A 72,089-nucleotide genomic window follows, 5' to 3' on the forward strand; every position below is an offset into this window, starting at 1 on the left:
ACAAGTTCTTTCTCCCCTTCCCCCTTCTGGAAGTATGAGGGGATTTTTCTCGGATACTTGCTGTGGGAATCTGGTTGAGCTTCTGGAGGTAAATTTCACAGTATCGTGGGGACCTCCTTAGGCCTGGGACCCCTGGAGTTTCTGACTCCCAGACTTGTCCACATGGACCCTCCAGCTCTTTGTCAGTTACAGTTACAGCTCGGGTGCTCCTATCTCAGCACTAGTACTGCGGCTCGGGAGTTCCTGCCCTGATGAGCCACAGTCCCTGTGTTTGCCTGTCTTTCTCCAGTTTTAGGGGCAGTAGTTTGCCCTGTGTTGTTCCCTGTCTTACGGCTCCAAGAAGAGTTGTGGAGTTTTCAGTCCATCAGGATGGAGTGGTGACTTCCCAGCCCCTTACAGGAGGAACCGGAAACCCTTTGTTTCTCTTTCAGATATTCTGGGCAATGCATATCTTTCTCTTTACTTCAATACTGGCCAGAACCCCAAGATCTCCCAGCAAGCCCTCAGTGCCTATTCCCAAGCAGTAAGTATTTATGGTCACAGCAGAAGCAAGAGCGTCTTTCAGTCTTGTGCGTGGCTCTTTTGCAAGCAGCATGGGCAGTACTTAGTGGCATCCAGGGTGTGTGGTTTTGCAGAGCTCTATCTACAGAGGTGACTTACTTCTTATAACTGGAGTGTTAGCAACCACTGGCAAGGGAGCCGCAGTGCTAGACAGGCCTTTGAACTATCTGGATTTCCTACTGGCGCTCATAACCAAATCACAGAGCCCATCCCAGTGTGTTCATCTTTTGTGGTAGGGAGAAAAGTCTGTATTAAAATAATGCTTATGGGGCGCCTGGGTGGCTCAGATGGTTAGGTGTCTGCCTTCAGCTCGGGTCATGATCCCAGGCTCCTGGGATCGAGTCCCGCGTCGGGCTCCCTGCTCCTCGGGAGGCCTGCTTCTCCCCCTCCCTCTGCCACTCCCCTTGCTTGTGTTCCCTCTCTCGCTGTGTCTCTCTCTGTCAAATGAGTAAATAAAAATCTTTAAAAAAAAAAAATAATGCTTATTAATATTTGTGTACGTGTTTAAAGGAAAAGGAAAGCTCTAATACTTAAGTATAAATTAAGTGCTATCCCGTGATAAGCCACGAGATACTATGGCTCTGGATTTCCCACAGGCTAAAATCAAAAACAGTAGGGACACCTGGCTGGCTCAGCTGGTAGAGCCTGCGACTCTTGATCTCAGGATTGTGAGTTTAAGCCCCACGTTGGGTGGAGAGATGACTTAAAAATAAAAGCTGTAAAATAGAAAACATCATATAGCCCATTCTGCATCATTTCCTCAGGATTAATCTGCTGGTGCTCATGCTTTGTTTAGGCCTTTCAAGCCGTTTTTCTACCAATAGCTGCTTACATGGGGGATTCCTTCAGGCTTGAGCTCCTGATTACTCTTTATCAGAAGGTTCACCTTGGCCTTCTGAGCAGTTTTTATTTGGGCCTCATATTCACCTTTTTTTTTTTGCTTTCTTGCTTCTCTTGACTTGGAGAATTGCTTTTTAACTTACCATTACTTATTTTATTCTGTGTGGCAGAATATTCTATTCATGTTTGTAGTTTAGGGACTGACCTTTTTTCCATCAGGGAACTTGAAGGCAGAGGGATTATATTTTAGTCTAATTTCTTACTTTGGTGGATGTTTACATTTAAAAAAAATAGTAACAGTGTACTCTTTTTTTTTTTTTTAAGATTTTATTTATTTATTTGACAGAGAGCACAAGTAGGCAGAGCGGCAGGCAGAGGGAGAGGGAGAAGCAGGCCCCCCACTAAGCAGGGATTCCCAGGACCCTGGGATCATGACTGGAGCCAAAGGCAGACGCGTAACTGACTGAGCCACCCAGGTGCCCCAACAGTGTACTCTTTAAATATTTTATATTTGGCTTCTGCTAAATTGTTGCTTTTAACTCTTAATTTCTTCACCCAAACCTGCATTTTTAAACATATTCAAACGAACCATTTAAACAATTTTAATCCATGTTGTTTGTACTTTTGTGATGTGCTAGGCAATGAACATAATCAGAAAAATAAGCTGAACGTAGCCCTGAACATAGCAGTTTCTTCACAGCACATCTGCCTGAACTTTCATGTAGTTTCTGGCCATCTATTTAAATTAGAGAATCAGAATTTGACTTTTAGTGGGTGTTTGAAGGGGGCTTGAATATAGAAACATGCTTTTACCTGTATCTGGAGCTGGGCTCATGGGGAAAGGAAATGTATTAAATTGACGACATTTCTTTTCTAGGCCTTCCTCATTGATATCATTATCTCACCATTAAAAAATTTTTTTTTATTAGAATGCTTTTATACTTTTCTTTTATCTTTGTGCTGGTGCATGGATAAATTATAATCATATTTCAGAAAGTTTCATGCGCACACAAAAACCCTTACCTCTTTGAGGTGTCAGGGACTGAGTAATACACTACTCAAGTGGTTACTGTGTAACAGTGTGGATATAGGTAACATTTTGACAGGGAAGAAACTGAATTTTTCCAGGGGGAAGAGGTCTAGGGCATGTTGGGCATGGCCATCCGTAAGAGTGAGACAGGTTCCCCTGATGGTTTTTTTCTCTCTCTGTAGGAGAAGGTTGACAGGACAGCTTGCAGCAATCCTGATCTTCATCTGAACAGGGCAACGGTAAGACCTGCAGGGTGGTGGTCGTCTGCAAGTCACCCAGGTGACAGCTGGGTCTTAGCTTGGAACGATAACTGAGTATTCATAGGGACAAGGTTGAGTACAAACTGCGGGAGGAAAGCCACATTATTTTGAGGGAGAGCTGGCTCAGTTTGACTTTAGGATCGGATGGGGCCGAGGAGGCGGGAGGGTACACAGAGGATAGAGGGACAGTTTAGAAGACTTTTCTGAAATGTTCAATATAAATATAAAAATAGAATGACCCACTGTATGCAGCGTAACTATTTTCAAATTTGGAAGTTAGTGTCTTTGAAACAATTCCATCTTCGGGGTTTGTGACCCCTTAGCCAAGGTGAGGGCTATAAAGCACTACTGTTTCTTCAGGCTGTTCATCGTAGAGCAGGAAAGCCACGGGGAAGGAAACAATTCATTTCTGTAGATTCCTAGCACACTGTGCCATCACTCCCCCTGCCATAGTTTGTGTTAGATACACATGTACTTGGGAGGTTTTCATTTACTTGTGCAGTTACATAAATATGAAGAGAATTACGGGGAGGCCCTGGAGGGCTTCTCTCGGGCTGCAGTCCTGGACCCTACTTGGCCGGAGCCCCAGCAACGAGAGCAACAGCTTCTGGAGTTCCTGAGTAGATTAACCAGCTTCCTTGAGAGCAAGGTAAAGGTGTCAGAAGGCTGAATTCTGCTTTTATTCTGTGGGTCAATAAAGTAAGAATAAAGTAGGCTTCGGTCGCAGTGACTCTATCTACAGAAGTGGGTAGGTGGGAGTAGGAGTAGACTCTCAGAGCAACTAGTTTACATCTTCTTATCTATTCCCCCACACCCCCTTTTTTTTGGCAGGGAAAGGTGAAGACCAAAAAGTTGCAGAGCATGCTGGGAAGCTTGCGCCCAGCCCATCTAGGCCCTTGTGGTGATGGGCACTACCAGTCGGCCTCTGGGCAGAAGTTGACCCTGGAGCTCAAGCCACTGAGTGCCCTACAGCCTGGTGTGAACAGTGGTGCCGTGGTCCTAGGAAAGGTGGTGTTCAGCCTCACCACAGAAGAGAAGGTCCCCTTGTGAGTTTCTCTTGCCTTTCCTCTTTTTCATTCTTTTGAACTAATGGATCTCACTTCCTGGCCCTTCTCTGACAGTTGAGGACGTTGTCAGTGGTCACAGATGAGTGCGTTCTGCTTCCTTCTGTGACTGTCCAGTGAGCAGGTATTGTCTAGGTGATGACTCACGATCTCTCCCTAGATTTTGTCATCACCCATTTTTTTTTTTTTCTGGAACTTGGTGCTCTGTGGATTACAACATCCATAGCTGAAATCTGAATGCTGTTTTTTATTTTATTTTATTTTTTATTTTTTTAAAAGATCTTATTTATTTGAGAGAGAGAGTGAGAGAGAGAGCACAAGAGGGGGTAGGGTCAGAGGGAGAAGCAGACTCCCCGTTGAGCAAGGAGCCCGATGCAGGACTCGATCCCAGGACTCTGGGATCATGACCTGAGCTGAAGGCAATTGCTTAACCAGTTGAGCCACCCAGGCGCCTGAATGCTGTTTTTTATAAGGCAGATGGAAACCTTGAAATTTTCCTGCCTCTTTGTATTTTCATGATCACAGAAGTAGGAGGAGGGAGAGTTTTCAGTCCTCTTTGGACTTAGGTATGCCTAGGCAGTTCTGGAAGGTTAGCTTTGAGTTAGAATTTAAGGCCTGATGGGGAGATTGTCTTAGATGTTATTCAACAAATATTTATTGAGCATCTGGTATATGTGTGGTAGGGAGTGAAATGTAAAGGATCCAAGTGAAGGTGCTTACAATCTAGCAGAGGAAATGAGTTAACATTCATTTAGAAAAAATATTTTTTTAAGTAATCTGTACACTCTCAGTGCAGGGCTTGAACTCACAAGCCCAAGATCATGAGTTGCACACTCTACTGACTAAGTCAGCCAGGCACCCCTCACTTAAGAAAATTTTTAATTCTTTTTTTTTTAATTCAGATTTTTTTATTACGTTAATCACCATACATTACATTATTAGTTTTAGATGTAGTGTTCCATGATTCACTGTTTGTGCATAACACCCAGTGCTCCATGCAGAACGTGCCCTCCTTAATACCCATCACCAGGCTAACCCATCCCCCCAATCCCCTCCCCTCTAGAACCCTCAGTTTGTTTCTCAGAGTCCATAGTCTCTCATGTTTCGCCTCCGAAAATTTTTAATTCTTGAAAAATTAGTCTGTTTCATCACTCCTTGGTCCATCACTCATTTCCTAATCCCTCATTGACTGGTTTCCTTTTTCTGGTTTCTACTGAATTTGTTTCGTCTGGCATCACCAGTATCTGGTTCCGTGGCTTCCACTATGTGGCTCCGCAACATTCTGAGTGCTCTCTCACTGTTCCCTTTCATATCACTTCTGCTTCATCCAAACTGAAACACTTCCGGTTATACGCCTGAGCTTTCTCCATGGACTTCTCTAGAGACATATGAGTGGAAGATCAAGAAGATAGTTGAGAAAAGTTCAGTTAACTAGAGCAGACCCTAGAACTAAGAGGAATGAGAAGGAGAGATAGACAGAGGTGGATTTTAGGGGGCTTTGAAGACAAATATTTTGTCACTCCTTGGTTTCTCTTTTTCTTAAATTCTAAATGTTAAGTTCCAGGAGGACTCTGTTTTTGTTCCTTTCCTCTTTTCTCCCTTTACCAGGATGGCAAATAGGTGCCAAGTTCTGTCACCTGGCAGTGGCTGTCCAACGTACTGTGTAGAAGTGTTCTGAGGCTTCGATTGGATTCACCAGGAGAATGCTGGCCTTGATTGCAATGTTGGTTATGAATTCAGGTGTGCCAAGTGATGGCGTGAGCCTCAGTTCTTCACCATCTCATTTATAGGTCATGTCTTTTGGTGATGTCATATAAACCCAGGGCATGCTGCCCCTGCCGTGCTCACAGGTGCATCTCCAGTCCAGGCCTCATTTCTAAGTTTTGGATTCCTATATCCAGCTACCTCTGGGCTCCCATCAGAAATCTCTAACTCAGTATGTCCAAAATTACTCGCTTCCTCTTTCTAAACTGTTTCTCCTCCCTGACTTCCTTGTCAATCAGTGGTACTGCTTCTGCTCAGTCATTTAATTAAGACTTCTGGAAGTTGTTCTAGAATTCTCCATTCTTCTGCCTTGTGGCACTCACCAAGTCATATATATATATATAGGTTTTTTTTTTTAGTCCCTACTTTTCTGTCTCAACAGACTCAATATAGCCCCTTATTGCTTCTCCAGACACGTCTTCTGACTCATTGTTTTTTGTCCAGTGTTCCACAGTGCAGAGAAATAATTCCCAGATGCAGAACTGAGCATTGCCATTTCTTGTATAAAATCCCTTCCTACTACTTCCTATCCCTTCAGGATAAAGTTTGAACTCTTAGGTTAGCGTAGCATGCAGAGTCCTTCATAATCTGCTCCCTGCTTGCCTCTTTCCATTCTCTTCTTTTACTTTCCCACTTGTACCTCTTGTGCCTGTTACGGCATTATTTTGTAGGTTCCAGAACAGCTGTTTTCATGCCTCTGTGCCTTTACACACAGTTTGTGTCTGTCTGGATAATCCTTTGGCTCCTTCTTGATACAGCTCACATTTTCCGCCACAACATTTTATTTTGAAATTTTTCAAACATGGCAAAATTGAAAGAATTTTGCAGTGAACATCTGCGTACCCAACCACCTATATTCTACCACCAATATCTCGCTTGGTTTCTCACATATCTTTCTATCCCCTTATTCATCCATTGATCCATCTTATTTTTGGTGCATTGCAGAGTAAATTGCAGAGATCAATATACTTTCCTCTAAATACTTCAGCATGTAGTCATTAACTAGAGTTTAGTATTTGTTTAGTTTTCTTCTTTTATGTAAAATTTACATAGAATGAAATATACAAATCTTAGTGTACATTTGCTAAGTTTTGACTAACATACATCTGTGTAACCCAAACACCTATCAGGATAGAGCACATTACCTCAGAAAGTTCTCTTGTGTTCCGTCCCGGTTAATCCCCGTTTCCATTCTGCCCCAGAAGTTTTCTGTTCCTACTGAGGATTAGTTTTCCTTTTGTAACCCAGATAATTTTTTATCCTTTACCATTCCGTTTGAGGGTCTCCTCCTCAAGGAAACCTTCCCTGCTTTCTAGTTTTGAACATTTCTCCTCTGGGTTCCCGTGGTCCCACCTTTGGCCTCACTGAACTCAGCACGAGGGAAAAGCTGTCTGTTCTAGCACCTCTCACACTTGTCCTGTAAGTGACGGTTTAAGTGTCTCCTCCTGCTAGACTGTAAGCTCACTCATAGCTAGATCAGTGTCTTCTTGCTAAGCACAAAGCTTGACACATGATAGGTTTTCAGTGAAAGTTTGTGGGATTCAATGAAATTGACAGTGATGGTTAGAGAGTTGGAAGGTTGTGATGATTAAATTGATAGATCAGGAATAATGTTGCATCTGCAACATTTTGAGCTGGTTCATTATTAGTATTTGTTGAATGGTCCCAGCATGCAGATGTCTCAAGTGTGTGGCACAGTGACTGATGAGTCTTGTGCATATGCTTTATCAAAGATACTATATATGTAAGACAGATGAGGACTCAGACATGCATAGTGGATGATGGTACCTGTTGTAAGTTTTCTAAATAAGTAACTGAGAAAGCATTTGTTTATTTTGTTGATATTTTAAAACCACTGATTTTGCTCTTCTTTCCTGCCCACTTTCCTCCCTTAACCCATCTTAACCTGGCAGTACCTTTGGCCTGGTAGATTCAGATGGACCTTGCTATGCAGTGATGGTGTATAATATGGTACAGAGTTGGGGAGTGCTCATTGGGGACTCTGTAGCCATTCCTGAGCCCAACCTTCGGCTTCACCGAATTCAGCACAAAGGAAAAGTGAGTGATGGCCAGGATTTTTTCCCAGCTCATAGGCTCTGAAAGTGGGGCCAAGTTTGTCTCTTTTAACGAATATGTAAAGTAATGCATATATATGTATGTGTGTATATATATGATATGCATATGTATGACATACATATACATGTAATTTTTTTTTTTTTTACATTAGAAAGGGAAACTACTGGTAAACAAAAAGAATTTTAAAAATGGACTGGACAGAGAAAGACAAATACTGTATGATATCACTTCTATGTGGAATCTAATAAAGCTCAACTTAGGAGAAGAGAATAGAATAGTAGTTGCCAGGGGCTGTAGGGGTGGGCAAACTGGGGAGATATTGTTTAAGGGTGCAGATTTGCAGCTAGTAGATAATGGTAGCTTTTTTGGCCTGTACTGGCTCATTTCATATGGAAATCTTACATGAGTCGCTATTTAACCACTTGCTCACCATTTAGAGTAGGGGTTGGCAAATGGTGGCCTATTGACCAAATCTGGCCCCTGCCCATTTCGTATGGCCTGTGAGACAAGAATAGTGTCTTTATTTTTATTTTTTAATTTTTTTCAAAGATTTTATTTATTCATAAGAGAGAGAGAGAGGCAGAGGGAGAAGCAGGCTCCCCATTGAGCAGGGAGCCCGATGCAGGACTCGATCCCAGGACCCTGGGATCATGACCTGAGCCGAATGCAGAAGCTTAACCATTTGAGCCACCCAGGTGCCCCATGTCTGTATTTTTAAATGAAAACAATTGGAAGAAGAAGAATAATTTGTGATACCTGAAAATTCCAGGAAATTCAAATTTCAGTGTCCGCAAGTTAATTTTTTTGGAACCCAGCCATGCTCATTTGTTCACGATTGTCTGTGGCTGCTTTTTGCACAGCAGTGTCAGAGTTGAATAGTTCCGTGACAGAGACTGTGGGACCCACAAAGCCTAAACTGTTACTTGGCCCTTTACAGAAGAAATTTGCTGCCCCCAGATCTAGATTATTTCTCATTTTTCCCTGTCATAAAGGCACTGTAGTGAAAAAATTTATATCTGTCCATATCCAGGATTATTTACTTAAATGAATTTCTAAGGTAGAATTCTGGCTCCAAAGGGTGTGCAGAGTTCTGAGACTTTTGATACATATTGCCAAGTTAATTTTTGGAATATTGTACCAGTTAGTACCAACAGTAGATGTGAGCGATTGTTTCTCTGTAGTTTTCTCAGCTCCGGGGAGAAAGCTTTGAAACATTATATGCTGCTTTTACATGAAAAATATATTTCGGGCCTTACAAACACTTGGGACTAAGAGTTTCTCAGAATTTTCACTGGCGGCTCTGTGTATCTGGGTTTTTATTTTTGTTTTTAAGATTTTATTTTTAAGTAAGCTCTACACCCAACATGGGGCTCGAACTCACAGCCCTGAGATCAAGAGTCACATGCTCCACCAACTGAGCCAGCCGGGCGCCCCTGTGTGTATCTAGTTTTAATAGTTAGGAAACCTGGGAAGGGCAGATTATGTGGAAGCTAGTGGTGCCCTTTGGCTAGGCTGTGCCGGAACCTGTCTTTTTTCAGAGAATTGTCCCATTCTTGTGGTGATGTTACTGGCATCCCGCCTGCCCCAGATTTTCCCTCTGAAGATTGAAAACTTGGGGAAAATTATATCCCTTTGCTAGCTCAGCTTTGTTTCTTTAATGTGAGATGGAGGTAAGGGGTTTGTATCCTGCGGGGCAAGGAAGGGGGAGTAAGTCCCAGGTGGTGTATCCCTGTGGAGTTGCTTCCGTCTCAGGATCTATCATGAGCCTCTGTGCGTTTGTCTTTTCTAGGACTATTGCTTTTCCAGTGTTCGTGTGGAAACACCCCTCCTGCTAGTGGTGAACGGGAAGCCCCAGGGCTCCAGTAGCCAGGCTGCTGCCACCGTGGCGTCGCGGCCCCAGTGTGAATGAGCTTACTTGACTGGCACGCTGAAGAAGGAGTCGGCGCGAGAGGAGAAGCTCACAGGCCCTTGGCCGCCGGACCAGCGACATCCCGGGACTCGGCCAGGCCGGGGCGGCTGTTTGAGATGATGACTTTCCTTTCCTCTGCCCTATGAGGCACTGTGTGTCTCTTCTTTCCCTCCTTTTATCCCATTCCAGCTCTCTCTGGGGCCACACGCTCCCCTGGTAATAACCTCTGCTGCCTCTTTCATTGCTCTTCTGTTTTAGGCAAAGAGCATGGAATTGGTAGAAGGGTTGGGATCTTGCCATGGGACAGAGTTCCCAAGGTTCTTGTTCTTCTTGCCTCCTTCCTGAGCCTCATGTGTATATATCATTTCAGTATTTATTGCTAAGGGAGGAGGCTTAATTTTTTAATGGCTTGTTTTTTTTGTTTTGTTTTTGCAATTTTTACTTTATTTTATTTTTGTTTTTAAACTTTAGGTCCTTCCCCTTTGGGGCTGGAACAGAATTAAATTTGTTTGGAGAAAAAAATACTGTGTAGTTTGGCTTCATTCTCTCTAAGCTAGAATTTTGGTTTTAGGATCACTTCAATCCATTGGTGTAATCCCCCCCCCGGCTTTTTTTTTCCCGTTACATAAAATAGTTCATTCCTCTCCCAGTTAAAAGAATTCTGGCAACAGGTAGCCAAGGGCAGGAATGGCAACCCCACAGAGTTGCTGGGAAGTTCTGCATTCTGTCATCCCTAGGGGTGGCCCTCATCACGGTGTAAGATGACAGCAATCTTATCGTAATAGTGTTACTAGGCTGCAAGACCAGAGGGAGCTAGGGATTCAGTTCCTTTAGATTATAGTGTTACATTTTGTAATAGTTTTGCTTTTTTTCCTAAGATTGATTGATTTATCTGAGAGGGAGAGAGAGAGTGCACACATGTGTGAGTGGGGGGAGAGAATCTTCGAGCAGACTTCCCACTGAGTGTGGAACCTGACTTGAGACTCAATCTCACGGCCCATGAGATCATGACCTGAGCCAAAACCAAGTCAGACGCTTAACCGACTGAGCCACACAGGCGCCCCTATAATAGTTTCTCTTAATATCCTTATGGAAAAATGTGAAGGAGGATTGATAACCAACTGAATGGCTGTAACCAGAGAGTACATTAATGGATACAGATTAATTTGGAAGACTTCTGGTGATCTGGCTTAGGTCTTTGTACTTGTTTGGTCCTGTTGAACTTTTTCTTTTTTTTTTTTTAAAGATTTATTTGTTTATTTTAGAGAAACAAAGAGAGCATGCAGGGGGAGGGGCAGAGGAAGAGGGAGAGGGACAAGCAGACTCCCTGCTGAGGGAGGAGCCTGATGCCGGGCTCGATCCCATGACCCTGAGATCATGACTTGAGCCAAAATCAAGAGTCAGATGCTTAACTGACAGCCACCCAGGCACCATGGTTCTGTGAACTCTTGATCAGTAACTTGAATATCATTGGTGACTCACTGATTATAATTTATAAAGAATGTAAAACAGAGGACTCCTCAGAGAATGGGGGATAAGCTAAATGGATGATAAAACTAAAGAAGGTACAAGGGCTGAATCTAAGATAAAAGTTTGAAGTCCATTCTTTTGATCCCAAAAGGCCAACTTTCTAGGTGTATCTTTAGCGTCATGTGTGAAAGATTACTGGGAATTTTAGTAGATAAAGTTAGTATGAGTAATCCATATGCACAGTTGCAAAAACTGTTTTTCGGCTGTACCAATGAATCTGTAGTAGCCTGGGAGGTTTTTTTTCTTTTTTTTTTTAAGATTTTATTTATTTTTTGACAGAGACACAGCAAGAGAGGGAATACAAGCAGGGGGAGTGGGAGAGGGAGAAGCAGGCTCCCCGCAGAGCAGGGAGCCTGATGCGGGACTCGATCCCAGGACCCCGGGATCATGACCTGAGCTGAAGGCAGACGCTTAACGGCTGAGCCACCCAGGTGCCCCCAGCCTGGGAGGTTTTTTTTTTTTTTTTTTTAAGATTTTATTTATTTATTTGAGAGAGAGAGAATGAGAGAGAGAACACATGAGAGGGGGGAGGGTCAGAGGGAGAAGCAGACTCCCTGCCGAGCAGGGAGCCCGATGTGGGACTCGATCCAGGGACTCCAGGATCATGACCTGAGCCGAAGGCAGTCACCTAACCAACTGAGCCACCCAGGCGCCCTGGGAGTTTTTAACACAGTGTGTCAGCCCACATGCGGAGCTTTGTGTGCAGTTCTGGGTGTTGATTTTGAGACCTACAGTCATGGGAGAGCAATGTGGAACTTGAAGCGTTGTAAAATGCCTTGAGAAATGGTTGAAAGCAACTGGGGAGGTAGTGGAGGTGGTGGGATGTGTGTTCATTCGAGTCAGTAGAGAGATGAGACCCAGTCCCTCTTCCCCTTTTACTCAAGTTCTGAGTGTGATTTGACATACTCAGTGTAGGGCCAGACAGTAGAAAAATGGCCAGTAGGTGGTAGATGTGCCTAAAAGGGGTGTCTTAATTGGATGGCGGCCCCCACATGTGGGGCGACCATCGGGTGGGAGCTGGCATAGGTGGTGAAAGAATTGACCTGGGGCAGAAAAAGGTGAGAAGTTTATTGAATACACTGCGAGGGAGCGCAGGTAGACCACAGAGGAGAGGCCATCTGCCACAAGGCAGTGGGGGCCTGTGGGGGGTGCTGTATTTAAAGGGGGAAGGTGAGGAGGTATGCGATGTATGGAGTGTTCCCGTTTTTGGTAATAAGCCCATTGGTCAGTGAGGGCCTCTGGAGATTTTGAGGTGGGGCGCCTGATGGGCCTGTCTGTATTCAGCCAGGGGGTCGCTATGGCCCTTTCTACATTCCAGCCCTCAAGCCTGTTTGCCTAAAAGCGGCCTCTAGAGTAGAGTGAAACAGAACTTAAAAGATTTATGATGAAGTACACGTACACATGAGTATGCAAACGTGTGTACAGTTTAAAGAGTAATTAGAACACCTGTGAAAATGTCCACCTGGCTTAAAAACTAGAACATCGCTAGTATCTTGGAAGCCCTTGCGCGCCTCTCCATGAGCTCATTTGTTTTCACAGCTGTATAATATCTCATTGTATGATCGTGTCACAGTTTAGTTTGGGTTTGTTGTTATGGAAGCAGCAAATTATTAATATTCTGCACATGTCCTGAATGTATAAGTGCGAGAGTTTCTTTTCTTTTTTTTTTAAGATTTTATTTATTTTTTGACAGACAGCGAGAGAGGGAACACAAGCAGGGGGAGTGGGAGAGGGAGAAGCAGGCTTCCCGCAGAGCAGGGAGCCCGATGCGGGACTCGATCCCAGGAAGCTGGGATCATGACCTGAGCTGAAGGCAGACGCTTAATGACTGAGCCACCCAGGTGCCCCGAGAGTTTCTTTAATAGCAATGGTTTTCGCAAGACTGGTCCCCAGACCAACAGCATCAGCACCACCTGGAACTACTTTTTTTTTCCCCAGAGTTAATGAGAAGGGGAGGGGGAGGGGCAGAGGGAGGGATTGCGTTCCATATATAGATCAATTTAGGAAGAATAGACATCTTTATAACTTTGAATCTTCTTATCCATAATTTTCTTCATTTATTTAAGTCTTCTTCAATGTCTTTCAATATAATTATATACTTTTTCCTGAAAAGTCTTATATATATTTTATTTTTAAGATTTTATTTATTTATTTGAAAGAGAGAGAGCATGAGAGCGGGGAGGGTCAGAGGGAGAAGCAGACTCCCTGCTGAGCACGGAGCCCAATGGGGAACTCAATCCTGGGACTCCAGGATCATGACTTGAGCCGAAGGCAGTCGGTTAACCAACTGAGCCACCCAGGCGCCCCTTATATATGTTTTAGTAAATTTATTCCTAAATACTTCATAGTTTTCAGTGCTGTTGTAAGTAATACCATTTTAAAAATTACACTTGCTATGTTTGGGAATAGAAATACAACTGGCTTTTTTTTTTTAAGATTTTATTTATTTATTTGAGAGAGAGAGAGCGTGAGCACAAGTAGGGGGAGCTGCAGAGGGAGAGGGAGAAGCAGGGAGCCCGATGCGCGGCGTGATCCCAGGACTCTGGGATCATGACCTGAGCTGAAGGCAGACGCTTAACCGATTGAGCCACCCAGGCGCCCCCAACTGGCTGTTTTATATATTTTTTGTAGCTGTGACCTTTTTAGAATCTCTCATTCTAATAATTTGTTGCCTCCGTTGAGTTTTCAACATACAAATAATGACTGTTTTGTATCTTCCTTTCCAATCCTTTTACCTTTTCTGTACAGTTATGACCTCTGGTATGCTGAATACAAGTGATGATTGCAAGCATCCTTGTCTTGTTCCTATACTTAAAGGAAATATTTTCAATATTTAATAAAAAGTGTAAACTCATAAACTAATAACTATCACTTGTGACCCACAGATACAAAATCCTAAATAGTACCCAAGTGAATCCAGCAATATATAAAAAAATATACATCCTGACTAAGGAAGGTTTGTATCAAGAATGCAAGTTTGGTTTATTATTTGAAAGTTGAGTGTTCTACTTCACCACATTAGCAGATTAAAGGAGAAAAATTATTTGCCATCTCAATAAATGCCGAAAAAGCTTTGGATAAAATATAACACCTTTTCATGACAAACACTCAAAACAGGTGTGGAATCTAAGAGCAGGTTGTATGTAAAAAGCACATAATAAACCTATTTTAGTCTGATTTTTATATGAAAGTTATGCTAGCCTCATACAATGAGTAAGGAGTGTTTCTTCTACACGTTTATTTGAAAAGTTTATTTTAAATCAGTTTATCTTGGTAAAACTTGCATATAAAATTATCATTACCTGACCTTTATTCATTGTTGTTTCAAATTTTTGTTTAAATTCTAGTTAGTTAGCATATAGTGTAATATTGGTTTCAGGTGTAGAATTTAGTGATTCATCACTTACATATAACACCCAGTGCTCATCACAAGTGCCTTCCTTAATCCCCATCCCCCACCTACCTCCCCTCCAACAATCCTCAGGGTGTCCTCTGGAGGTAAGAGTCTCTTATGGTTTGCCTCCCTCTTTTTTTTCTTCCTTCCCCTATGTTCATCTGTTTTGTCCACATATGAGTGAAATCATGTGGTATTTGTCTTTCCTGACTGGCTTATTTCACTTAGCATAATACCCTCTGGTCCCATCCACGTTGTTGCAAGTGGCAAGATTTCACTCTTTTTTTTTTATGGCTGAGTAATATTCCATAGTGCATGTGTGTGTGTGTGTGTGTGTGTGTATCTTTATCCATTCTCCAGTCGATAGATATTTTAGCTCTCTCCATAGTTTGGCTATTGTTGATAGTGCTGCAATAAACATTGGGGTGTAGGTGCCCCTTTGAATCACTATGTTTGTATCCTTTGGGTAAATACCTAGTAGTGCAATTGCTAGATTTTAGGGTAGTTATATATATATATATATATATATATATAATTTTAAAGATTTTATTTATTTATTTGACAGAGAGAGACCGTGAGAGACGGAATATAAGCAGGGGGAGTGGGAGAGGGAGAAGCAGGCTTTCTGCTGAGCAGGGAGCCCGTCATGATGTGGGGCTCCATCCCAGGACCCTGGGACCATGACCTGAGCTGAAGGCAGACGCTTAACGACTGAGCCACCCAGGCGCCCTAGGGTAGTTATATTTTTAACTTTCTGAGGAACCCCCATACTCTTTTCCAGAGTGGCTGCAATGGTTTGCATTCCCACCAATAGTGCAAAAATTTCCCCTTTCTCTGCATCCTCGCCAACATCTGTTGTTTCCTGTGTTGTTAATTTTAGCCATTCTGACAGATGTGAGGTGGTATCTCATTGTGGTTTTGATTTGTATTTCCCAATGATGAGTGTTGTTGAGTATCTTTTCATGTGTCTGTTAGCCATCTGGATGTCTTCTTTGGAAAAGTGTGTATTCATGTCTTCTACCACCTGGCTTTTTTTTTTTTAAGATTTTATTTATTTATTTGACAGAGAGAGATAGCAAGGGCAGGAACACAAGCAGGGGGAGTGGGAGAGGGAGAAGCAGGCTTCCCGCCAAGCAGGGAGCCCGATGCGGGGCTTGATCCCAGGACCCCGGGATCATGACCTGAGCAGAAGGCAGACGCTTTTTTTTTTTTTTTTGAGTTTTAATTTTTTTTTATTCTTATGTTAATCCCCATACATTACATCATTAGTTTTAGATGAAGTGTTCCATGATTCATTGTTTGTGCATAACACCCAGTGCTCCATGCAGAATGTGCCCTCCTCAATACCCACCACCAGGCTAACCCATCCTCCCACCCCCCTCCCCTCTAGAACCCTCAGTTTGTTTTTCAGAGTCCATCGTCTCTCATGGTTCGTCTACCCCTCCGATTTCCCCCGCTTCATTCTTCCCCTCCCGCTACCTTCTTCTTCTTCTTTTTTTTTTTCCTTAACATATATTGCATTATTTGTTTCAGAGGTACAGATCTGAGATTCAACAGTCTTGCACAATTCACAGCGCTTACCAGAGCACATACCCTCCCCAGTGTCTATCACCCAGTCACCCCATCCCTCCCACCCCACCCCCCACTCCAGCAACCCTCAGTTTGTTTCCTGCAATTAAGAATTCCTCATATCAGTGAGATCATATGATACATGTCTTTCTCTGTTTGACTTATTTCACTCAACATAATACCCTCCAGTTCCATCCACGTCGTTGCAAATGGCAAGATCTCATTCCTTTTGATGGCTGCATAATATTCCATTGTATATATATACCACATCTTCTTTATCCATTCATCTGTTGATGGACATCTTGGCTCTTTCCACAGTTTGGCTATTGTGGACATTGCTGCTATAAACATCGGGGTGCACGTACCCCTTCGGATCCCTACTTTTGTATCTTTGGGGTAAATACCCAGTAGTGCAATTGCTGGATCATATGGTAGTTCTATTTTCAACTTTTTGAGGAACCTCCATACTGTTTTCCAGAGTGGCTGCACCAGCTTGCATTCCCACCAACAGTGTAGGAGGGTTCCCCTTTCTCCGCATCCCCACCAACATCTGTCGTTTCCTGACTTGTTAATTTTAGCCATTCTGACTAGTGTGAGGTGGTATCTCATTGAGGTTTTGATTTGGATTTCCCTGATGCCGAGCGATATTGAGCACTTTTTCATGTGTCTGTTGGCCATTTGGATGTCTTCTTTGGAAAAATGTCTGTTCATGTCTTCTGCCCATTTCTTGATTGGATTCTTTGTTCTTTGGGTGTTGAGTTTGATGAGTTCTTTATAGATTTTGGATACTAGCCCTTTATCTGATATGTCATTTGCAAATATCTTCTCCCATTCTGTTGGTTGTCTTTTGGTTTTGTTGACTGTTTCCTTTGCTTTGCAAAAGCTTTTTATCTTGATGAAGTCCCAATAGTTCATTTTTGCCGAAGGCAGACGCTTAATGACTGAGCCACCCAGGTGCCCCCACCTGGCATTTTTTAATGGAAAGATTAACTACTGATTTAAATTCTTTAATGTTTATTATTCTCTTGATTTGATTTTGATATTTCATATTTTTTAGTAACTTATCCATTTCATTTAAGTTTCCAAATTTACTAAATTGTTTGTAATATGTTCCTTATTTATTTATTCTTTGTGGTTTCAGAATTTTCGTTCTCTTTTTCTCTACTGATACCGTTTATTTGTATCTTGTGTCTTTTCTTTCAGCAGTTTGTCTCTTACACAGTCTTCAAAGAACTTGACTTTGTTTACCCCCGTCTTTTGTATTTTTTTCCATTTTATTAATTTTTATTTGTATCTTCATACTATTGATTTCCCCCCTTCCCAACTGTTATAAGAATGGCTATTCATAACCTGGGATATGGTTTTTATATCTGATAGGCAACATGACACTTCATTCTTTTAAATTTATATTCCTTTATCTGTGATCTTGAACATTTTAAAAATTTAAATTCAATTAGCTAACATATAGATATGAGCATATTTTAACAAAATATTTGTTACTTATGAATTTGATGTGAAATGTAACAGAGGACATTCAAGACTGAGGAAACTGTTAAAGAAAAAAATTAGAGGCATATGTTTAGGAAATGATACAGCACTTTGTACATTCTTTATTACTTGGCATGTGTTTTTTGGTATTAGAATTACTTGGTTATGTGGTTTGAACTTGAACTATGACACGAATTCATACTTATCTTTGACTTTTAGACATTATCACATACATCAGAGGGTTAGACATTGCCTGACTCAGTAACAAAGAGCTGGCTGGCTGGATAGATGGTGGATTAGGAAAGTAGGACATACTCCACTAATATAGAGGGTTTTGACACCTTGTATGCAGAATAATAATAATGTTGAAACTGTATTCTATCGACATGAAGAGCCTATAGTTCAGGACTTCTGCTCTGGTAGTTGCTCCTCTTGTAGGTCAATGTGGTCTCTAGCCTTTCAAAGAAACAGTGGAGGGATGCCTAGGTGGCTCAGTCGCTAAGCATCTGCCTTTGGCTTAGCTCATGATCCCAGGGTCCTGGGATCGAGTCCCGCATCGGGCTCCTTGCTCAGCAGGGAGCCTGCTTCTCCCTCTGCCTGCAGCTCCACCTGTTTGTGCGCTCTCTTTCTCTGGCAAATAAATAAAATCTTAAAAAAAAAGAGTGGATATTGTGCTTATTCTTTATCAGAATATGGAGCATGGAGGTCAAAATTAGGGAAGGAGAGGATGGAATATATCAGTCCATGGTTTATGTGGGGAACAGAAACTTTATGGGTTATGGGATAAAGGATTTATTATACAAATTAGACCTTATGCAATTGTCAGAGGGGCTGGAGAAATGAAGATCCAGGAGGAAGTTAGGAGTCCCCAGTCAGTCAATCTGAGAAGCCAAGCACATCCAGCCACTGAAATGGGACTGCAGAGAGAAGGCTTGTGTTTGTTGGGGGAGTGTCTGTGGGAGGCTATGGCACCGTAAACGCAGTTTCCATGGGCTTGCCCACCGTTGGCCAGCCTGTCAGTAATAAAGGCAGAGGCAACAGGACAACACTCAATTACGCTGATATTCCAGCCGGAATTTGAACGCAGTCATCCTGGCTCTAGAGCTTGTAGTCTTATCCGTTCTGCTAATATGCTCTGCTGCTGTTTAAGAAATGGGAAATGTTGCCAACAGTTTCACCTTTCTCAAACATCAATCTGATCATATCATAGTAGTCCCCACTCATCCAAGGTTTCGCTTCCACGATTTCACTTTCCGCTGTTTCAGTTACCTCCATCAGTCACTGTCTGGAAGTGGATGATCCTTCTGATGAACTGCAGCAGAGCATATTAGCTAGGTCACAACGCCTATGTCATTCACCTCACTTCATCTCATCACGTGGGCATTGTACCATCTCACATCATCACAAGAAGAAGGGTGAGTACGATACAATAAGATGTTTTGAGAGAGAGAGACCACATAACTTTAATTACAGTACATTGTTATAATTGTTCTATTTTATTATCAGTTACTGTTGTTAACCTCACACAGCACCTCATTTATAAATGTGACTATCATACATATACATGTATAGGAGAAAACAGTGTATGTAGGGTTCGGTACTCTCCAGGGTTGCAGGCATCCACTGGGGGTCTTGGAAAGGTATCTCGGTGGATAACCCTATTTCCTTATTTAAAAACCTTCAACAGTTCAACATAATTCCAGTAAGGCATTCCTTCACATGGCCACAGCCTTCAAGTTTTTTCTGCTTATTTATATTATCTCGTTTCTGCTCTTTTCTCCTTGTAATCCTAATGCATAGCACACCCAACATATTCTTAAGGTCTGGAAATCTTCTATGCTCTTTCATACCTTAGTACTTTTGCACATGTGATTCCTTCTGCTTGAAATGTGTTGTCCCCCCCACTGGAGAGTTCCTAACTGTCCTTTGATATTCAGTTCAAATGTTACCTTTCTTGTAAAAACCTTCCTGAGCTCACTTGAAGCGGGTTTTGATGTGTTTGTCTTTATTCTCTCAGAGCACTTATGACTTATGACTTACTGTGTTTTAACTATTTGCTAATTTCCTGTGGGCTGTGAAATTTTTTTTTTAAAGATTTTATTTATTTATTTGACAGAGAGACACAGCGAGAGAGGGAACACAAGCAGGGGGAGTGGGAGAGGGAGAAGCAGGCTTCCCGCTGAGCAGGGAGCCCGATGCGGGACTCGATCCCAGGACTCTGGGATCATGACCTGAGCCGAAGGCAGACGCTTAATGACTGAGCCACCCAGGCACCCCATGTGAGATTTTTTTGAAGGCACTCATTTTTTGCAGTCTTAGATCCTAGCTCAGTACCTGACACAAGTGCTCAATAAATTTACATGGAACAGATGAAAAAACTTTAAAATGTGTAGTCCACGGTAATGACTGCCTCTTGGTATCAGGATTCTGTCAGCACTTTCTTTTTTTTTTTTAATGAAATTTCTTTTTTTAATAAAATATTTTATGTATTTATTTTAGAGAGAGAGAGAGTGGGGGTGCACGAATGTGTGTGGGAGGGGCAAAGGGAGAGGGAGACAGAGTCTTAAGCAGACTCCACGCTGAGCATGGAGCCCAAATGGGGGCTCGATCTCATGACCCTGAGATCACAACCTGAGCCAAAACCAAGAGTTGGATGCTTAACCTATTGCACAACCTGGCACCCCAGCACTTTCTTTCCTACTTACCATTTTTTTTAAAGATTTTATTTATTTATTTGAGAGAGAAAGAGAGAGCACATGAGAGGGGGGAGGGTCAGAGGGAGAAGCAGACTCCCTGCTGAGCAGGGAGCCCGATGCAGGACTCGATCCAGGGACTCCAGGATCATGACCTGAGCCGAAGGCAGTTGCTTAACCAACTGAGCCACCCAGGCGCCCTTTCCTACTTACCATTTTACCTGCATCTATGATTTATAGTCATAGAGTGTTGGAAGTGGCGTGAGAGGCAATTTCTTCCAATACTCTATCAATTTAGTTTTATCTGTTTTGTCTCTAGATGTGTGTAGCTGCAATAGCCATTGTGTCGTATGTCCTCTCACCTTGCTTCTCATGGGAGCCTGTCTCACTGTATCAGGTGGAGGAATCTCCCTTCATATCCAGAACAGAGCTCTTCCCCTTCGGTCTGTGACTTGCCAGGCTGTTGAGTATTGGGGGGCCGCAGTCCCTAGTATTGTCAGGTTTTGTGGGCTTCATTCTTTCTAATCTTGATCCTTTATGCTGAAGTGTTTGTTTATGTTTCTATTCTCTTAAAATATTGGACAAAGATGCTATTTTTTTCCCCCAAGTGACACTGTATTGTTAGGATCACTCCACCTACAAGCAAGAATCATGTTTTCACTTTCCTTATCACTTGGTTGGTTTTCAGCACACTCTTAGCTCCTGGCAGATTTGCACAGAGCAGGCAATCATGGGAAAGTTCTCGTAGGAAATCATGCTTGTGTACGTAGATGTGGATGGAGGTGATGGAATGGGGAAGAAGTGGGAAGAGAGGAGAAAGAAAGCTACTCTGGCCTCTTACCTAGCATGGGAGGCAGCATTATGCAGTGGGAAGAGAACTGGATTATGGTTTTCTGCTCCTTCATTATAGCCTCCTTTTTCATTTAATTTCAGGAGGTTAAATATACAAGAGTGTAAAATTATCAAGTTACAAAAAGAGTAACAGAGGCAAACTTCATTTCCACTCCTGACCCCTAGTTCCCTTGCTGTAACTGCTCCACTTTCTTGTTTTCTTCCAGAGGTAGTCTATGTATATATAAGCAGAGTGGCATATCACTTAAAATATACAAATTATACTGTCTGTGTGATCTTAGGCACATCTCTTGAACTTCAGCATTAACTTCTTTAAATTCCTAGATGGAAACACTAATATGCACTTGACAAAACCCACAGGGATTTTGTGACAATGAATGAAGTGCTATTTGTGAACAAGCTTGAAAATCATCACGTATTTTACACGTACCGGGGGTGGGGTGGGCGGTAATCATGGAAGTAGTATTGTTCTGCAGAAAGGACAGTGAGTCATGTGTGATCTGACTTGACAGGTGTGATTCGGAGTTGGCAGCAGGGCTGTTCTGCCAGCAGTACCCTGCATACTCCACTGGGTATGTTTTCCAGCCTGTCGCCCTCATGGCTTGTTCTTGGCGTTTTCGACATGGCTCATCAAGAGATCCACTTGCACTTTAATTGCCAGGTCTATATGCACTTGGGGTAAGAAGTGGACGCTTGCCAGCGTGTGAAACTCCTCTGGCTCCCTCCCTTTTGCTCCCTCTTCATGTTTGGGGAGTTGGTACTGAAACTTGGCTGATGCAACAGTTTGAGTCATGGTCCCTTGGTGCTGTGGGATCCATTCAGTTTTAATTGGTAGTTTCTGGAATCATTTCTCTCTTCCTCGCCCTGACTTTCTTTTCTAATTGGCTCTCAGGGGCCTCCAACTCCTGCTTTAATCAAATGAGGCAGAGCTGCTGCAGAGACTCCCAAACTGGCATCTGGGGACCTCAGGATCTCCTGCTATGACTCTGCTTCTCTAAGTTTCTTTTCCAAGCTGTTAAAACAACTTTGTCTTTGGATTAGGCCTGGGGGTATGGGAATCCTTTGGGCCTTGCTTTCACAGAGGGAGCTTGAACAGTGCCAACCTCTTCAAAACTGTGCCAACTACTGTGTTTGGCCTCAAGTTTTTTGTTCTTGCTAGCAGAGAGGGGAGAAGAAGATATTTGGTTGAGGTATCCCAAATGGGCCAAGTGAATGATGGCAGAAATGAGTAGATGAAAAAACTTATTATTCAAGGGAAACTCACTAATTGAGCCTCTATATTTTGGTCTACAGACTGCTTCTCTATAGCAAAGAGACTTGTGGAAAACTTACTTTGTCTGCTTCTTTTTGTCACTGCCCAAAAGAGAATAAACACTAATTGTGTAGTTTTGGCCAATAATTATTATTGGGTTACATTTTTAAGATTATTTTTAAAATGTACTTTATTTTTAAAGCAGTTTTACATTCACAGCAAGATTGAGTGGAAAGTACAGAGAGTTCCCATGTACCTTCTACACACACACACACACACACACACACACACACACACACACACACACACACATTTCCCCAACCATCAAATCCTGCATTGGAATGGTACATTTGTTATAAGAAATGAACTTACATTGATACATCATTTCACCCCAAATCCATGGTTTACGTTAGGATTCACTCTTGAGGTTGTACATTCTGTGGGTTTTGACAAACGTATAATGACTTGTATCCACCATTATAGTATCATACAGAATAGTTTCACTCCCCTAAAAGTCCTCTGTGCTCCACCCATTCATCCTTCCCTTGTCCTCTAACTCCTAGCAACCACTGGTCTTTTTACTATCTCTACAGTTTTGCTTTTTCCATAATGTCATACAGTTGGAATCATAGAGTATGTAGCCTTTTTGGATTGACTTCTTGGGTTACACTTTTAAATGACATTTAAAAACATTTTTTAAGTATGATAGAGAATAAATTTATCACCTTCTGGCAGACACAAGCACATTCATGTGACCTCTTTCTGAGCAAATGGTTGCTGCTGAAGGGAATTGTCCTGATTCTAGCTCACCCTCAGAGAAGCAAAGCAATAGCAGACTTGACTTTGAGTGCCTTGTTACCAATGCTCTTTGGCCCGGCCACAGTCAAGGTCTAGGATGGAAAACTTCTCTGAGGGTTGAATTGTGTAACCTTTCTACTGAATGATAGGATAGTTGTCAGCCTACAGGTAAACTTACTTATAAGGCTGTATCTTGGGACAAGACCAAGAAAGACAGAAATCTCAGTCTATACAGTTTTATCAGTGTTCATTGAGAATTATGTTCTAGATAGACAACCATATTTATATATTCTTACTACTATCTAATGTATAAGTGATTTGTAAACTATTATCAATATCTTCCACAAGATTCTGATCTCTTCTAGGTAGGAAATATGTCTTTCTAAAATGTGTCCCTAACTCTAGTTATCTGTTTATAGTAAACAGTAAATGTTGAATGAATATACATTATTCTGTGATTGACTACAATTCTCTGAACACATATTTTTCTATTTTTGCTTACACGTATCTTTTTTTTTTTAAGATTTTTAAATTTATTTGTTTGTCAGAGAGAGAGAGAGAGAGAGAGAGGAAGAGAGAGAGCCCAAGCAGGGGGAGCTGCAGGCAGACAGAGAAGCAGGCTCTCCACTGAGCAAGGAGCCTGATGTGGGACTGGATCCCAGGACTCTGGGGTCATGACCTGAGCCAAAGGCAGATGCTTAACCGACTGAGCCACCCAGACATCCCACATATCTTATTCTTGCTTTAGATTTAGGAGATCAGATTCTCACATTTTTTTTTTCATATGTTTTACATGCTCATATTGATAAACAAAATGGCTGCATGGTCCTGGTTATCTTTGCTCAGGTCATGGTAGCTATAGAAAATATTAACCAGAATTCTATCAGATGAATAGAGAAGCAGATCTAGAGTTCTGGGATTTTAGGTCATGGCCCCACTGCACGGCAGAGTGCATGGTTTCCCACTGTGGTTGGGGAAAACTGCTTCCCAGTCTTTTTGCCCTGTCGGCTTTCCTTCTCTTTGTGCTCATTTCCTGGTGCAGGCCATTTCCTCTTTGCCCTGCCATTATTGAACAATTGGTGGGGGGAGGACTATATCCTTTATTTTATTTGCTTACCTGTTGTTATAGCCCAATTCATAAATTGGCAAGCAAAGAGGAGGCCTCTTCCACTTCACTAGTTTCTCCTAGACTCAGTTCCTGATTAAATTTATAAACACTGGGGACACCTGGGTGGCTCAGTTGGTTAAGCGTCTGCCTTCGGCTCAGGTCATGATCCCAGGGTCCTGGGATCGAGTCCCGCATCGGGCTCCCTGCTCCGCGGGGAGCCTGCTTCTCCCTCTGCCTCTGTCTCTCTGTCTCTCATGAATAAATAAATAAAATCTTTAAAAAAAATTTATAAACATTGATTGAATACCTACTCTAGTATTGGATATAGCAGTATGAGAGTTTTAAGATGAATATTGTATAGTTAGTGAGTGGTAAGCCTGGGCTTACATCTAGGTCTCCTGAAACCAGGTCTAGTGCTTTTGACATTATACTGGGCTGTTTTATTATTGCAAAGTTAGAAAGTGAAAGAAATTATGTATTCTTATTTAAACCCACAAAAAGATAATGCAGAAAGGACTAAAATTTAATAGTTAAGATTAGTGTGTATAATGCCTAATTCTCCTTAGGTGTTTAGATTTAATTTTTTTTTTGAAGATTTTATTTATTTATTTAACCAACTGAGCCACCCAGGCGCCCTTTATTTATTTATTTAATTGACAGAGTGAGAGAGAGAGAGACAGCGTGAGGGGGAACAGAAGCAGGGGGAGTGGGAGAGGGAGAAGCAGGCCTCCCGCCGAGCAGGGAGCCCGATGTGGGGCTCGATCCCAGGACCCCGGGATCATGACCTGAGCCGAAGGCAGTCGCTTAATCAACTGAGCCACCCAGGCGCCCCTAGATTTAATTTCTAAATGTAGTTTTTCATATATTTAATGTTTATACTTGCTTGTTTTGTAGAAAAAATATATAACTGAGGATAAAACCATGTTAATCCAGCCTTTTAGTAAACCATTTCTGTTTGATGTGTAGTTGCTCATATGTAAAACATAACCATTGTTTGTCTCTTTTTCTTTATTTGGTCATTTGTTTTGTTTCTTAAATTCCACATATGAGTGAAATCATATGGTATTTGTCTTTCTCTGACTGACTTATTTCACTTAGCATAATATCCCCCAGGTTTATCCATGTTGTTGCAAATGGCAAGACTTCCTTCTTTTTAATGGCTGAGTAATATTCTTTTTCTCCCCCCCCCAAATTTGGGATAGAGACAGAGAGAGCATAAGTAGGGGGAGGAGCAGAGGGGGAGGGACAAGCAGACTCCCCACTGAGTATGGAACCTAATGCAGGGCTTGACTCCAGGACCCTGAGATCATGACCTGAGCCAAGTCAGATGCTTAACTGACTGAGCCACCCAGGTGCCCCATGGCTGAGTAATATTCTATTACTTCTTTATCCATTCATCTGTCTTCATCCATTCATCAATCCATGGACACTTGGGCTGCTATCATAGTTTGGCTATTGTAAATAATGTTGCAATAAACATAGGGGTGCATATACCTTTTTGAATCAGTGTTTTCATTTCCTTTGGGTGAATACCCTGTAATGGAATTACTGGATCATATGGTAATACTATTTTTAGTTTTTTAAGGAACCTCCACAGCATTTTCCACAGTGGCTGCACCAATTTGCATTTCCACCAATAGTGTGTGACAATTTCTTTTTCTCCACAAGGGACATAAGTGGTGTGATAGTTTATTTTAATTTTAATTATTTTGCAAGCCTCTAGGAAGAAAGAAGCCCCCAAAGTCAAAGCTCAAAATGATGGCAAATGTTATTCTAAGAAATATGAGAAAGATCTTATTAAACCAAGGAGGACATTGAATTGGTGGTTGTAGTAAGTACTATTATGAAGGATAGAGGTGGTTGCCTTGGACAGTATGTTTAGCGACTGGAGGAGAGATAAGAATCAGCATAATATTGACAAGTAGTATTGATGTAGAATCAACCTCCAGAGAGTTCATTAAGTTTTAAAGCTATAAATATATTCATCTTCATGAAAAATTCTGGGAGGAGGAATTGAATCAGAGTAATTTCCTCTTACTTCGCCCAAGATATTATAGAGAATTATTGACTGAACAGACTTGCTGTCCCTTATGGCAATGCTTAGAAAATTGTACACCAAGAAAATGATGTTTGTGTGACATAGTGAAATAAACTTGAAGGGATTTAAAGTCAGCTCTATAAATTTTGGTGAAAAAATTCATTGTATTTCTTATGTCCTAAGAAAAAAAATTATATAATATGATTAAAATTTATAATAAATTAAAATATATTAAATATTAAAACTTCAAATTCTAGGTATTCATCATTGATGAGAAATTTTCTTTGCATGAATACATGGTAGTAAATAGCAGAGGGTACATATTGCTTTTTCTCCTTTCTGGCTATTTAACAGAATTTGGAAAATTCAACTTCTTTGGATCATGCTTCAGGGAGTGATCATTCTTTTTATTTTTTTAAAAGTTTGTTTATGTATGTATGTATGTATGTATTTATTTTGTAATCTATACACCCCATGTGGGGCTTGGACTGAATCTCACAGCTCATCCTTTTTTGTCATTGACAATGTAATGTTAAAAGACCTTGTGAGGAAACTTTTAACTTTATAGTAACATCTAATCAAACTTTCTCTTATCAAGTATTTTAGAAAATGCTTAAGATTTTCCTCAAGGGCGCCTGGGTGGCTCAGTTGGTTAAGCGACTGCCTTCGGCTCAGGTCATGATCCTGAAGTCCCGGGATGGAGTCCCACATCGGGCTCCTTGCTCCGCCGGGAGTCTGCTTCTCCCTCTGCCCTTCCCCCTTCTCATGCTCTCTCTCTCTAATAAATAAATAAATAAATCTTAAAAAAAAAAAAAAAGATTTTCCTCAAGCGTGCAATGATGTTGCTGTGCTCGTCTTAATATTCTTCAGGATTCAAGTTGTAAAACTGACTAAATGTTACAAATGAACTACCTTTAAGCTTCCTTTTTCCGGAAGTTGAGGCTTTCATTTTGAATCCATGCATACTGTCAGTACATCAGTATATCTTCATGTGGATCTTGGCATTTTACATGAGATGATTCTGGTGGTATGAGTATCAGGTAAGCCATTTAAAAAGCAATGAACTTTTTAAATTTTGGAATCCTTTCATATTTATTGACGTTTAAAAGATAATACAAGGTTGTCCGGATGGCTCAGCCAGTTAAGCGGCTGACTCTTGATTTCAGCTGGTGTCATGATCTCGGGGTTGTGAGATCAAGCCCCCCCCAAGAAGCCCTGCATGGGGCTCTGCACTGAGGGTGGAGCCTGCTTTTGATTCTCTCTCCCTCTTTTTTTGCCCCTCCCCCTCACTCATGCTCTCTCTCAAAATAAAATAAATCAAAAATTTAAAAAAAGATAATACATAAAGTTATGGTATACCAGTCACCCAATTTCCCCCATTGTTAACATCTTACATGGTACGTTCGGTAAAACTAATAAACCGACATTAGTGTATTATTAGTAACAGATCTCCATTATTTGGACTTCATCAATTTTCTCTGAATGTCCTTTCTTTGTTCCAGGATCCAATTCAGGGTACACATTACATTTAGTTGTGATCTCTCTCCTTTGAGTCTGTGACACTTTCTAAGTCTTTCCTTGTCTTTCATGACTTCGACAGTTTTGAGAAGTATTGAGCATGGTTTCTTGCAGAATGGCCCCCAATCTGGTTTTGATATGTTTTCCTCATGATTAGACTGTGATTATGGGTTTTAGGGAAAGATACCACAGAGGTGAAGTACCCTCCTTGTCATATCATATCAGGAGACATGATATCCACATGACACCACTCATGATGTTAACCTTCATCACTTGGTCGATGTTGTGTTTGCTAGGTTTCTCCATTGTAAAATTACCATTTTTCCCTTTCTCTTATATTCCTTGGAAACAAGTCATTAAGTCTAGACCACCCTTTGGGAAAAAGGGTTAAGCTCCACTTCCTGGAAGGGTTAGTATCTACAAATATATATTGTTCCTCTCTTCTTCCTATCTTCAAGCCACAGATCAACCACAACTTCCTCCTTGAATATATTTGTCTACAGCATATACTGGTATCTCATTTTCCTAAGTTCTTATGGCACTTAATGTTCAATTCAAGGAAGGAAAATTAACACAATATTGACCTCACCTCTCATATTGACAAACAATTGAGAAAGCGTGATAAGATCCAGTGCTGGGGAGGCTATGGGAAAATGAACATGATCATACAAGTTCTTTAGTGAGATAAAATTCACATTGCATAAAATTCACCCTTTTAAAGTGTAGGTAGTTTTTAGTATATTCACAAGGTTGTGTAACTATCACCACTATCTGATTGTAGAGTATCTTCATCATTCCCCCCAAAACTGGGCACCCATTAGCAGTCATTCCCCATTCTTTCCGCTGCCTAGTCCTTTATAACTACTAATCTACTTTCCGATTTGCCTACTCTGGGCATTTTATGTAAATGGAATCATACAATATGTGACCTTTTGTATCTGGCATGCTTTACTTAGCATAATGTTTTCCAAGTTCATTCATGTTGTAGCAAATATCATACTTAACCCCATTTTATGGCTGAATAATATTCCATTCTATGTGTATGCCATATTTTGTCCATTCATCAAATGATGGACCTTTAGGTTGTTTTACTTTTTTGGCTATTACAAATAATGCTGCCATGAGCATTTGTTTACACATTTTGTGCAAAAAAATATTTTTAATTCTCTTGGTTTTATACCTATGTATGGAAATTGCTGGATCATATGATAACTCTATATTTATTTGAGAAACTGCTGAATTGTTTTCTAAAGCAGCTGTACCATTTTACATTTTGGCCAACAATGTGTGACTATTCCAATCTTTCCACATTCTGGCCAACGCTTGGTGTTGTCTGTCATTTTTTATTCTAGCTGTGCTAGTGGGTATGAAATGGTATCCCATTGTGGTTTTGATTTACCTTTCCCTAATGAGTAATGATGTTGAGCATCTTTTAATGTGCTCATTGGCCATTTGTATATCTTATTTGGAGAAATGTCTAGTCAGATCTTTGTGCATTTAAAAAAATTGAGTTATTTGTCTTTTTATTGTTGAGTTGTGAGAGTTATTGATATAATCTGGATAATAACCTCTTATCAGATACATGATCTGCAAATATTTTTACCCATTTTGTGAACTTGTACTTTGATAGTAACCTTTAAAGCACAAATTTTAAAAATTTTGATGAAGTCCAATTTATTTTTCCTTTTATTGAATGTATTTTTTGTGTTATATCTTTAAAAAATTGCATAATTCAAGGTCACAAAGATTTGAATCTATGTTTTCTTCCATCAGTTTCATAGTCTTAGCTCTTACATTTATGCCTCTGATTCATTTTGAATTAATTTTTGCATGTGGTGTGAGGTACGGGCCCAACTTTATTCTTTTGCATGTGGATATCTAGTTGTCCCAACACCATTTGTTGAAAAGTTGAACACTATTTGGGGACATCGCACTTAGCAATATTTCTCAAAATTAAAAATACACATTTCCTATATCCCAGAAATCCTTTCTCTAATTTGTGGAATACTGATGTGACTATATAAAGACTTATATTTAAGGACATTAGTTGCAGTATTATTTTAATGTAAAATATTGACTACAATAAAGTGTCTTAAGTGAATCATTGATAAACAAATTGTGGTATGTTCATATAATGGAACACACTGTGCCTATTAGAATGAGGTAAAATATGTACTGACTTTAAAAGATACTATTATATTTTATTGATTTAAAAATATTTATTGAGTTCTGTTTACCAGATACAATACTAAGAGCTTTAAAAGTATTGACTCATTTTTTTTAAAAAGTATTGACTCATAATAACTCCATGAGATAGCTGTAATTATTATCATCCTATTTTACAGGTGAAGTAGCTGAAGTTGTGGCATTTAAGCAACTTGCCCAAGGTCACATAGCTATCAGATAAGGCAGGATATGTAAAGTCTGACTCTAGAGTTTGTACTTTAAAGCATTAGCTACAAATTCATATGTATATGTATCATTTGGCAACAGAGGTTTTTATGAGCATAGTGAAAATCTGATAGAATAGCCAGCCAATTATCCGTGGTCGGATTTAAAAGATAGGAAGGAGAGGGGAACAAACGTGCTGAGAACCTCCTATGTGTCTTTTTTTTTTTTTTTTAAAGATTTTATTTATTTGTCAGAGAGAGAGAGCACAAGCAGGGGGAGCAGCAGGCAGAGGGAGAACCAGGCTCTGTGCTGAGCAGGGAGCCAGATGTGGGACTTGATCCCAGGACCCTGGGATCATGACCTGAGCTGCAGGCAGACGCTTAACCAACTGAGCCACCCAGGTGTCCCTCCTATGTGTCTTTTATTGTGTTAGGGTCCCTACATAAATTGTCTCATTTAATCTTTATGACTTTATTTTATATAAGTCATATACCCATTTTATAAAATAAGACCCTAAGAATCTAAGTGTCAAGTTGCATAGCAGAAGACAAAGTGCCAGGAGGCTTCCCAGGTTTAAAGAGCAGCCTAAGCAACAGTGTGGAGATGGTAGAGAATGGAGTAGTTAGGTGACTAGCCTCACTAGAGCTGAGGGTTCATTTGGGAAGGGAAGGAAAACAAAGTAGGTTTAGTGGAGCCATACTATGAAGTGTGTTGAGTGCCAGACAGAGGAATTGAGGAATGTTGACTTTGAGGAACAGAGTGAAGGATTGGTGAGGATGAGAGTCAAGATGAGAAATCCATCATTTTTATACACTTCTTCATTACTTGACTTTGTTACAACTACATATTATTTTCTTTTTAATTTAATTTAATTTTTTATTAACATATATTATTTGTTTCAGGGGTACAGGTCTGTGATTCATCAGTCTTACACAATTCACAGCACTCACCATAGCATATTATTTTCATAAGTAAAAAAAAATTGAGATAAAAGTATTTAACAAACATTTTGAATTCTTACTCCATGCTAGGTATCATAGTATTGTTGATTCCTGCTCATGCAAAGACCATCAGGAACACACCTGTATTTGAACAAAGATAAGTTTATTGGCTTTTTGCAGGAAGGGAGAACATATGTCATGAGGAACATGGGGCATCCAAAAGGAAGATGTTAGAAAGGATTTATTATACTATTTGGGCTCCTGTTAGTTGATGTTGGGGAGAATTTAAAGAAATATTTTCTCTGGACATTGTCAGAAAGTGGAAGAAAATTCTATGATTGGGTATCTTAATTTTTGTCTAAAAGGCAGTTGGGCTAAAGCTTTACTTGGTAAAGAGGCAGCAGTCACTAATAAAGTGACTAAAGAAGGAGATGTTTGGTCATTTTTTACAGTTGGGACGGTTCTTGCTCAGACATGATTATGGAGGGTTTTTTTTTTTTTTTTTTTGGTCTTGATCCATCATGTTCACATAGTGGCTTGGTCTCAGGGTGCCATTTTGTGAAATTGTTTATGTTCAACAGGTTTATACTCCATGGCCTAACTTATAGTGTCAAGCCCGCTCCTGGCAACACCAACACTTAAGTGATAATTGCCAGGCCAATTCCCCAGTTTCAGGGGCTGCTTTCTTCTCTGTCACTGTGTGTTAGGGATCCAGAAAGGAAAAAAGCAATTCCTGTTCCCAAGGAGCTCTCTCAGGGGGAAATACATGTAAATAAATAAATTATGCTACAATGTGGTACATGTAATAATGGAACTGTTAAAAGAAACTTCAACAAATGATTTTTTAGCATGTATCCAAGTTTTATTTCAAACGTACCATAGAGGAACTATACCTCTAAGAAAATTTGTTGAAGGAGTTCCTACTGGTCAAGAGAGCTTTTTTTTTCTCCTCTCTTTTAATATAGGGAAAACATATTTAGAGAAGATTATTAGGCTAGGGTTAAGAAAGGAGAGTCTGTTAAAAGTTATAGAAAGGTCTCATGTCTAGTTAAAATCTACTGCACCTTTAATGTATATTAAACATGTGCAGTCCTTTTGTATATCAATTACACCTAAACAAAACTGTTAAAAAAGTCACTGCACCTTTAACTATTTGGTAAAGGTCATTAGACTTGTCCTAAATCTGAAGGCAAATCTTTCAGGAAAGTCTGACTTCTGTAATATAGCAGTTCCACTTTATCACTCTGATGATGATAGCCTTTAGAAAAATTTCACTGCATGTTGATGTGCAGTGAATTTAGGTTTTAGTAGTCAGCATGGGTATTTAAGCTGAGCATACTTCTGGGGAAAAAGAAAAGCTTTTAATTACTCAGAGTAAGAACTAAAAGGCCATTAAAAAATTTATACATCTCCAACTTATTCATCATTAAAATTTGGAAGTATGGACATCTTTGGCTCAAGAGTTTTAACTAATTCTCATTCTAAACAGGATGTTTCTCAGGGCAAGTTTCATGTCCTTATTGCGAAGACTATAGATCAGGGGATTAAAGAGAGGAGTCATTATTGAATATACCAGTGTGAGAATCTTCTGCATCAAAGTTGGGATGCCATATGTAGGACTCACATACATTACCATGACTGTCCCATAAAAAAGTGACACCACAGCTAAGTGAGACCCACAGGTGGAAAAGGCCTTTCTCTGGCCAGCTGCAGAAGGGACCTGAAAAACAGTTCTGAGCAACAAGATATAGGATCGAAGAATGTACATAATAGTAAAAAAGAGAACAAGGGAGCTCTGAGTATAGAAGATAAATTCAGTAATGGGGGCTGGAGTACAAGACAGAGCCATCAGTGGGCCCATGTCACACAGGAAGTGATCAATGATATTGGGTCCACAGAAGGCGAGTTGGGAGATGAAGAAAATGGGGATTGGGTAGCCAAGGAATCCAATAAGCCAGCAGAGAGACACCAGAATTCTACAGAGTTTCCCAGTCATGATGGTGGGGTAGTGCAGCGGGTGGCAGATGGCCAGGTACCGATCATAAGCCATTATTGCCAGGAAGAGACATTCAGTTGTGCCCAGGGAAAAGAAGAAATAGAACTGGAGGAAGCAGCCAGAAAATGAGATGGCCTTGGTTTTGGAGAGAATGTTGGCTAGCATGTTAGGAACAGTGGAGGAAGCATACCAGATCTCAAGGAAGGCAAAGTTTCCCAGCAGAAAATACATTGGGGTATGTAGTCGTGGGTCCCATCTCACCGCACAGATGATGGTTCCATTCCCCAGCAAGGTCAAGACATAAACCACCAAAAAGAGCGAGAAGAGGAAAATCTGTATCTCCCAGCAACCAGGGAATCCCAGGAGAACAAACTCAGTTACAGTGTGAATGTGTGTTGCTGACCTGTTCATTGGTCTTAAACCTATGAAGAAGAAAGATCTGAGTGTAAGACAAGTTTCTTTGCTTCCTACATGTTTCAAGGACTTTATTGAGAAGGGACCTTAAACTCTACAGGAAAATATGAGATATTTTGAGACCAGGTGGGAATAAATCTCACCTTATTTTTTTAAAGATTTTTATTTATTTATTTGAGAGAGAGAGAGTGAGAGAGAGGATGAACAGGGAGGAAAGGGAGAAGCAGGCTCCCTGCTGGGCTCGCTCGATCCCAGGACCCTGAGATCATGACTGAGCTGAAGGCAGACAGTTAACTGACTGAGCCACCCAGACTCCCCTCTCACCTTATTTTGAATTGATCGTGGTTCTAAATCTTAGTGTTCTTTTGCTAGGATATAATGCAGCAAGAATTTTCTACATCAGTGGTACAACCAGACAAATTTCTTTCTTTTTTGATTTCTTTGATCCTTAAGAAGACCTTTTATGATTCTGGTTTGTTTTCCTAAAGTTGATTATGGGTCTTCAGTGTACAAACTCATCCACTTTCTCTTATTCAGCTTACCTTGTTTAAAAAAAAAAAGGCAAATATTTTGAGGACAGCTGATGTGAGGATGGGTTAAACCTTTGGAAACAGAACAAAATTAGTTGACTTACTCATGGAGATAAAACTTACCCAAGGACATTGGCTTTTCAGAATAGTCTAATCAACTGAATTAATTGTTGTAGACATCTCTGCAGTCAAGACTCAGGGCTGTTCTTAGATTTTCCTTTAAAGATTTTTAAAAAAAAATATCACTCTAACAGTTGAGTGACACCTAAAAAATACACAAAAGACCAACCATATCAAATATCTTTGCTCTAAAGGATAAGTGAGGATATTATTTTCAATTATCTGTATTTGCAAGTGTTTATTTTAATGTTTTTTACACATGCTATAAAAAACGAACTGTCTTACTCTTCATATTCAGATCCTACCTAGCTAAAATAAAGAAAATGATGTTTTGAGTACAAAGTTTTAGTTCACTTAGTAAGTAATTTTGGATGATAAAAACAAAGGGATCTGAGATTGAATAGGGTCTTATCTGCACTTTTATCTGGTAGAATTAATTTTGTTTTCTGAAAGGGAGAGGACATTTTCAAATATTTGGATAGACATGTACTTTTCAACAGTATTTAAGAATTGAATGGAGCACTGGGTGCTCTACACAAACAATGAATCATGGAACACTACATCAAAAACTAATGATGTAATGTATGGTGATTAACATAACATAATAAAATTTAAAAAAGTAAAGAATTGAACAAAAAAGTTAAAATTTTTGTGTTTAAACAACAGAGTAATCTTTAATTAATATTGAAAAGCACTAAGAGTCTTAGAAATGGTAGTTTCAATATTGAGTTTTCTTGTTAAATTCAGACCTCTTGCCTTATCTGTTGGAGATCACCAGTTATAACTTTGCCAGGAATGAAAGGTAAAGAAATTTGAAAGGCAAATAAGAACAGAGATTTGGACTTCAATGTTACTAGTCCTGTTGGTGGTTTTTAAGGAAGCATAAAAAGGAGGTTTGAGCATCCATGTTCTAAAGTTGTCCAGTTTTCCAATCAATGTTGAGCTCGAAAGACATTTGTTTTCCAGTTTCACTGAATAAGGTGCTCAGTAGATAATTTCCAGACTGTTATTTATGAAGCATAAATAAACTAGTTTCCCTGCTGCTCAAGAACTAAGTCCAGGCTCAAAGATTCACATTACAAACCAGGATCCTGAGATCTGTGCTTCTTGTCCTTCTTCTGAAAAATGGACCATGCCTACTTAATGTGAATAACAGTTCAAGACACTCCATTAAAAACCACAACTTCACACTTAATTTCATTTTTTCTACCACCATACCCTGTAAAATTGTTTAGCAGAAACATTATTTTTCCTGTAATCTTTGGTCAAAGTGTTGGTAAGTAATGGGATAATCAAAGGGTGGGGAGCTTAATAGAAAATCCAGAGTAATCAATTTTTATTTTAATCACTGAAGGACTAAACTGACTCTATAAAGTTCTGCATAACTCGACCCTTGAAAGCCTCCAAAATACTTGCTCAGAATAGGTAGGGTATTAGAATGGAAAATCCACCATTTTTACCATAAAAAAATGCTGTTTTCATGCTTTTGGCATTCATAAATCACTATATGAGCTATAATTCTAGGGGACTAGGTTTTTCATACACTCCTTTCTAGTACACGAAACCAACCAACTAACCAACCAATCACATTCTTAGGTGGCCACCTCAAGAATAATAGTTTGATTACATAGCCTCCTTCCAAATGTCCCTCACTTGGCATACTGTCTTCTCAGGTAGTCTGAGAGAAGAATATAACACCTGATTACTCCTAAAAAGAGATTATTTTCAGAAAGATAGTCCTTAATAATAAAAAAAAATAGAATTGGGGAAAAATGGTTCAGATAATTTACTCTAACTTTTAATTTTACAAATAAGCTTCACAGAGAGTGCATGACTTTTTACCCAATGAACGCACATGTCCTGTATTCACATATGGAATGTTCACACTATACTACTACAGAGGAACAATGTCTAATTAGATTTGTAAAGTAAAAGGCAGTCTGTAGTATATCACAACAGTAGTTGTAATATGGACAATTAGTCCCTTTCTCTTACATACAATGATGGATTTCCTGGCTCAGCTTGGAAACAGGGATGGACACAGTGGAGTTGAACATAAAGGCATCATCTCCTCATTGGCTTTGATGATGAAAACTCCAGGTGAGAACATTATATGTGGTTCACTGGACTTCCTTAATTTCTGGAGGCTTTAGAAGCTTGTTTTCTAGGAGTTTACTGAGACATTTTAACATGCAAAGCAGTGTTTAATCTCAGGGATTAATCCCTCTCAGGGATTCCTCTAAAACTTGATGTCTCTCCCCAAGTGGTTTCAGTGGCTTCCTCACTTTTCCCCTGGAGTGCATCCTCTTTCCAGTCTTTGGGGCTCATCCAGGTTTTAGTAGATTAGCTCCTAGTAGATTAGTTCTGTTTCATAGGAAACAGAGAGTCCAGGGGAAATAGTGAATAAATTTCAGGAAGCTTTCTATTGCAGAGATTGCATTCCATTAAAGAATCATCCTCTGTGGAGATTAGTACAATAAATGGAAGTTTTGCTCATGACTCGAATTCTGAAACTGAAATATGTTTGTGAATAAATCCTTGTGAAGTGTTGCAACAGAGAAGCATGAAACTATATTCTGTTGGTCACTTTAAAGTTAAATCCACTATGTTTTTCTGGAGTCTTCCACTGTAATGACCAGGTGGTTGATAACAGGTAGGGACTGCCTTGTGTGATCTAAATCCAAGATGACAGGAGCTATTTAATTGACTAAATTAGTCAAATTGTCAGTTTCCTTTATGATTTTCTTTTCTAAGAGTGGAAAATTTGAAATCAGTGCAAACACAAGAAGAGATTTTTTATCATTGGTCTTTTGTTTTTCTTCTTAGAAAAATTGAGGTTTCTTCTGAGGATCCTCTTAAACCACTTCTTCAAAATATGACTCTTAGGAAATGGTGACAGTGATGATCAATGAGAAAATCTTCATTGCTGGTTACTGGGGTAGCTTGTATGTGAACTTGATATTCAAGGACACTCTACACCATTTCTCCATTGAGTATTTTTGGCTCCTTTGTTAAATATTAGTTGACTGTATTTGTAAGGGTTTATTTCTTGGCTCTTGATTCTGTTCTGTTGGGTTATGTGTCCATTTTTGTGCCAATGCCATACAGTTTTGATTACTATAGCTTTGTAGTATAGCTTGAAATGAGGAAGTGTGATGCCTCCAGCTTTGTTCTTTCTTAGAATTGCTTTGCATATTCAGGATCTTTTGTGGTTCCATTCAAATTTTATGTTTCCCCCCCCATTTCTGTGAAAAAATGCCATTGGAATTTTGATAGGGATTGCATTGAATCTATTGATGACTTTGGACATTATGGACCTTTTTACAATAGTGGCTCTTCCTATCTGTGAGTAGGGAATATCTCTCCATTTATCAGTGTCTTTATTCAGTTTCTTTCATCAAAGTCTTATAGTTTTCAGTGTACAGATCTTTCACCTCCTTGGTTAAATTTATTCTTAAGTATTTTATTGTTTTTGATGTTATTGTAAATGTGATTATTTTCTTTATTTCTTTTTCAGATATTTTATAGTGAATATAAGCACAACTGATCTCTGTATGTTGATTTTGTATCCTACAACTTTACTCAATTTGTTGAGAGTTCTAATAGTTTTTTGGCGGAGTCTTTAGGACTTCCATATAAGATCATGTCATCTGCAAAAACAATTTACCTTTTTTCCTGATTTGTTGTCTTTTATTTCTTTTTCTTGACTGATTGCTCTGGCTAGGACTTCCAGTACTACGTTGAATAGAAATGGTAAGCATGACACCATGACCTTGTTTCTGACCTCTGCAAAAAAGCTTTTGACTGGGACGCCTGGGTGGCTCAGTCGGTTAGGCGGCTGCCTTCGGCCCGGGTCATGATCCCAGGGTCCTAGGATCGAGTCCCACATCGGGCTCCTTGCTCAGTGGGGAGCCTGCTTCTCCCTCTCTCTCCCTCTGCTTGTGCTCTCTCTGTCAAATAAATAAAATCTTTAAAAAAAAAAAAAGCTTTTGACCTTTTACCATTGAGTATGATGTTTGCTGTGGGCTTGTCATATATGGCTTTTATTATGTTGAGGTATGTTTCTTCTCCACTCACATTTTTAAAAGTCTTTTTTTTTTAATCATGAAAGGATGTCATATTTAATCAAATGCTTTTTCTACATCTATTGAGATGATCATATGGTTTTTATCCCTCATTTTGTTAATGTAGTGTATCACATATATTGATTTACTTATGTTAAACTATCCTTGCATCCCAGGGCTGATTCCCACTTGATCATGGTGTATGATCCTTTTAATGTGTTATTGAATTTGGTTTCCTTATATTTTGTTGAAAATGTTTGCATGTATATTCACCAGGGTTGTTGGCAGTAGTTTTCGTTTTGTGTTGTGTCTTTTTTTTTTTTTTTTAAAGATTTTATTTATTTTAGAGGGTGAGGAGGAGCAGAGAGGGAGGGACAGAGGGGGAAGGAGAGGGACAAGCAGACTCCACACTGAACACAGAGCCTGACACAAAGCTCAACCCCATGACCCTGAGATCATGCCTGAGCCAAAACCAAGAGTTGGACACTCAACTGACTGAACCACCCAGGGTTCCCTTGTAGTGTGTTTTTTTGGCTTTAGTAATGCTGGCCTTGTATCCCCCCTCAGTACCAATAATTTGGCAGCCATCCATGGACAAAAGTGCCTTTGTGGAAGCTTTGGGATCTAGATAAGAGATTGTGAAACCCCAGTGAAGCCCATGATCAAAGAGGGCCACTTTGAGTAGGCAGACACATGCCCAGGTGGCAGACTCACTGATCTAGTTCCTGGATACAGATTCAGAAACAGTCCCATCTCCCTGTGGACTTGGCTAAACCATATTTGGTCTTGGTCTCCCCTCCAACACCATCCATCCACCAAAGGACCCGGTAGGAGTCACACTTGCCTGAATTGAAGCACAACCCAAAAGAGGTGAAAACAGACAGAGAGCAAAAGCCAGTAATTCTAAGAGAATGAGATGAAGACAGATACAGATGAATTTGATGACAGTTCCAGGTGATTTGCCCTAACTCTTTGGTCAAAGAATAATCAGTTGGCATCTGGGGTTAGTACATTTAATTCATCCATTCATTTACCTCTATGATATCCCTCCCTTGGTGAAACTTACATTATCATGAGAGAGTTAATAAGCAGATACACACAAAGATCTATAATACCAAAGATACTAAGTTATATAAAAGGAAAAATGGAGAGTATCTATACAAAAATTGCGGTGGTAAGATAGGGCATAATTTAGATCAGATGGTCAGAGAGTGTTTTTGTGAGGTGATTTTTTTTTTAAAGATTTTATTTATTTATTTGAGACAGAGAGAATGAGAGAGACAGAGAGCACATGAGAGGGGGGAGGGTCAGAGGGAGAAGCAGGCTCCCTGCCGAGCAGGGAGCCCGACGCGGGACTTGATCCTGGGACTCCAGGATCATGACCTGAGCCGAAGGCAGTCGCTTAACCAACTGAGCCACCCAGGCGCCCTTGTGAGGTGATTTTTAAAAAAAATTTTTTATTGTTATGTTAATCACCATACATTACATCATTAGTTTTTGATGTAGTGTTCCATGATTCATTGTTTGTGCATAACACCCAGTGCTCCATGCAGAACGTGCCCTCTTTAATACCCAGGTGATTTTTTTTTTAAAGATTTTATTTATTTGACAGAGAGAGAGCGAGAGCAGGAGCACAAAAAGGGGGAGTGGGAGAGGGAGGAGCAGGCTTCCCACTGAGCAGGGAGCCTGATGTGGGACTCAGTCCCAGGACCCTGGGACCATGACCAGAGCCGAAGGCAGATGCTTAACAACTGAGCCACCCAAGCGCCCTGTGAGGTGATATTTTAAACTAAGGGAATAAGCCATGTAGAAATCTAGGGGAATTAAATTCCACACAAGTACAGGTATAATTATGGAGTTTTCAAAGATAATAAAAGTTAATTTTGGCCTTCTAGAAGAAAATGGTATATGAGGCTGGAGACATAGGCACTATTAGATACCTAGAACCTTCGAGGTCACAATAAAGAGCATTTTATCTGAACGCTGGGGAAGCCTGCTTAATACTAACCTGCTAAGGATAAGGCTTAATAAAAATTCTAATTTAATAAAAATCCCCTTTTAATAAAAAGCCATACCTTCTAAGCAACTCAACCTGGAACTACTTATTTACCAACATGTTTAATTAAAAATGCATTTATTGGGGTGCATGGCTGACTCATGTGGCAGAGCATGTGACTCTTGATCTTGGGGTTATAGTATTGAGTCCCACGTTGGGTATAGAAACTACTTAAAAATAAATCTTTTTAAAAATGCATTTACTTTAATATATTCCTTTTTGTTCCACCAAGGATTTGATGTATCAACCAAAAATGTACAAAAAGAAAGAAGAGAAATATTAATTTAAAAAGAAAAGAATGGGGTGCTTGGGTGATGCAGTTGGTTGAGTGACCCTGACTCTTGGTTTTGGCTCAGGTTAAGATCTCAGGGTCGTGGGATTGGGCCCTGTGTTGGGCTCTGTGCTCAGTCCCGAGTTTATTTAGGATTCTCCCCCCTGTCCCTCTGCTCCTTCCCCCTGCTCTGTCTCTCTCTCAAATCTTTAAAAAAACAAAAGGAAAATAATAAAATGAAGATTTGTGACTTATAAGATCTTATATTGGTAAAAATATAAGTCTCCAGTTATGAATTTCCTTTAAAACAAATTTGACATTTCCCTATTTAAATTGTATTAGATAATGTAGTTAAATGCCCAAGTTGGTACATAAAAATCTCAGTAATAGTTTGTCTCCCTCTCTGATTTCATCTTGTTTCATTTTTCCTTCCCTTCCCCTATGATCCTCTGTCTTGTTTCTCAAATTCCAAACCATAAGAGACTCTTAATCTCAGGAAACAAACTGAGGGTTGCTGGAGTGGAGGGGGGTGGGGGGGATGGGGTGATTGGGTGATGGACATCGGAGAGGGTATGTGCTATGGTGAGCGCTGTGAATTGTGTAAGACTGATGAATCACAGATTTGTACTCCTGAAACAAAGAATACATTATATATTAATTAAAAAAATCTAAGTAATACGTAATATACCTGTACCTATGAAACTGTATTCCAACTAACACCCATCCTTGAAAAGTTCTTAGCAAGCTGGGAATAGACAGAAACTTCTTTGATCTGTAGCAGACATTTTCACAAATCTGTATCCAACATCATACTGGTGAAAATGAATGATTTTCCTTTAAAATCAGAAATAAGACAAGATGTCTGCTCTCACCACTTCTATTCAGCATTATACTGGAAGTTAGTGTAATCAGGCAAAAGAAAAAAATGGCATCTAGATTGACAAATAAGATTTCCTTTCAGTAGATGTGAAATGATTATATAGAAAATTCAGTGAAATTTACAAAACTTCTTAAGATTTCAAAATACAAGATCCATATACAAAAATTTTGTACTTCTATATGCAATTGCTAGTAACAATCAGAAGCTGATATTAAAAAATGGCATTTATAAGTCACAAAAACATTTAATAGAGATAAATCTGATAAAAGATGTGAAAGACCTATACAATGAAAACTACAAAACTTTGCTGAGGGAAATTGAAGGTGTAAATAAATGTAAATATATAACTTGTTCATGGGTTGGAAAACTCAATATATATATATATTTTTTATTTCTTATTTTTAAATTTAATTTAATTTTATTATGTTAGTCACCATACAATACATCATTAGTTTTTGATGTAGTGATCCATGATTCGTTGTTTTCGTATAACACCCAGTGCTCCATGCAGTACGTGCCCTCCTTAATATCCAACACTGGGCTAACCCATCCCCCTAACCCCCTCCCCTCTAAAGCCCTCAGTTTGTTTCTTGGAGTCCATAGTCTCTCATGGTTTGTCTCCCCGTCCAATCTCCCCCCCTTCATTTTTCCCTTCCTTCTCCTAACGTCCTCCGTACTATTCCTTATGTTCCACAAATAAGTGAAACCATGTGATAATTGACTTTCTCTGCTTGACTTATTTCCCTTAGCATAATCTCCTCCAGTCCCATCCATGTTGATGTAAAAGTTGGGTATTCATCCTTTCTGATGGCTGAGTAATATTCCATTGTATATATGGACCACATCTTCTTGATCCATTCATCTGTTGAAGGGCATCTTGGCTCTTTCCACAGTTTGGCTATTGCGGACATTGCTGCTATGAACATTGGGGTGCATAGTGCCCTTCTTTTCACTACATCTATGTCTTCGGGGTAAATATCCAGTAGTGCAATTGTTGGGTCATAGAGTAGCTCTATTTTTAAATTTTTGAGGAACCTCCACACTGTTTTCCAAAGTGGCTGTACCAACTTGCATTCCCACCAACAGTGTAAGAGGGTTCCCCTTTCTCCACAACTTCTCCAATATTTGTTGTTTCTTTGCCTTGTCAATTTTTCCCATTCTAACTGGTGTAAGGTGGTATCTCAGTGTGGTTTAGATTTGAAATTTCCCTGATGGCTAATGATGATGAACATTTTTTCATGTGTCTGTTAGCCATTTTTATGTCTTCTTTTGAAAAGTGTCTGTTCATGTCTTCTGACCATTTTTTCACTTGATTATTTGTTTTTTTGGGTGTTGAGTTTGAGAAGTTCTTTACAGATCTTGGAAATCAGCGCTTTGTCTGTAGTGTCATTTGCAAATACCTTCTCCCATTCTGTGCATTGCCTCTTTTTTTAATTGACTGTTTCCTTTGCTGTGCAGAAGCTTTTTATCTTGATGAAGCCCCCAAAGTTCACTTTCCCTTTTGTTTCACTCCCCTTTGGAGATGTATCTTGAAAGAAGTTGCTGTGGTCAATGTCGAAGAGGTTACTGCCTATGTTCTCCTCTAGGATTTTGATGGATTCCTGTCTCACATTGAGGTCTTTCATCCATTTTGAGTTTATCTTTGTGAATGGTGTTAAAGAATGGTCGAGTTTCATTCTTCTGCATGTGGCTGTCCAATTTTCCCAGCACCATTTATTGAACAGACTGTCTTTTTTCCATTGTAAATTCTTTCCTGCTTTGTCGAAGATTATTTGACCATAGAGTTGAGGGTCCATATCTGGGTTCTCTATTCTGTTCCATTTGTCTATGTCTGTTTTTGTGCCAGTACCATGCTGTCTTGGTGATCACGGCTTTGTAATATAGCTTGAAATAGGGCAACGTGATGCCCCCCGCTTTGTTTTTCTTTTTCAACATCTCCTTGGCGATTCGGGGTCTTTTCTGATTCCATACAAATTTTAGGATTGTTTTTTCCAGCACTTTGAAAAATGTCATTGGAATTTTGATTGGGATGGCATTGAAGGTATAGATTGCTCTGGGTAGCATAGACATTTTAACAGTGTTTATTCTTCTGATCCATGAGCATGGAATATTTTTCCATCTTTTTGTGTCTTCTTCAATTTCTTTCATGAGTGTTTTGTAGTTCCTAGAGTATAGATCCTTTACTTCTTTGGTTAGGTTTATTCCGAGGTATCTTATGGTTTTTGGTGCTAATGTAAATGGAATTGTTTCTCTAATTTCTCTTTCTACAGTTGCGTTGTTAGCATATAAGAAAGCAACTGATTTCTGTGCATTGATTTTGTATGCTGCCACATTACTGAATTGCTGGATGAGTTCTAGTAATTTGGGGGTGGAGTCTTTTGGGTTTTCCTCATAATGTATCGTGTCATCTGGGAAGAGAGAGAGTTTGACTTCTTCTTTGCCACTTTGAATACCTTTTATTTCTTTTTGTTGTCTGATTGCTGTTGCTAGGACTTCTAGTACTATGTTGAACAATAGTGGTGAGAGTGGGCATCCTTGTCGTGTTCCTGATCTTAAGGGAAAGGCTCTCAGCTTTTTCCCATTGAAGATGATATTCGCTGTGGGTTTTTCATAGATGGATTTTATGAACTTGAGGAATGTTCCCTCTATCCCTATACTCTGGAGAGTTTTAATCAGGAAAGGATGTTGTTTTGTCAAATGCTTTTTCTGCATCAATTGAGAGGACCATATGGTTCTTCTCCCTCCTCTTATTAATGTGTTCTATCACAGTGATTGATTTGCAAATGTTGAACCACCTTGCATCCCAGGGATAAATCCCACTTGGTTGTGGTGGATGATCCTTTTAATGTATTGTTGGATCCTATTAGCTAGGATTTTGTTGAGAATTTTGGAATCCATATTCATCAGGGATATCGGTCTGAGATTCTCCTTTTTGATGGGGTCTTTGCCTGGTTTGGGGATTAAGGTAATGCTGGCCTCATAGAAAGAGTCTGGAAGCTTTCCTTCTGTTTCTATTCTTTGAAACAGCTTCAGTAGAATAGGTATTATTTCTTCTTTGAATGTTTGGTAGAATTCCCCAGGGAATCCATCAGGCCCTGGACTCTTGTTTTTTGGGAGGTTTTGATCACTGCTTCAATCTCGTTACTGGTTATTGGCCTATTCAGGTTGTCAGTTTCTTCCTGTTTCAGTCTTGGTAGTTTATAGGTTTCCAGGAAGGCTTCCATTTCTTCCAGGTTGCTTAATTTTTTGGCATATAGTTGTTGATAATAATTTCTAATAATTGTTTCAATTTCCTTGGTGTTAGTCGTGATCTCTCCCCTTTCATTCATAATTTTATTAATTTGGGTCCTTTCTCTTTTCTTTTGGGTAAGTCTGGCCAGTGGTTTATCAATCTTATTAATTCTTTCAAAGAAACAGCTTCTAGTTTCCTTGATCTGATCTGTGTTTCTGGTTTCTAATTCATTGATCTCTGCTCTAATCTTAATTATTTCTTTTCTAATGCATGCCTTAGGCATCATTTATTGCTTTTTCTCTAGTTCTTTAAGGTGTAGAGTTAGTTGGTGAATTCGGGATTTTTCTATTTTTTGAGTGATGGCTATGTATTTCCCCTTTAGGACTGCCTTTGTAGTATCCCATAGGTTTTGGACCGATGTGTTTTCATTCACATTGGTTTCCATGAATTGTTTAAGTTCTTTGATTTCCTGGTTGACCCAAACATTCTTGAGTAGAGTGGTCTTTAGCTTCCAAGTATTTGAATTCCTTCCAAATTTTTTCTTGTGATTGAGTTCCAGTTTTAAAGCATTATGGTCTAAGAATATGCAGGGAATAATCTCAGTCTTTTGGTATTGGTTGAGACCTGATTTGTGATCCAGTATGTGGTCTATTCTGGAGAAAGTTCTGTGTGCGCTCGAGAAGAATGAGTATTCTTTTGTTTTACGGTGGAATGTTCTGTATATATATCTATGAGGTCCATCTGGTCCAGTGTGTCATTCAAAGCTCTTATTTCTTTGTTGATTTTCTGTTTAGATGATCTGTCTATTGCTGAGAGTGGAGTGTTAAGGTCTCCTATTATTAACATATTATTATCAATCTGACTCTTTATTTTGGTTAACAGTTGGCTTATGTAGTTGGCTGCTCCCATGTTGGGGGCTATATTTACAATTGTTAGATCTTCTTCTTGGATAGACCCTTTAAGAATGATATAGTGTCCTTCTGTGTCTCTAATTTGTCTGATATAAGAATTGCTATATCAGCTTTCTTTTGAGATCCGTTGGCATGGAAGATGGATCTCCATCCCTTCACTTTCAGTCTGGATGTATCTTTAGGTTCAAAATGAGTCTCTTGTAGACAGCATATGGATGGGTCCTTTCTTTTTATCCAATCTGCAACCCTATGCCATTTTATGGGAGCATTTAGGCTGTTCACATCGAGAGTGATTATTGAAAGATATGAATTAATTGTCATCATGTTGCCTGTGAAGTCCTTGTTTCTATAGATTGTCCCTGTAAATTTCTGTTGTATATCGCTCTTGGGGTCTTTCTCCTTTTATAGAACCCCCTTAATATTTCTTGCAGGGCCAGCTTAGTGGTCACACATTCTTTCAGTTTCTGCCAGTCTTGGAAGCTCTGCATCTCTCCATTCATTCTAAATAACAGCCTTGCCAGATAAAATATTCTTGCCTGCATGTTCTTCTCGTTTTGTACCCTGAATATGTCTTGCCAGGCCTTTCTGGCTTGCCAGGTCTCTATGGATAGGTCTAATGATATTCTGATGTTCCTCCCTCTTTACGTAAGGAATCTCTTCCCCCTAACTGTCCTTAAGATGGTTTCCTTGGTTCTAAGATTTGTGAGTTTTACTATTACATGCCAGGGTGTTGGTCTGCTTTCCTTGATCTTGGGAGGGGTCCTCTCTGCCTCTAGGACAGGAATGTTTGTGTCATACCCCAGATTAGGGAAGTTCTCAGCTACAATTTGCTCAAATATATCTTCTAGTCCTCTCTCTCCATCCCCTCAGGTATCCCAATAATTCTGACATTGTAATGTTTTATGGCATCACTCATTTCTCTCATTCTGTTTTCATGGATTTTGAGCTGTTTTTCCCAGGCCTCCTCTTTTTCCTTCTTTTCTATCAATTGGTCTTCTAGATCACTAATTCATTCTTCTGCCTCATTTACCTTAGCTATTAGAGTATCTAGATTAGATTGGATCTCATTGATAGCATTTTTAAGTTCTGCCAGTTCAGCTTTCATTTCTGCCCTTAGAGACTCTATGTTGCCCTTAATTGATTTCTCCATTCTAGCTATCATCTTCATAACTGTTACCCTGAAGTCCATTTTGGACATCTTGGTTATATCTGCATCCATTTGTAAATCTGTGGCAGAAGTCACAGTCTCTGAGTCTTTCTTATTTTGGGGGTTCCTCCTCCTAGTCATTCTGTTGAGGGGTGGTTGAGGGAATGTAGAGAGTCCAAATTATTAACCACCACCCAAGCAAGATGCACCTGTTTTATAGGGACCTTAGGGTTGTTGGCTTCTTGTTCTCCCAGCCTGTCTTCTGGGGGAGGGGCCTGCTGCACTGTTACTCAGGCAACCCTGTTTGGGTGGAGTTGCCCTGACCCCTTTGGGGGGATGGGCTCAGTGAAAACTGTTTTTTGGGGGCTTTTGTTCTTTGGCGGCTTTCTCTGGTGGCTTTCCCTGTCTCTTCTGAGAGTCAGAGCAGAAGAGACTGTTTCCAACCCTCTGCCTCAGAACAGAGAGATTGCAGTCTGTTCTTCAGTGAGCTACCCAGGCCACACTATCCCCATTTCTGTCTGTGCTGCTAAAAACTGCAGCTTCCTGGGTTGTGTGCCCCTCAGCAGCACTCCCAGTCCTTGCCTCCAGGTCGGGGCTCATCTCTGCCCTTTGTTTTTCTAAAACCACCAGCCACCCCCAGTTTGCAGGTGGCCCTGCCACTCCAGGTTTCAGTCCAGCGGGCTGCCCTAAAGTCCTTTCCCCACCACTACTGGTCTGCGAGTCTGTGCCCTGTCCCCAGTGCAGGAGGCTTTCATGAACCGGTGGTGCAGGATCCCAAAGGCTCTCTATCCGTTTATCTTTGGATAGTGCCCGCAGAATCATGGCTCCCCACTTCATACCTTGTAACCAACTGCTGGCGATATTCTGTTTGTAGAGATCCAGATATATCTTCTTATATCTCATGCTGATTTTGTCTATGTTCAGAATGGTCTGGTAGATAACCAGCTCAATTCAGGGGACCGGTTGGAATAGGGTCCCCACTCCCCTGTCATCTTTTCCTCACCTCCTCAAATGTTCTTTATGTCCCTTTTCTTTTTCTGGACTCCTTACATTGTGTATACTGGTATATTTGATGGTGACCCATAGGTCTCTTAGACTCTGTTTTACTTAATTCTTTTTCTTTCCTTCATCAGGCTGAATAATCTCAATTCAGTGATTTAAAAAATATTTTATTTATTTACTTGGAGAGAGAGTGAGAGAGTGAAGTGTGAGCTGGGGGAGGGGCGGAGGGGCTGGGAGAAGGACAAGCAGACTCTGCACTAAACGCAGAGCCTGACAGGGGCTTGATCCCACAACCCTGAGATCTTGACCCAAGCTGAATCAAGAGTCAGATGCTTAACTGAGCCAACCAGGCACCCCATGTTCAGTGATTTTTATTTTCTGCTTGCTCCAATCTATTGTTGAACCCATCTAGTGAATTTTTCATGTTTATTGTTTTACCCTTTACCTCTAAAATTTTTATTTAGTATAATTCCTATCTTGTTATTGATATTTTTTGTTCAGGGAGATTTTCAGAGTCCTTATTCTCCAAAATAACTAACTTCCCAGGTTGTCCTCCCAGGATTTTCAGTGCATCTATTGTTTATCTCAATTGATATCCTTGTCCTAGGCAGCAATGGCTGATTCATTTGCCTTTTAAAGTTTTTGGGGAATGACTTCCATACAGTTATTTCTCTGTCTTGAGAGATTTCCAAGGTAGATGAAATAAAGACAAACCCTCTCTCATAGTCTTTCAGGGAGCCCCTAGACAGGTCAAAACAGACGAACAGCTTTTGAGAACAAGGTACATTCTGCTTCTCCTGGAACCAGGAATCAGTAACTTCCACCAGGAAAATGGACTGCTATTTTTAAGACTTTTGCTTCTCTGAGGAGAAGAGGATGTGGCAAGGATAAGTTAAAATGCTGCAAAGCTCTCCTACCATGTTTTATTTGCCATTTTCTTGATGAAGCATTAACTTGGTTGCTATAAACTATTTTCCAGAATTCTAATTAAGCAGATTCTGACAATGTTTGCCAGTTTTTTTTTTCAGTGTTTTTATGGAGGCATGGGTATTTGTGTTTCCACTCCATAGTTTTCATTTAGAGATAAATAAGTAGTAAAGCTGAAGAAAAGGGAATGATTAATAAAATTCTTCCTCCTTTGCTGTGTAAGGACCTGATGTATTTGGGGATAGGCTCACAGGTTTCTAAAGTGCTGGCACTGTTCCATATTTTTTACTTGAGTGAAGAAGGACATAGGCATTTCTAAATTTTATATTCTTTAAGGTTGCATATATATTATCTAGACTTTTATGTATGCCTGGTATATTACTTAGTTAGACAATATTTGTGATAGATTTATTATTGTCTTTAACAAGACCTTTCCTAGAACTGTGGGTTTTATTTATTCTTTATTTTATTTTTTTACATAGGTTGAACCTTTATGAGAACAAAACACTTTAAAACAATGTGTGTCTAGCAAATGGGGAAAAAATGAGAAAGTTAGGGTTTATTCACACAAGAAGACAATATTAAATGAAAAAAGAATAAGGCATATCTATTTGTATTGTACCTGCATAGAAAATTATAAAATTTTAGGAGAATAAATAACAGCTATGAAATAGTCTGTATAATATAATCAGTTTAAAGACATTAAAACCATTATATGTATAGGCATCTGCTTTTTAAAAATAGATAAGTTCCTTAAATATTAAAAAATGTAAATAATCAGTTCGTGGTTTTGTGACTAAAATATATTTAATTTTAGTGAGGACTGATTCAAGAACTAACTCATCCAATTCTAAAAACTCTTCCTTTCTGGGATGCCTGGGTGGTGCAGTTGATTAAGCATCCAACACTTGGTTTTGACTCATGTCATGATCTCAGGGTTGTGAGATGGAGCCCTGCTGGGCATGGAGTCTGCTTGAGACTTTCTCTCCCTCTGTCCCTCCCCACTGTGCTCTCTCTCTCTCTGAAATAGATTAAAAAAAAAAGAATCTTAAAAAAACAAGCAAAACCCTTTCTTTACACACTTACTATGAGTCAGTCAATTATCATGCTATATTTTGGGGATGAAAAGATAAGATACTCTCCTCGTCCTCAAAGGGCTTACACTCTAGGGGAAGAGACAGACACATAATAGACTCATCTTGAAGAGTCTGTAAGTACAATGATGAAAAATTACATGGTGTAATTTAGATGCATTATGAAGGACACATAGCACAGCCTGGGGATGTTTGGAAGGCTTTCTAGTGAAAGTGATGTTTGAATCAAATCTTAACAAAAGAATAGGTGTTTGACAGGTATAGCTATGTATTCAACATCTAATAAGTTGCAGTAGTAGGATATGTGTGGGCTATTTTATACAAAATACTTTCTGTTCCTTTTTTAGCTAATGAATTCAGTTGAATCACTAAAATATTAGTGCTGAATTAAGGCAAAATTGTGGTGGATAGTTCAAACTTGTCTTTAGCAGCTTCCCAAGTAGATTTTCTGATTCCTTTCCCACCTTTTTTTGGTCCCCCGACTTACCTTGAAGCATAGTGCTCTCCAGTTGCACAAGAAGGCTTTCAGAGATATCTTTTGGTCTTCAGGTGAGGATTTTCTTCCTTTCTTAGGCTATAGCATTTTATTTATTTATTATTTAAAGATTTTATTTATTTATTTGACAGAGACAGTGAGAGAGGGAACACAAGCAGGGGGAGTGGGAGAGGGAGGAGCAGGCTTCCCGCGGAGCAGGGAGCCCCAGGTGGGGCTCAATCCCAGGACCCTGGAATCATGACCTGAGCTGAAGGCAAATGCTTAATGACTGAGTCACCCAGGTGCCCCACTTAGGCTATAGCATTTAAAAAATATTTCTACTTTAATTATTTAGTTTCTTGTTTTAGACTTGGTAGGGTATAAATACAAAGGAATTTTATTTTTTCTCACCACTTCTACTTCAAACACTTTCTGATGTTCTATTTGTCTCCATCTGTGGAAAATATCTTGGGTCAATGTGGTAGCTTTTCTGATTACTTTTAGTATTAATACAGGGTCTCCTTTACCCAGATATTGGAAGTTCTAGTATAGTTTAAAAGCAAAATTTTAATTTTTTATCCAAATTAAAACTTATTCCTCAAGACTGGGTCTGACTCAGGCTTGATATACTTCTTTTCCTCTGCCTTTTTACTCCTCTTCTTCCACATGACTACACTGCCTCTGGTTACTCTAGGTTTCAGGTGGGAGAAAAGTAAAGGTAAAAGGCTTTTCCTTGACTGGTATTGTTGCCCTATTATTTGACAGAGTTTATATGTTGATTTTTCTCTCATGGAGTACTTTCTTTTTTGGTGGTGGTGTGGGGAGCTCCCTAAACTGTAGCTCTCTGATGTAGGTAATGCTTCATTGGTTGACTACTTAGGAATTCTTTCATCCCTGGATTCTGGTGACCAACACCATATAGACTCACTTTTAGGGTTGCTTTAGTCTCCAAGTAGTGCTTTTGGGTGAAATCTCTTTCAAAATGGTCTAAGTTGGTTACTTTCCATGAGCCCTAACTAGGCTAAAGGTGAGTATTCTATATTTGCTGTATTACTGGTGGGAATTCAGTTTGCTCCTGTTATGGCCCATTTTCTTTGTGGGAATTGCATACTAACAACTCACCAAATATATTTTTCCTCATGGCTTACACCAAACTTCCAGCCTCCCCTTCTACACTGTTGATGAAAGTAATGAGTAATGTGAAACTGAAGTTACAATCTCTTAGTGTAACCAAAATTGATGTGTAGGGTTTCTGTCAAAATCCAATAAAAGGTGAAAGATTTATACGATCTGAAGAGAAACCAGAATATTTTGCCAAAAATCCAGGACAAAAGGCATTTTATGTGTTATGTGTCTTTTTAACAAAGCATTAGACAGCCATAAAAGCAAATAACCAATTTGATTAATATCTCTTAACAATTTCTGTATGGACAGAAATTGCATATGGAAAAAGTCTAAACCTACCTGGAAGTAAATATTAAGATTTTTAGGAGTTATTTTTTTCTCTGTAAGGGGTGGCAATCTCTTTCCATGGAAACATGTTTATGAAACTAAAAGCACATCAGAATATGATCAAATACATGATGAATTTCGCTTTGCACCACAGGACCATCATGGTTATGAATAAAGACAAGTCCGTTTGGGTTGGGAGAAGAGGATTGCTGTTCCACTTTCAGAAAATGAATCATTGTTTTTCACAAAACCTATTCACAAAGGTTGGATTATTCTCATTCCACAAATGACCTGATGGAGGGCAACTTTCATGGCCTTGTTACGTAGGCTATAGATGAGGGGGTTTAAGACTGGTGTCACTACGGAGTATATCAGTGTGATGATCTTATGCATAGCAACTGAGTTGCCAGATGTGGGACTCACATACATCATCACTATGGTTCCATAGAACAAAGACACTACAACTAAATGGGATCCACAGGTAGAGAAGGCCTTTTGCCCCCCAGCTGAAGAAGGAACCTGGAGCACAACTCTGAGCACCAGGGCATAGGACCCAAGAATGTACCAAATGGTGGTAATGATGATAAGGGAGCTCACGGAATGGAATACATGCTTTATGATGGGTGCAGGGGCACAGGACAATGCCATCAGTGGGTCCACATCGCACAGAAAGTGATCAATAATGTTGGGACCACAAAAGGGTAGTTGAGAAATGAAGAAAATAGTAATTGCATGTCCAAGGAAACCAATGAGCCAACAAAGAGACACCAGAATGACACAGAGCTGCCTAGTCATAATGGAGGGATAGTGCAGTGGACGGCAGATGGCCAGGTACCGATGATAGGCCATGACACAGAGGAAGAAGCACTCAGTTGTGTCCAGGGAAAAGAAGTAGAATTGAGTGAAACAACCGGAGAATGATATGGTCTTGGTTTTTGAAAGAAAATTGACCAGCATGTTGGGGACTGTGCAAGTCACATACCAGATTTCTAGGAAGGAGAAGTTGGCCAGGAGCACATACATAGGGGTATGGAGTCGACGGTCCCACCTCACTGCACAAATGATGGCTATATTCCCAGTTAGAGTCAAGATATAGATCAACAAAATCGTTGAGAAAAGGATGATCTGTATTTTCCAGGGACCAGGAAAACCCAACAAGATGAACTGTGTCACAGTAGATATCCCTGACTTATTCATGGTCTCCAGACTGTGGAGAGAAGATAGATAGATAGCGACAAGTCACTTCGCTGCTGAAACATTTGAAACTTTTCTTAGGACAGGTAGTTTGAGTGATCAGGCAAATGTATTAAAAATCCTAAAACAAGTCTTGAATAAATCCTGCTCTCTTCTGAGTGAGCCATCTGGCCCTTATTCTTTGTAAATGTACAATTCTAGGCTGCTTGAACTCATTGTTAATGGGCAAAATCAATTAAATTTCACCTTTTTTGATAGAAATACTTGAGTTAGAGGCAAAAATGGTTTGTCTTATATTTAATTCTTTTTTCAGTGGAAGTTCATATATAGCAGTTAGTGCAATTCATTTCAAAATGTGAGTACACATATGCTATCATTTAAAAATAGATTTGTATCTGACATGTTTTATAGATTTGAATGGTTTGAGCTTTGACATTATTACAGATTCTCTCCCTGTCTGTCTCCCCCACCTTTTTCTTGAGCTATTTCCATTAGAGATTTATTTTCTATCACTTTTTCATGATACTAGAAGAAAATCAACAAAGATACCCAGAGAGTAAATTCTTACTGCTATTTCCTATTTAAAGATGTTTACATTGCACTAAAGCTCATTTACAATTTGGTATTTAATCCTTTGTTTTTAGCAAAGAAAAGTCACTATAACTCACCTAATGATTAATTTCATATGATAATTTATCACGTTTCATATCCATTTAAAATATATCATTAAAGATTAATATAACATATGCAATGTATTGGGGAAGAAAATTAAAATCACCAGGAGATTGTCTTCTAAAGCTCTTCTCACTGCTGTCACAAGTTTTCAAGTTCACTGTTTGAAAGATTTTACTTTAGTTTATTTAAAAAATACTCCCGGGCGCCTGGGTGGCTCAGATGGTTAAGCGTCTGCCTTTGGCTCAGGTCATGATCCCAGGGTCCTGGGATCGAGTCCCGCATCGGGCTCCCTGCTAGGCAGGGAGCCTGCTTCTCCCTCTGCCTCTGCCTCTCTGTCTCTCTCTGACTCTCATGAATAAATAAATAAAACATTTTAAAAAAAAGATTTAAAAAAAATAAAAAATAAAAATAAAAAATAAAAAATACTCCCAATTTTGATAGAAAACAAGACTTGCCCTCATTCCCTTTACAACACCATCATCAAAGATGATGTCTTTTTATGAATCAAATACAACTCAGATAAAAGAGCACAATGGTAGCTTTAACATATTGGAATCTCCAGAAATTTTTTAACAAGATACTTCTAACTTTGATAAGAGGAGAATTTTCCTTAAAAACAGTTTTGATAGAAGTGGTGTATATGGAATATTCATAGTACTCACTGAACATAATCAAATGGAAAAAATCCTTCTATTCAGTGAGGTTATATTAAGTAACATAAATGTATTTATAATGAAGCAGCTGTTGCAGGTTCACTAAATGAATAATGCCTAAAGTGAACTATGAACCTATTCATCTAGAAGCAAACATAACCTTCCTATTGGACTGGTTAAGTCAAAGAAGGTTGTAGTCTTGTGGACAAGAAACCAAGAGAAAGATATTGAAAGATGGGGATAAATTCTTTTTAGTTTTTTGAATTAGGATGATTATGAAGAAGTAAACTAACCTGCATTGATCATCATTTTGGTTCAGGGTTCCATAGAATAGATCATTTTGTGAGAAACAAATGGTTCCCTACTATGGGAACTCTGTGCTTTCCAAGCAAGAGACCTCTCTTCTCAACAAGACAAGAAAGCAATGATGCAGAGAGCAGCCACTTACCACCTGGAACAAGAGCAACAATAACTTGAATCAGATTCACAGACTTTGACTCAAAATCAAAATGCACAAGACTTAGGTCTATGTATTTGAGCTATAGACTACTCTTTGGAAAAAAGACCTCACAGAACAACTATTAGCTGTAGGGAAAGCATGGTAAATGAATTTCACAAATAATTTTCAACATGATTATAAGAAGCAATTCCTAATATATTCACCATTATATTCTGTGTGAATCTTACTCATTATATACACTGATTTGATTTTACCCTTAAAAGTTTTATTTTTTTTTTTAAAGATTTTATTTATTTATTTGACAGAGAGAATGAGAGAGAGAGCACATGAGAGGGGGGAGGGTCAGAGGGAGAAGCAGACTCCCCGCCGAGCAGGGAGCCCGATGCGGGACTCGATCCCGGGACTCCAGGATCACGACCTGAGCCGAAGGCAGTCGCCCAACCAACTGAGCCACCCAGGCGCCCTAAAAGTTTTTTTTTGTCATCTCTCCTGAAGGTGGAGATGAGTAATGGAATGGACAAAGAGGGTAGAGCTGAGAGAGGAGACCAAAAGAAAACAAAACAAATCCCTGTTTTCTCTTGGTTTTGGTCCCAGTGGATGGAACTAGTTCCATACTGTTTTGTTCAAAATATCTATGAAAATCATACCATTCCAGGTGTTCCAGCCACTTTCTGAGAAGGGGAAGATCTGTGGATGACTCTGGCACCATTTAGTGCAATTATCTGGGGGAGTGTAAGTTCCAGAGTGGTCTAAATACTCTGAAAGTTTTGTCTTTTTGAGTTGTGAGTAACTAATATTCCTTGATACTCAATCTCTTGAGCATATTGAATGAACAGATATAGAGGTGATTAGGCCCACCCGTGGTGCATAATAGCAATGCCCATCGGAGATGATGTTTCCTATATACTGGGAAGCTTTCCCAGGTCCTGGGGAGAGTTCATAGGGAGGTCACAAAGATTCTCTCCTTCACTGCCCTTAATGTGGAAGCCCTGTGTGAGAGCTCCATGCATGGCTTATTTCACTTCCCTTGCACCATAAGATTCTAGTGGCCTATTTCCAACAGAGTGTGCTAAAGCTATGTGCGGGTTTTAATTTATGTGTCAGTTTAGCCATTGTTGAGAATTCTGAGGTATGTCTTCATATGATCCTATGACTTTCCATTCCTTCCCTAGGGACCTTCTTTCTTCTTGCCTGGGGGTTTCATTAATATTTCTGATAAGTTGGCCCATAGTGATTAGAAGGTGCCAATGTGCTACATTGACTCTCTGGGGACCCCATAATCCCCTTAAGTTTGTGTTTCTCAAACAGGGTATGTGATTTTGTGCCATGGGATACACACAGCCCCTTATTAAATGTCTTCCTGAAGGGACAGTTTTACTCAGAGAAGATAATCTTGTATTACACCAAATATGTATGTATGGTGGAACAGAAAGTATAATTTGTGATTATTTTTAAGATAAAACTTTGCTTTAGGGGAGAGGAAAGATGGCAGAGGAGTAGGGGACCCTATTTCAACTGGTCCCCAGAATTGGGCTGGATATCTACCAGACCACTCTGAGCACCCACAAAACCAGCCTGAGATGTAAGAAGATCAGGATCTCTACAAACAGAATATTGCAGGCGGTTGGTTTTGAGGTACAAAGTGGGGAGCCATGATTCCACGGGCAGATATTGGAGGATAAACGGCGGCGGGAGGGTGCCTGGACGTGGGGATCCTACACCGCTGGTGAGTGACAGCCTCACACACTGCAGACAGGCACAGACTCGCAGACTGGTAGCAGCGGGGAAAGGACTTCAGGGCAGCCCCCGGTGTGGAACCCCAGCGGCGGGGTCGTGCCTGCAAACTGTAGCCCTTGGGCCAGAAACCTGGAGCGGCGGGGTCGTGTGCGCTAACTGGGAGTGGCTGGTGGTTTTAGAAATACAAAAGGTAGAGACTTGCCCCGACCTGGAGGCAGGACTGGGAGCACTGCGGAGGGGCACACAACCCAGGCCGCTGCAGTTTATAGCAGCACAGACAGAAACGGAGACAGTGTGGCCTGGAGAGCTCACTGAAGAATAGACTGAGGTCTCTCTGCTCTGAGGCAGAGGGTTGGAAACGGTCTCTTCTGCTCTGACTGGTGGAAGAGATGCGGAAAGCCACCAGGGAATGGCGCCAGAGAACAAAAGCCCCAAAGACTGATTCCCACTGAGCCCATCCCCTGCCACAGGGGCACAGGGCAACTCTGCCCAAACAGGGTTGCCTGAGTAACAGCGCGGCAGGCCCCTCCCGCAGAAGACAGGCTGGGAAAACAAGAGGCCAGTAACCCTAAGGTCCCAAGAAAACAAGTGCATCTTGCTTGGATTCTGGTCAATAATTTGGACGCTATACATTCCCTCAAACACCCATCAACAGAATGACTAGGAGGAGGAGCCCCCAAAACAGAAAAGACTCAGAGATTATGACTTATGCTGCAGATTTACAAATGGATGCAGATATAACCAAGATGTCGGAGATGGAATTCAGGCTAGCAATTGTGAAGACAATGGCTAGAATGGAGAAATCAATTAATGGCAACATAGAGTCTCTAAAGGGAGAAATGAAAGCTGAATTGGCAGAACTTAAAAATGCTATCAATGAGATCCAATCCAATCTAGATAATCTAACAGCTAGGGTAACTGAGGCAGAAGAATGAATAAGCGACCTGGAAGACAATATAATAGATAAAAGGGAAAAGAGGAGGCCAGGGAAAAACAACTCAGAATCCATGAAAATAGAATCAGAGAAATAAGTGACACCATGAAGCGTTCCAATGTCAGAGTAATTGAAATCCTGGAGGGAGTGGAGAGAGAGAGAGGACTAGAAGATGTATTTGAGCAAATCATAGCTGAGAACTTCCTAATCTGGGGAATGAAACAAACATTCGAGTCCTAGAGGCAGAGAGGACCCCTCCTAAGATCAAGGAAAACAGGCCAACACCCCGGCATGTAATAGTAAAACTTGCAAATCTTAGAACCAAGGAAACCATCTTAAGGGCAGTTAGGAGGAAGAGATTCCTTACGTACAGAGGGAGGAACATCAGAATAACGTCAGACCTATCCACAGAGACCTGGCAAGCCAGAAAGGCCTGGCAAGACATATTCAGGGTGCTAAATGAGAAGAACATGCAGCCAAGAATACTTTATCCGGCAAGGCTTTCATTCAGAATGGATGGAGAGATGCAGAGCTTCCATGACGGGCAGAAACTGAAAGAATATGTGACCACTAAGCCGGCCCTGCAAGAAATATTAAGGGGGGTTCTATAAAAGGAGAAAGACCCCAAGAGTGATCTACAACAGAAATTTACAGGGACCATCTATAAAAACAATGTCTTCACAGGCAACATGATGACAATTAATTGATATCTTTCAATAATCACTCTCAACGTGAATGGCCTAAATGCTCCCATAAAATGGCATAGGGTTGCAGATTGGATAAAAAGACAGGACCCATCCATATGCTATCTACAAGAGACTCATTTTGAACCTAAAGATACATCCGGACTGAAAGTGAAGGGATGGAGATCCATCTTCCATGCCAGTGGTCCTCAAAAGAAAGCTGGGGTAGCAATTCTTATATCAGACAAATTACATTTTAAACTAAGGTCTGTAATTAGAGACACAGAAGGACACTATATCATTCTTAAAGGGTCTATCCAACAAGAAGATCTAACAATTGTAAATATCTATGCCCCCAACATGGGAGCAGCCATCTACATAAGCCAACTGTTAACCAAAATAAAGAGTCATATTGATAACAATACATTTATTATAGGAGACCCCAATACTCCACTCTCAGCAATGGACAGATCATCTAAGCAGAAAATCAACAAGGAAACAATAGCTTTGAATGATACATTGGACCAGATGGACCTCATAGATATTTACAGAACATTTCACCCTAAAACAACAGAGTACTCATTCTTCTCGAGCGCACATGGAACTTTCTCCAGAATAGACCATATCCTGGGTCACAAATCAGGTCTCAGCTGATACCAAAAGACTGAGATTATTCCCTGCATATTCTCAGACCACAATGCTTTAAAACTGGAACTCAATCACAAGAAAAAATTTGGCAGAAATTCAAACACTTGGAAGCTAAAGACCACTCTGCTTAAGAATGTTTGGGTCAACCAGGAAATCAAAGAAGAACTTAAACAATTCATGGAAACCAATGTGAACGAAAACACATCGGTCCAAAACCTATGGGATACTGCAAAGGCTGTCCTAAGGGGGAAATACATAGCCATCCATGCCTCACTCAAAAAAATAGAAAAATCCCGAATTCACCAACTAACTCTACACCTTAAAGAACTAGAGAAAAAGCATCAAATGATGCCTAAGCCACGCATTAGAAAAGAAATAATTAAAATTAAAGCAGAGATCAATAAATTAGAAACCAGAAACACAGTAGATCAGATCAATGAAACTAGAAGTTGGTTTTTTGAAAGAATTAATAAGATCGATAAACCACTGGCCAGACTTATCCAAAAGAAAAGGACTCAAATTAATAAAATTATTAATGAAAGGGGAGAGATCACGTCTAACACCAAGGAAATTGAAACAATTATTAGAAATTATTATCAACAACTATATGCCAATAAACTGAGCCATCTGGATGAAATGGAGGCCTTCCTGGAAACCTCTAAGCTGCCAAGACTGAAACAGGAAGAAATTGACAACCTGAATAGGCCAATAACCAGTAACGAGATTGAAGCAGTGATCAAAAACCTCCCAAAAAACAAGAGTCTAGGGCCTGATGGATTCCCTGGGGAATTCTACCAAACATTCAAAGAAGAAATAATACCTATTCTACTGAAGCTGTTTCAAAAAACAGAAACAGAAGGAAAACTTCCAAAGTCATTCTCTGAGGCCAGCATTACCTTAATCCCCAAACCAGGCAAAGACCCCATCAAAAAGGAGAATTTCACACCGATATCCCTGATGAATATGGATTCCAAAATCCTCAACAAAATCCTAGCTAATAGGATCCAACAATACATTAAAAGGATCATCCACCATGACCAAGTGGGATTTATCCCCCGGATGCAAGGGTGGTTCAACATTCGCAAATCAATCAATGTGATAGAACACATTAATAAGAGGAGGGAGAAGAACCATATGGTCCTCTCAATTGATGCAGAAAAAGCATTTGACAAAATACAACATCCTTTCCTGATTAAAACTCTCCAGAGTATAGGGATAGAGGGAACATTCCTCAAGCTCATAAAATCCATTTATGAAAAACCCACAGCGAATATCATCCTCATTGGGGAAAAGCTGAGAGCCTTTCCCTTAAGATCAGGAACACGTCAAGGGTGCCCACTCTCACCACTATTGTTCAACATAGTACTAGAAGTCCTAGCAACAGCAATCAGACAACAAAAAGAAATAAAAAATGTATTCAAATTGGCAAAGAAGAAGTCAAACTCTCTCTTTTCGCAGACGACATGATACTTTATGTGGGAAACCCAAAAGACTCCACCCCCAAATTACTAGAACTCATCCAGCAATTCAGTAATGTGGCAGGATACAAAACCAATGCACAGAAATCAGTTGCTTTCTTATACACTAACAACGCAACTGTAGAAAGAGAAATTAAAGAAAGGATTCCATTTACAATAGCACCAAAAACCATAAGATACCTCGGAATAAACCTAACCAAAGAGGTAAAGGATCTATACTTTAGGAACTACAGAACACTCATGAAAGAAATTGAAGAAGACACAAAAAGATGGAAAAATATTCCATGCTCATGGATCAGAAGAATAAACACTGTTAAAATGTCTATGCTACCCAGAGCAATCTATACCTTCAATGCCATCCCAATCAAAATTCCAATGACATTTTTCAAAGTGCTGGAACAAACAATCCTAAAATTTGTATGGAATCAGAAAAGACCCCGAATCGCCAAGGAAATGCTGAAAAAGAAAAACAAAGCTGGGGGCATCACGTTGCCCTATTTCAAGCTATATTACAAAGCTGTGATCACCAAGACAGCTTGGTACTGGCACAAAAACAGACATACAGACCAATGGAACAGAATAGAGAACCCAGATATGGACCCTCAACTCTATGGTCAACTAATCTTTGACAAAGCAGGAAAAAACATGCAATGGAAAAAAGACAGTCACTTCAATAAATGGTGCTGGGAAAATTGGACAGCCACATGCAGAAGAATGAAACTCGACCATTCTCTAACACCATTCACAAAGATAAACTCAAAGTGGATGAAAGACCTCAATGTGAGACAGGAATCCATCAAAATCCTAGAGGAGAACATAGGCAGTAACCTCTTTGACATTGGCCAGAGCAACTTCTTTCAAGATACATCTCCAAAAGCCAGTGAAACAAAAGCAAAAATGAACTTTTGAGACTTCATCAAGATAAAAAGCTTCTGCACAGCAAAGGAAACAGTCAACAAAACAAAGAGGCAACCCACAGAATGGGAGAAGATATTTGCAAATGACACTACAGATAAGGGGCGGGTATCCAAGATCTAGAAAGAACTTCTCAAACTCAACACCCAAAAAACAAATAATCAAGTCAAAAAGTGGGCAGAAGATATGAGAAGACACTTCTCTGAAGAAGACATACAAATGGCTAATAGACACATGAAAAAATGTTCATCATCATTAGCCATCAGGGAAATTCAAATCAAAACCACATTGAGATACCACCTTACACCAGTTAGAATGGCAAAAATGGACAGGGAAAGAAACAACAAATGTTGGAAAGGATGTGGAGAAAGGGGAACCCTCTTACACTGTTGGTGGGAATGCAAGTTGGTACAGCCACTTTGGAAAACAGTATGGAGGTTCCTCAAAAATTTAAAAATAGAGCTACCCTATGACCCAGCAATTGCACTCCTGGGTATTTACCCCAAAGACACAGATGTAGTGAAAAGAAGGGCCCTATGCACCCCAATGTTCATAGCAGCAATGCCCGCAATATCCAAGCTGTGGAAAGAGCCGAGATGCCCTTCAAAGATGAATGGATCAAGAAGATGTGGTCCATATATACAATGGAATATTACTCAGCAATCAGGAAGGATGAATACCCAACTTTACATCAACATGGATGGGACTGGAGGAGATTATGCTAAGTGAAATAAGTCAAGCAGAGAAAGTCAATTATCATATGGTTTCACTTATTTGTGGAACATAAGGAATAGCACGGAGGACACTAGGTGAAGGAAGGGAAAAATGAGGGGGGCGGAATTGGAGGGAGAGATGAACCATGAGAGACTATGGACTCTGAGAAACAAACAGGGTTTTAGAGGGGAGTGGGGAGGGGAGATTGGTTAGCCCGGTGATGGGTATTAAGGAGGGCACGTACTGCGTGGAGCACTGGGTGTTATACGAAAACAATGGATCGTGGATCACCACATCGAAAATTAATGATGTATTGTATGGTGACTAACATAACATAATAAAATTAAAAAAAAAAAACAACTTCGACTTTAAAAGGAATATTGCCCCATGTTCTCTGACCACTGTTGCCAAACACTCTGGTGGTGAAAAGATTTGAGAAATGCTGTATGAGAGTATTTAATCACCTAGCACCAACAAGCCTATCTTCCTGGAACACCTAATTTCATTTTTAGTCCGGCCATAACTAAAAGGGTATACTTTCATTTTAAGTAGATTGGCCTCTCAGCTAATGGCTTTCCTGTTTCAACATGGGGTTTGGGCACAAAGATGGAGTTTGTTCTTGGTATAATTTTCTCTTAATACTTTTCTGACTGAGACTTTACCCTATAGCTTTCTGAGAGGCATAAAAATATGTTTAGGACATTGTTAGTCCATATTACAAGTGGTGTTGTCACATTTGATTTGGGGAATCACTTTGAATAAAGATGTCCGGTTGGAAGAATATATAGATTGATCATTGTGAAGTGCAGGGCTTAGAAGTGGAGCAGTGTAGTGAATGAGAGCTTTGAATGGTGGGAGAATTTGAATTTTAAGTGATGGAAGTATGAAGCATACTCTGTTTTTGGTGTGAAAGACAGCTTTAAACAATGGCAAATGTCCATTACTGGGTGGGTTTATTTATTTTTTGGTGGCCCTTTGGTCCACTGTCTTTAAGAATATTTTCAGAATTTAGAAGATTGCACTCCTATTGAAAGGCTCCAGGTACACATGCATTTCATTCTTTCCACTAGCTAAGATTAAAGCAGTGAAGATACATCAAAGACAAATAACATATATAATAACAAAATGTAATTACTTAGCAAGGTAATGCATGTTTAAAATGTTTTATTTAGCATTTTCCATTGATGAGCTGAATTTGAACAGCTAAGGAACTATGGAAAAAAAAGTATCTTCCTCTACTTAAGTATGAGCCAGAACACGACTTACTGAAGCCATTCTCTATTGTTTTTATAAATAATTAAGGTCAGAAATTACAAATTCTGCTTCTCTTTGTTTTTTTCCCAATTTTTTATTTAAATTCAATTTAGTTAACATAAAGTATATTATTAGTTTCAGGGATAGAGTTTAGTGATTCATCAGTTGCATATAACAGCCAGTGCCCATCACATCAAGTGCTCTCCTTAATGCCTATCACAGTTACCCCATCCCCCCACCCACCTTCCCTCCAGCAACCCTCAGTTTGTTTCCTAGAGCTAAGAGTCTCTTATGGTTTACCTCCCTGTTTTTATCTTATTTTATTTTTCCTTCCCTTCCCATATGTTCATTTGTTTTGTTTCTTAAATCCCACATATGAGTGAAATCATAGGGTATTTGTCTTCCTTTGACTTATTTTGCTTAGCATAATACCCTCTAAAGATGTCTCAGTTTTGGTTAGTTCTTAATGCTAGGACTTTCTTTAGGACATCTTTCATGTCTTTGTTTCGGAGACTATATAGAAAAGGGGATTTAAGAGTGGAGTCACTGCCGAGTATACCAAAGTGATGATCTTCTGCATTCCTGTTGGATTCCCTGATGTTGGGCTCACATATATCACCATAAGTGTTCCATAGAATAGAGACACCACCATTAGGTGGGACCCACATGTGGAGAAAGCTTTGGTTCAGCCAGCACTAGAAGGAACACAAAGCACAGCTCTGAGTACCAGAGTGTAAGATCCCAGGATGAAAAGGAAGGGCCCAAAGATCATCAGTGAGTTGAAGGTGTAACAGATGAGCTCAGTGGAAGGAGCAGGGATGCAGGCCAGTGCAAACAATGGGCCTGGGTCACACACAAAGTGGTCAATGATGTTGGGTCCACAGAAGGAAAGTTGGGAGATGAGAACAATGGGGACCGGATAGCAGAGAAATCTACTCACCCAGCAAACACAGACCAGGACCACACAGAGCTTCCCAGTCATGATGGAGGGGTAATGTAGTGGGCAACAGATGGCAAGGTATCGATCATAAGCCATGACTGATAAGAAGAAACATTCTGTGGTACCCAGTGAAAAAAAGAAATAATTTCATTTAATTTCAAAAGCATCCAGTGAAGGAGATGGTCTTGGTCTGAGAGAGGATGTTGACCAGCATGTTCGGGACAGTGGAGGAAATGTATCAGATCTCTAGGAAGGCAAAGTTTCCCAAGAAGATGTACATGGGTGTGTGAAGCCGCTTGTCCCATTTCACTACACAGACAATAATCCCATTCCCCAGCAGGGTGAGGAGCTAGACCACCAGGATGAATGAAAAGAAAAAGTTCTGTATCTCCCTTTGACCAGGGAAACCCAGAAGGACAAACTCAGTCACAAAATGCATTGTTGTGTTCTGGGATTCCAAAGCTGTTAGAGAAACAGAAGTAACTAAGGAGGGAATAATAATGAACATTTGTAGGTTTTGCTAACAATTCACTTGTAAATGTACAAAGTATTTTTATTTTACATTATCTCATTTGATCTTCCAAATGACCCTTTAAGCTGTAGGGAGGTGTGCTTCATTCTTCTCTTTTACAGATAAGAAAACTGAAGTTCAGAGAAATTTAAGGGGTTTACTTAAATGTGCAAAGGCAGGAGCTCCTAGATACATTGGCTCATTTGGAGATTGGTTTGGAGCAAACCTCACTTCATTTCAAATATTCCTATAACCCTGAGTCTCAGTAATGTCTCATCTTTCATGTTAAAATCATTGCCTCTTGGATATCTTAAATGTAAATATACACCTTGGATACATTCTTTTACTTTGAAACAAAATTGAATATGAATCTGAAGCAATAAATTGTCTTCTTAGAATTTCACATACAAAAGTCCAGTAAAAAGCAGATAAGTGGAACTCTGTGGTGGGAGTCTTGAGCCCCCTTGTTTTTCTGCTCTGAGGGAGGTGCTCCAGAGACCTCAGGATTCTGTACAGTGGTGGGGAAAATCATTTATGAAGCGCCCTCTAAGTCACATTCTGCTAGGTGGCATCTGGATTTATAGAACAATTTAGCTCATTCCCTCTTGAGGAACTCTGGTTCTCTCAAAGTACTTTATGTTGAGCAAAATCTCTCCCTTATTACTTCTATGCATTCATTGATCCTGGGACTCTCCTTTGCTGAAGCTATACAAAATAAGTCTCATTCCTTTTCTATTATGGTGATGAGGGGTGGGGGGGCTTAAATAACAGTTGGAAGCTATTATGTCCCATATACATGACTTTTTTTGGATGCCACCATTTTTCCTGGCTTGTTTCTCTCTAAACTGCACTATTCTACATCATGGCTAGTCTTTTGAGGTAACTTGCAGCTGGGTATGCCAGTTTTGTCTAGTATACAAGACCATGTACCTTCATTTTTTTTTTTTTTGCTGGGAATTAAGCCTTAAACACCATAATTTTCCATTCATCATCTTGCTTTTACCTAAATTAAATAATGAATTAGAAAGTTCACCTTAGGATATGCTAAGACCAGAAAGATCCTCCTCATATTGGCTGAGTTAGGAATTGAGGCATGAGTATAAATTTAGATGCTGCTAACAACTTTTCTAGAACTATCGATCCAGGCTGGTTTGCTTATTAATTAATTAAGTAAGTAAGGGGTGGGGGGCAGAAGGAGAGAGCGAATCCCTGAGATCATGAACTGAGACAAAATCAAGGGTCGGCTGCCTAACTGACTGAACTACCCAGGTGCCCCATGTCCAGGCTTATTTCTTTGTCCTAAAGTTTCCTGGTTAAAATTCAAAATATTTAGTAGGGTAAAACCACCATCAGTATTTTAAATTTAGTAATATCTTGACTACATATGTAGATAATTGACCATATTATTAATGTTCCTGTTAAGATACAAAATTGCATCCTTATGCCATTTAATCTTCAGAGAGCATGAGGCCTGCTTCTCAGTATTTGATCAACCTGGAGCAAACTGAGAGGGTAAATGTTTTATTGCCAAGGTAACTTTGGGTATTTGTATTGATTAACAATAATTTTAGAATGATGAAAAAGGACTCTGTAATAAACATGACTTTTATGAAAATCTAAATTTTGTCCAAGTAAGTTAGTTCAATGGACTATAATTATGACCATATGTATCAAAATTTCTAGGAGAGTTGTAATTTCGAATATACCTCCCATAACTCTACCTGTATTTGCCAGACCACATGCTGCCATTTTTGGTCAGAAAATACAGTTATTTGGTTTTGTAATAAAAAAAAGTTGAATATTGAATTTAAATTGTAGCACATTATCCATTTACTTATTCATTTAGGCATTAAACACATGTTTATTAACTGTTATATTTCCAGCAGTGTGCTAAGTCCAGGGGTACAATGGTAAGCATGAAAAATAAAATTCCTCCCCTTTTGGAACTTCTGACTTATAAAAGCAATCAAGACTGCCCCCTACATCTGCAGTGTCTTGATCTGTGTGTTTCATAGCACATACCCAATTATATACTGTGGGCCTGAAAAAGATATTTATTTTGGCTCATAATAACTTAGATAAATCTATGTAGTGAGGGTAGTAGCATGATTGTCAACTTTATTTGACATAAATGAGATATTTTTGGCTTTTCAAGACAGTAGGCAGAGATATGAGACATGAATTGATTTACTTTACTCACAGGTCAGGAAGCTCTTGTCACTAAGAAAAATATAATTCCAGTTCATGGTTTTTGACTTGGAACCAGACCTCAGAAATCTTACCTCCTTCTTGGTCATCTGACTTCCTGATGTCCAGGACCTTTTAACATTTGTCCTACAGTGAAATTTTAGTTACCTGTGGAATACAGGATCAGAAAAAGGGATAAATGGACTTCACAGATAATTTGAAATCTCACTGCATCCATTTCTGCTTCCTCCACCTCAAGTGATACACTTTAATATTTAATCTTTCTATTCACCTCAAGTGATACAACAAATGAACAGTTGGAGAAATGAGGAGGAACAAGGAGCATGGATAGTCCATTCTGTATGAACTGATAAGGAAGACACATCCTCCTCCATAACCCCAACCGCTTGCTCAAGATTTATGCCACTTGCCCCGAGTGCAGGGATTCTTTTTCCTTTAAATATTTATATTTTTAAGGTTAATTTGTAAATTTGGTGAATTTGGTAAATCTAAAGGACACAGGAGTCTGCCTATGACTTTCTTCATTTCCATTTCCCACTTGTCACTTATCAAGAGCTCTGAAAACATAAGAACATCCTGCTTTAGTTGCCCTTGCCGAAGGATATTTGTCAACCAAAACTTTACTGACCAACATTAGAAACAAAGCAGTACAAGACTCAGGCTACATTCTAACTGAAGATTTAATGGTCCCCCAAAATATCCAAGACATTTGAACCCCATTTTCCCTAAGTGAGTTGTATAGTGGGAACTCTGTGATGTTAGAGTGAGTCCTTAATGTGAATATATTACCCCAAACAGAAGTGTGTTAGGAAAAGAGAACTGCTGGACCTAACATGTTGTTCTTAAGAAAGAACAATGGAACAAAGAATGAATGGATTTACGGAAGAACCAGCATGCTCTTAGTATCTGACAGCAGTGGGTGTATAGGAACAGTGATGCACTGATGCAGGCAGAATTTCCTTACATACCTTTCCTTACACCTTACATCCTTCATGCTGTTTCTGGCTCCAAGAGGAAGATGTGAGGGAATCTTCAGCCACAAGAGTATCCTCGTTTAATAACCTAAAAGGCTCATTCATGGGTGGAGAGCAGTATTTGTGACCCCATAGACTTCCTTCCTTTAGTATTCTGAACCAAATGAAATGTATCTTTCATGCCAGTCATTATTAAGAATTTACATGTCCCTCCTGAGTAGGATCCATAGTCCTCCAGCATGTTTACTGGGAAGCATCTGTTCATGTATCTCTGTGCATGCATCTAATCCTGCCTATATTTGTGTATATTTCCTCCAGTGTTTTGATTAGTAAGACACAGAGGTCAGAATAAATATCCAAGAGAGGCAGGGAAAATTGTCCTCTTGGTGGAGGTATCCTCCTCTAAGGACCCCATCTACCTGGGGGATGAAGTGGAGGAGAGGAGTGAGTGGGACAGGTTAATGGGAGAGAAGAGAAAGAGAAAGAATGTGTGTGTGTGTGTGTGTGTGTGTGAGAGAGAGAGAGAGAGAGAGAGAGACAGACAGACAGACAGACAGACAGACATGGGGCTGGGTGGATTTGGGGTTGGGAGGGTGAGCTGTCTTTCCAAAATATACCTGTTTTATCTTGATGCCAAACCTATAAGCACTTAAATTTTAAAAATTGTTTATTTATACATAATTTACTTAATTTTGTTAACATTAGGTAAAGAATTTCCACTTTCAATTTTAAGTATAGCTTGAAGACATTTGTTTGAAAAACTTAGTCTTCTATAAAAATAGATTTGTAATGTTGTTGACTTACATGATGCAATATTAGTAAAAATGAAGTTTTAGCACTGTAAATGGCTCAGAGGTAGGAAGTATGAATTCTTTCACTGGTATCGGGAGAAGGAGAACAAACAAGATGAGGCAGAGAATCTGAGGGGTAGATGAATTCAATCATAGCAAGAGCTCCAGGAGAGAACACTACTGTGTTTAGGAGCAAGGCTGTGTAAGGACAGAGCAGGTTCTCAAGAATGTAGTCTCTGTACCAGCAACATTTGAAAAATTGTTAAAATGCAAGTTCTCAGGCTCCTCTCTGACTTAAAACTCAGTATGGGCCCAGCAATCTGTTATAACAGACTTGCTATGTGTTTCTTTTGCATGCCGACATCTGAGAACTACTGTGTAGACATTAGGGCGTTAGAGTCTGGGTGAAGGAGTGGGTGTGTGAAACAGCTTCTAAGTTTGGGAGGGATCTCAGGAGGATCAGGAATTAATTGATCATGGTTTGGAGAGAGGGTTAAGAATGATATTTGTAGGGATAATTGGCACTAGAAGCTGAGTTATAGATAATTGTATCTGGAAAAGCAGGATTGGATTTAAACATCTGGGGCAGCTTTTGAAAGAGGCCTGGGAGAGGCAGGGAAGTGGTGAAGGTTATTCAGGTGTCATATGAAAAGGAGTGACCTGGGATAAAAGGGGGGGGCATTTTTTATGGGTGGGAGCAGAGTTGAACCTAGAGAGAAGGTGGTGGGGTAAAAGAAAACTGGGACACAGAAAATCTTGGTCCTAGCCTGAGTGTTTTCATTTATAGCTGTGAGAGCTTGGTGGGCTCATTTCACTTTTTTTTTTAATGTTTATTTATTTATTTATTTATTCATGAGAGTCAGAGAGAGAGAGAGAGAGAGAGAGGCAGAGGCAGAGGGAGAAGCAGGCTCCCCGCCTAGCAGGGAGCCCGATGCGGGACTCGATCCCAGGACTCTGGGATCACGACCTGAGCCGAAGGCAGACGCTTAACCATCTGAGCCACCCAGGCGCCCCGGTGGGCTCATTTCAAATTTTAAATATTAGATACATCTTTTTCCTTGTGTACTCCGCATAGCTGATATGAGAACGAGATGAGATACTAGATATGAGAATATTTTGTAAATGTCTATATAGTCATAATATTAATATGGTTCAAGAGCCTCAGGAGTGTATTTGTAATTTTCCACTGTCTCTTTCTTTAGAATTAAAAAAAAATTTTAAGTTTTTATTTTTTTTTTTTAAAGATTTTATTTATTTATTTGACAGAGAGAGACACAGCGAGAGAGGGAACACAAGCAGGGGGAATGGGAGAGGGAGAAGCAGGCTTCCTGCGGAGCAGGGAGCCCGATGCGGGGCTCGATCCTGGGACCCCGGGATCATGACCTGAGCCAAAGGCAGACGCTTAACCAACTGAGCCACCCAGGCGCCCTTAAGTTTTTATTTTAATTCCAGCTAGTTAACATACAGTGTCATATTAGTTTCAGGTTACAGCATAGAGAATGTAGTCAATGGTATTGTCATAGCACTGTATGGTGACAGATGGCAGCTACACTTGTGGTGAACACAGCCTAATATATAAAGTTGTTGAATCATGCTGTAACTTTTATTCCCATGACTTATTCATTCCATAATTGGAAGACTGTATCCTCCACCCATCTGCCCACCCCTCTCCTCTGGTAACCATCAGTTTGTTCCCCGCATTTATTTTGTTTTTTAGATTCTGCAAAGAAGTGAGATCATACGATATTTGTCTTTCTCTGTCAAGTTAAAATCCTATTACATATAAGATAAATTCCTTTTTTTAGCTTTTTTTCTTTTTAAAAATTTTTTATTTAAATTGTAGTTAGTTAACATATAGTGTAATTTTGGTTTCATGAGTAGAATTTAGTGATTCATCACTTACATATAACACCCAGTGGTCATCACAAGTGCCCTCCTTAATACCCATCACCCATTTAGCCCATCCCCAACCCACTTCCCTCCATCAACCCTCAGTTTGTTCTCTATCATTAAGAGTCTCTTATGGTTTGCTTCTCTCTCTATCTCTCCTCTCTCTCTTTTTCCCTTCCCCTATGTTCATCTGTTTTTTTTTTCTCTTAAATTCCACATGTGAGTGAAATCATATAGCACTTGTCGTTCTCTGACTTATTTTGTTTAACATAATACACTCTAGCTTCATCCACATTGTTGCAAATGGCAAGATTTCTTTTTTTTTCATTTTTAAAAATACTTATTTATTAGAGAGATGGGGAGAGAGCATTCCCTCAGAGGGAGAAGCATATTCTCTGCTGAGCTGAGAGCCCAAGACAGGGCTTGATCCCAGGACCTTGAGATCATGATCCGAGCCAAGACAGACACTTAACCGACTGAGCCACCCAGGAGCCCTAAGAAACTTGAAGATCATTCAAGGCATTTTCTAATTCTGTCACCTCCCATAGGCAGTCAATCACCATATCCTGTTGATTTCCCCTACCAAATGTTTTTCAAACCCATCCTGGGCACATAGGAGATCAATGTAAATGCTTTCTTTGTTTAGATGGTCCAGTAATGGAATGGAGCTGCTATACGTATAACCTAGAAAGAAAAATGGGCTTCATTATGAAGGACTGAGAATGTGGTTTTAGGAGGAAAGCACCTGGTTTGGTGAGGAAGGAAGAGATCACCCACTCTGGCAATATCTATGTGGTGACATATTGTACAACTAATTGACTCAAACCAGTATATAACTCAGTGGTCCTCTTATATCACTGTCCTTAAAGGAAAATAAATGATAATATCACATTGATTTGGGATCAAATACCATATGACATACTCTGTGCTCTTGAGCAAGTTAACACCTATTTTTCAGAGCTCTTGTGCAAATACTGTTGAATACATATGCCTGGTACAGTTCCTGGAATATATTAGACTTGAAAAAATTCATAGCTGTTGTTAATACTACCAACAAATATGATTACAAAGTAACTAGGATAAATTTCTTAGCATAGCCATTTAAAAACCTAAATGAAAAACAGTATTAAATGAACCTAAGAAACATGAAAAAGTCATTAAGTTTTAGTGTATGACACAGCAGAGCTATGGGTGGCTCTCTTTGATTGATCAGATTTATTTTACTGACTTTCTTATATATTCTGGCACTTAAAAACATAGAGCTTCATCTGATATAAAGGAAAAAGACATTAAAACATGGTAGTGTTAATAATTCAAGATGTAGAAAACGAATGGTTAAAGGAAGGGCATTAAATTACCTGTGATGTACATGAGAGTTAAGGGGGAATAAGTTATATTTAGTTTGGGGTGTTGTATGTAGAAAATGAGTTATTGAACACAACTTTGAACAGTCTTCTAGTAGCAAATTATGTAATTTATAAAATTTCTGAATAATGAGGCATTCCTTTGTGAACCATTAGGCAAGAAATTTTCAGGGGTTGTTAATCGGAGGGAGATTTGAGTAGCTGGGCCCTGGAGTCAACAGTTCATGTAACATAACTTATTATTAAGTTACTGGAAATACTGTGGATGGAATCACATATCTAGAGACATGAAATCCACACAAATTTGCAAAAATGTGTTAATATTAAAATGGGATTTTATTGGAGCTAGCAACCATTTGTAGATGTCTTAGAAAAAATGCAGTGATGCCTAGACAGAAAAGTTACTTACCCTTCATGAT

At 39.7% G+C, this 72,089-nt stretch overlaps 3 protein-coding genes and 1 pseudogene across 4 annotated transcripts in view; 1 reads left to right on the plus strand and 3 right to left on the minus strand.

The window, feature by feature from the left end:
* Positions 1–10,013, plus strand: part of TTC5 (tetratricopeptide repeat domain 5) — a 16,969-nt gene extending 6,956 nt beyond the window's left edge. The window contains exons 5-10 of one of the 2 annotated variants that reach the window (XM_021695488.1): positions 432–523; positions 2,614–2,670; positions 3,194–3,340; positions 3,523–3,737; positions 7,433–7,577; positions 9,385–10,013. In XM_021695488.1, coding sequence (XP_021551163.1) covers positions 432–523; positions 2,614–2,670; positions 3,194–3,340; positions 3,523–3,737; positions 7,433–7,577; positions 9,385–9,504 — 776 coding nt within the window. In that variant the 3' untranslated portion in view covers positions 9,505–10,013. The remainder of the gene's footprint in view (positions 1–431; positions 524–2,613; positions 2,671–3,193; positions 3,341–3,522; positions 3,738–7,432; positions 7,578–9,384) is intronic. The other variant, XM_021695489.2, reaches the window with a different exon arrangement.
* Positions 10,014–32,541: 22,528 nt separating this feature from the next.
* LOC110585519 (olfactory receptor 11H4) lies at positions 32,542–41,030 on the minus strand. The gene is made up of 2 exons (XM_021695705.1): positions 41,012–41,030; positions 32,542–33,494 (listed from the first exon to the last, which is right to left on the minus strand). Exon 2 carries the CDS (start codon positions 33,481–33,483, stop codon positions 32,542–32,544), a length of 942 nt encoding a protein of 313 aa, XP_021551380.1. The 5' UTR covers positions 33,484–33,494; positions 41,012–41,030.
* A 10,872-nt stretch (positions 41,031–51,902) lies between these two features.
* On the minus strand, positions 51,903–52,850 carry LOC110585312 (olfactory receptor 11H7-like). Its single transcript, XM_021695524.1, has one exon. It carries the CDS (start codon positions 52,842–52,844, stop codon positions 51,903–51,905), a length of 942 nt encoding a protein of 313 aa, XP_021551199.1. The 5' UTR covers positions 52,845–52,850.
* A 10,588-nt stretch (positions 52,851–63,438) lies between these two features.
* Positions 63,439–64,440, minus strand: LOC110585311 (annotated as a pseudogene).
* Between the last annotated feature and the right edge of the window lie 7,649 nt (positions 64,441–72,089).

The sequence above is a fragment of the Neomonachus schauinslandi genome, chromosome 9, assembly GCF_002201575.2.
Source record: "Neomonachus schauinslandi chromosome 9, ASM220157v2, whole genome shotgun sequence".
Lineage (NCBI taxonomy): Eukaryota > Metazoa > Chordata > Mammalia > Carnivora > Phocidae > Neomonachus > Neomonachus schauinslandi.

Excerpts from the sequence above, each read along its gene's own strand:
- LOC110585519 (XM_021695705.1), bottom strand. The coding sequence starts at position 33,483 with ATGAACAGGTCAGCAACACACATTCACACTGTAACTGAGTTTGTTCTC.
- LOC110585312 (XM_021695524.1), bottom strand. The coding sequence starts at position 52,844 with ATGAATAAGTCAGGGATATCTACTGTGACACAGTTCATCTTGTTGGGT.